This window comes from Solanum verrucosum, unplaced genomic scaffold, assembly GCF_900185275.1.
Source record: "Solanum verrucosum unplaced genomic scaffold, falcon-dt-bn FXZP01000154.1, whole genome shotgun sequence".
In the NCBI taxonomy this organism is placed as follows: Eukaryota; Viridiplantae; Streptophyta; class Magnoliopsida; order Solanales; family Solanaceae; genus Solanum; species Solanum verrucosum.
Window position 1 is genome coordinate 1004850 of NW_026020217.1, and position 58998 is coordinate 1063847.

The window sequence follows — 58998 nt, forward strand, 5'->3', positions numbered from 1 at the left end:
GATCTTATTGCATATAGAAGAATCCATTTTTTATTCTATATTTTGTCGAATAAAGAATTTTATTTTTCGGCGCCAATTATCTTGGATAACTATACGTATTTTGTGGACCTCTAGCAATAACGTTATTTTTACCACATGGATCGTCATATATATTCATGTTTTCGATTCGGTGTCTAATATCTATTTTTGATGCTCGATTACTTCATATTCACATCAAATATATCCTATTTGGTGGATAAAATAACTTAATCAAAGATAATTTCATGCCCAAAATTTAAACTCGAAAACTCTAATTAAATAAAGATGTCAAAAAATCTTTGTTTGGTGAATAAAATCCTCTCAATCAAAGACAATTTCATGCTCAAAGCTCGAACTCAAAAACTCTAATTAAAAATGAAGAAATAATTATATCACTCCACCACAACTTTTGATGGTTCAGGGATCACCATACATGATATAATGAATAGAGATCATAAAACATCACTATAATATTTCCTTCATCACAATTTATGTGCACAATTGTCAAATATAAAGTTTTATTACTATAATTTATAAATCATCTTATTTAAGAGTTATAACATGAAAACTTTCAAAAATTATATTTTAAACTTAAGAAATAATATTTTTGAGGACAAATTTATTATAATGTGTAAAAAATATGGCACGTAAAGTATGTCCAATATTTAGGAACACATTAGCTAGAGCTGAGGCTGTAGTTGAGCATGGCATGCTTTAAGGCGTGTCTATTGGGACTCTCATGTGCCAAGATTCATAAATGGAAACCGTAGTCACTCTATTTTACTATATATTTTAATCAATCTCGGTTTCGAGTCTTAGAAAAGGAAATTATTTTAATAGGAAGCGTCTTTTTAAATGAATTTGATTCTACGCAAAGTGAATTCAAATTAATAGAGCTCTGATATAAATATGGTAAAACTTCATAATTAGACATACTTCACTACTATATATATTATATATTATTACCTGTACTTTAAAAACATTATGTATATTACCCCTAATTAAGAGTTTTCTACCATATATTGAGGAAGATATACACTTAGATACAAGTATTTTGCTATCAAATATGCTAAAATAGAAAGAGAGGCGAACGAGATGAGGAGAGAGGAGAGCGAGATTCGTTATGTATCTCAGATACATGTGAATCACTCTAGATATACACTAGATATATATATCTGTATGTATTTGGTGTAATTCACATATATTCGAGAGACCAGATATATTGGAGAGTGGCGAACGAGATAGGAGACAGGTGGGCGAAAATTATGTGAGGAAAAAGAGTATGCCTCTTTATACTGTATATGATTGGGGTCTTTATATCTTACGTTATTCGAAGCTGTCTTTCCCTATTTCTGCGCACGTCCAATTAATTTATTCCAACTTACATTTATTACACCTCCTCAATCCCTTACCCTTTCAATTCCACTTTCAACTTCTCAAAGTTCGTCGAGTCTCGGAAGAGTGATGTGCATGTAATTTTATTTTTATATTGTGTTATGTTATAGAGTCTGTTTTTAATAGATTTATGACTTAAATAAAGCATATAAAATCAAATATGAAGAGGTAAATATAAGAGTAAAACAATCATGTTGAATATAATAGTGAAGAGAACAGTAACAATAGCATAATAATACGATAATCGGAGAAATAAAATTACAAGTAAAAATAAAATGAGTACAAATATTATTGATTGATGGTGTTGTCACAAATCATTTTCATTTATGAAACTACTTGCTATGACCTCACAGTCGTCACTAATATTATTTTAGTGTGACTTTTTTGTTTTATTTTTTATAGCGATTTTCATCGCCACAAAAATATAAATTTCTTATAATAAATTCACTGATCTACGACGCTTTAAGCGTTATGAGATTCAATAACTATGCCACTAGTATATGGTTTTCGTGGACATCAATTTGGATAGACATATACTTTATAGAGATATATGACTTAGTTATTCTTTTCAAATCAACCAATGCATTGCTATTTTCAAGCAAGTGGAAAACTTTATAGACTTTTTATACACGTTATAAGGACATGTAAATCAAAATGAGATGCTAATGATTTTTTAAATTATTTTTCTCTTCAAATCGAATCACAATTTTCACCATCATCCATTCACACACGATAATTTCTTAAGGAGAACATCATTGGTCTTAGTCTTCAATATCTTATATTTCTTGATGTGATGTTCTTATGCCACTTTTTTCAAAAGAATTTTAAATTTTGGGATATAGATATGTTGTATAATGACTATAAAATATTGAAAGTTGACTTAAAAGGTGAGACCTAAAATAGTGGAAAATAGAAACATACGTGGAGGTTTGTTTAGGCAGTTGGCTTAGTCAGTTAGGACAAAATTAAAACGTATAATTGTTTATTATAATCCCTATTTTATTATTTTGACATTATCACAAATATTTTTCTTTTCCATGATAATTGATATGACAAGAAAAATTATAGTATATCAAAACGAAGTTCAATTATTCCAATTTCAAAGTCAAAGCATGGAAGCAAATTATTATTAAAGAAAAGACAAATTTACATAACAAAAAACAACTTGAATATATCATATAACCATTTAAGATGTCTTTGAGTTGTGCATGAAATGCTCATCTGAAGGATAGAAACTGTGACAGTAATTATAGCGACGGGCGACGGCAATTATCCCGTGTTTCATTTAAGATGAGGTAAGTTATAAATGTATTCTCTTATTTTTTGAAATAATAATAATAATAATAATAATAATAATAATAATAATAATAATAATAATAATAATAATAATAAGTTATAAAGAAATTGTTTGTATAAAAAATAAAATAAAATTGCCCACAGGATATAAGGTTGTTACTTTGAAACAGCTAAAGAATTAAGTAATGACCTACTCGATTTTTTTGAAGATTAAAATAAAGTAAAGATTATGATTCTTTCAACAAACAAATCAATCTCTTTTTCTTCTGAAAAGGGTAAAAAATGACCTTTATACAATCCTTCAATGTATATAACCAAATTATTAAAACTTTATTACTTATTAATGTGAAAACTCAATTCACTTGGGTTTTGTATTCTTGGAACTCTTACAAATATATTTTCAGAATTAGTATATGTAAAAGAACACGATATGAATACAGTAGCGCTCATAGTGATATCCTCTGATACCTATTGGTATGTCAGGATCCAATTGGTCGGACGCGGGCCGGCTGACTCAAGTTTTCCGAACAGTGCAAAATGGTCACCTATTACACGACTCACTAACTCCGTCGAAGGTATGAATACCTATTATTAATTTGATGCTCAAAACATTTGTATTAGTTTTAAAAAGAATTGCACTCCGAAAATATGAATACAAGACTTGTGCATGAAGAAGAATCATTAAGGGGTCGTTTGGTTTGAATATGAGTTATGATGGGATAAGTTATGTTGGGATAAGTTATGTTGGGATTAGTTATGATGGGATAAGTTGTCCTGGGATTATTTCTTATTGAGTGTTTGGTTTGTTATATTCAAAATAATATATATTGATAAATTTTAAGAACAAGTTGTTTGTTTACAAAATTACCCTTCACTTTATTTAAACTTTTTAAATTTTTCTTTGTGAGCTTTAGTTATTCATTTTTTTAAATAAAACTTTTATTTTTTTTAACTTAAATATTTTTGTTTATGTATTCCCATGATAAGTACCATGTGTATTTAAAAATATAACTTTTTTCTTATTTAGCTTAAAAATAGAACTTTCCTCTTAAGTTTATTAAAGAGAAGAAAATTTATGAGAAATCAAAATAAAATAAACATAAGAATTAGTCAAATAAATTCATAAATAAAAATTATATTTATATAGTATAATTTTTTAATAGAAAAATATGTATAATTATCATAAAAATAAGGAGTAGTAAATATTATTATACATGGTATTAAAAAAAATGTAAATATACATAAATGTAAAAAATGATATATAAAAAGGATTTAAAGGGACATATTTGTCATTTACCTATTCTATCTCGGGATAAGTTATCCCGGGATTACTATACCACCCATGGGGAGGGATAACTTATCCCGGTACTAATTATTAATCCCGGGATAAGTTATCCCGGACTTGCCAACCAAACAACATAATTTTTTTTTATCCCATCACTATTTCCTTATCCCATCACTATTATTTCTAATCCCTCACACCAAACGAGCCCTAAGTTTAGAATTTATAATAGGTTTACTTTGACAATCTCAAAGGTCTAAAATTTGATAGAATATTTACCAAGTCTAATAATTTATAAAACAACAAATCGTAGCTAAACTATCAACAAGGTTTGTGGTAAAGAGGTAAGTACTACTTCATTCTTAATCAAAAGTCTCAGGTTCGAGTTTCCCTCGATATAAAGTCGTCTTTCTTAAGAAGCGTATTATCTCCAATGTGAGAACTTCCAACACAAATCCATATTCAATTAGACTTTAATATAAATATCAAATATCGAATGAAAAATCATAGCTAAACTAACATCATATCAATATCTCTCCTTAACATTTCCCGTGAAAAAAGGCAGGGTGGAGGGAAAGTCAAGTGTCCAAGAGAAAATATGTCATAATTGGAATTTAAAAAAGAAAAAAAATGGAAATTCATCTATAATTTAATTATTCTATAGGACTAGCTAGGATGACTTTTTGGCATACGTTACATACTGACTTTTTATATCAAATCAATTAATTTAATTTTTTTAATATTATATTAAAAATGAAAGTGGTGTACACGAGAAATTACTTAAATGGTGTAAATACCCTTCATTTTTAGCTTTAAAGTTATTAATTCACATCATCAAGAAATTAAAAAAAAAAGTGAATGCTTTACTTAATCATTTAACTATATATATTATATATCGAGTGCGAGTAAATAACTTTGAAATCTTTCATTAAGGGTGAAGTCAATCTTCATCATAAAGAATTCAATAATTTTAACTCAATAATTTAAATTAATTTAAAATACATAAATTAAAAATTCTGACTCCAAGCTTTTTTAACCTTTGCTTTTTCCCAAAAGGGTCCACACTATTCTCTTCTAATTCTTTAAATACCCCTAACTTTGAGAACTCTCATTTCTATATCATTCTTCTTAAATTCCTAAAGTCCTCCACAATCTTTAACCTCTCAATTTAATCCTCTAAAAAATCAAGTTGAGATTAAAATTCACACAAAAATAAATATATAATGGTATGTTTCTATTTCTTTCTCTTTTTTTCTCCTCTTTAATTTTAATTTTTCTTTCATATTTTCATAAATAAACTTTGTTTCGTATATCAGGAAACAGAGAGCCAAAGTCAATTAAACACTTGGCATGGTTATGTTGATTGGAAAAATAGGCCTGCAATTACTAACAAGCATGGTGGCTTACTTGCTGCCTCCTTTGTCTTAGGTAAAATATAAAATAAATTAAAATCTTCGATTTTTTTTGACATAACTGATAAAGTTGTTGTTATCTTATCAAGATAGAAACAATCTGTTGCAGAAATGCAGAATAAGACTGTCTACAATAGATCTTTGTGGTCTGACTTTTTTTTGGACCCTATATATAGCAGAAATTCAGTGCATCGAACTGTCTTTTTATCTTGCATGTGAAATTTTAGAGAATTTGATTATTATTATTTTTTTTGAAAAATGACAGTTGTGGAGGTGTTGGAGAATTTGGCATTTTTGGCAAATGCAAGCAATTTGGTGTTGTATATGTCTGAGTACATGCATTTTTCACCATCAAAATCGGCAAATTCTGTGACTAATTTTATGGGCACAGCATTTTTATTGGCACTTCTTGGTGGATTCTTATCTGATGCCTTTTGCACTACTTATTACATCTATCTCATCAGTGCACTCATTGAATTTCTGGTATGTTTTTTTCCGCTCAATATTCGATATTAGTATTAGATTAGATTACTTGTGCCTTACGTTGGAGGGTTAAACTCTCTAATAAAGTTGACTTGATATTTAGAGCCTAAATTCGATATCTTTGATTAAAAATTAAAAAAAAATACTTATCACTTCATTAGATCCTAATTAATTCTATGTCCCACCCCTAGGTATTGGAAAATTTACTTTTAATAAGGTTATTTTATAAGTACATTTTAATAATGATCATGATCATTAATTCATAACATGTAAAATGGTACTTCTCCCGAGAATGTTATATTTTTTATAATTAAATATAATTAATTTATCTATATTGAGATAATTTTTCTAATTTGGTCAGAATGATATTTTATCTATGTTATTTTATCTTTTTAAATATTTTTACCCTTTTAACTTTAATACCTTTTAACTAAAAAATGAAAAAAAGATCAGTTTATTTTAAAATAAAAAATATATAGTTTTTTTAATTTTCTGGCCAAATTCTGGTCAAATTTTCTGGCCATTTAGCACTTTCCTATTTTATTTTATTTTCAATAAAATAATTTATAATTAACTGAAGAGCAGGCACGTGGATTTTAATTGGGTGAGACATAAAATGAGCAGAAATTAAGGCAAATGTAGCCAATATTGAATGAAACAAACTTGGGAAATGTGATCAAATACAGGCAGTAACATCGCCATATTTTTTATGCACCTTTTTTTTAAAATAAAATAAAATAATTATAATTTTAGAATCTTTACCTTTTCTTTTATTAAATAAGTTTATTGTTTATTTTTTCTTATGGAGTGTTTTCAAAATATAAATGATAGCGTAGTACTTTGACAAACAAAAGGGAGAAAAAAAAAGTCAAATATATTATGTTTGTTTACTATTTTATTCTTGTTAATTCATAATTCTACGTTTCATATTTCTTCTTTTTAAGACTTTGATTATACTCTATAGTCACATTGTTTGATTGGTAGAAAACATGAAGTGCGATAGTCTTTAATTAATTAAAATTAAATATACTTAATATATAATAACGATAACATACGCAGTATAATACATGCATAACAATCACCAACTATTAGTTGAAACTAATTAAATAAGGTTTCTTTATTTTTAATTAGAAATCTTGAGTTCAGATTTTGAAAATAAGAAATTCTTTAACGAGTCATGTACTTTGCTTTCTATTGAGCTTTATGATTGTGAGTTCAGATTAATCAGGACACTAAACATTGTTTGGAAAACAAAAAATGATTATGTCCTAGTCATCACTCATTATATACTTTAGTTTTATTTATTTTTAGGGAAAGACATCCTAAAGATAGTAATGATAAATTAGTGTTAAAATTGCAACAATTGGCCATGCAACTTGCTTGCAAAGTGATGCAAGTTGACAATTACTATGACAAAAGATACTTGGGAATTGGTTGCTTTTCTTCTTTTTATCTTTCTCTTGTCTGCTTCTTTTCTCCTCCACCTCTAGTGCCGTAGCCATATATAGCTCAGGATGGCCAGTCGGATATCCTTCGTAAAAAAATTAGTATTATATATATGAAATTTTGTACAAAGTATATGGATCAAAAAAATTATTTTCGTACATATATATTAAATCTTGAATACTCTTAACAAAATTTTTGGTTTCACCACTACTAGAGTCCCCCACCGACCCACCCCCACATAGTCCCATCCATCAAACTTGTTAACGAGGAAAATATGGGAAATTAATATTAACCCCATAATGAACCTTTTTTCTTGGTCATTTTTATTCTTTCAAATTCCAAAAGAAATTCCATGAACCATGACTTTGAAAAGAGACCACTTTGATATGATTCGATTTGTTTTTCTATTTTTTTTTAAAAAAAATAAATTTAATTTTTGGCATCATGTAAAACTAAAGTTTATAGGATGAAAAAGATCTTTGTCGAATTAGAATCGATTTTTAGATATTACAATTTTATTTTTTTCTAGTGGAAGATCATATTAAGAATCTAACCTTCCCCACATATATTATTCATGCAACGTATCTAGTTTTGAGTTTGCATTTTCTAGGGTCCCATTACATACATAACTTTTTTTTTTTTTTCATTTTTGGATTTTAACTACTTTTTTTTCCCGCACTTTACGTTTGTCACTATGTAACATATGGTGACAATAGACTAAGAAATGTATTGCCCCTAGGTTTTTAAATTGGCCTATTGGGAAAATAGTGATGTCTGATGTGTATGTCATGAGTTTGAATCTGATTGTATAATAGTCTTATATTTTAAATGGAGATATAGTGAAACAAACTTATTTTCATCGAGTTTCGAACCACATGAACTGGCTTTGAGAATTTCTTGATTATGAAATTATAGACTAGAAAAAATATTAGATAGTATTTGAGGATTCAACATTGTTAAAATTAGAAGTAGTTTTTAACGTTATTTTTCGTATTAAAATTTTAAAGCGATGCTTATTTTGGAGCAACTTATTTTTATAGAGTAGACTCTTATTTTAAGACGGAAAGAGAACGAGTAAATTTTTGTGGAGAAGTTATGTGAAGTTGCGGGCGCTTAGGATAAGGATTGGAAATCGAAATTTTTGAATTAAATGAGGGGGGTAATTAGCAAAAAGACAAAAAAACTATAAATACAAACATCTATAAAAAAAAATTGTTGGAAAAGAAATGTAACAATATTGTTTGTTGCATTCAAGTTGTTATTTCATATTAAGGCAAATACAACTTGATATCTCACATATTACCCTACATATGACTATATATCCTTTTTTTTTTTTAATCAACAAATGGCAAAATCAATCAAAGGGGTTCAATTGAATCTCATTTGCGAAAAAATTCCTTGAATGCATGTTGCAATTCCTACCTCCGCAATTATCTTTTAAAGTAAATACTAATAATGTTCAAATTATCTTGTATGTATTTTAATTATTTCATCTGATATCTGTTATTTTTCCGTCTTCAAGGGATACATCATACATACTTCATACTTTTCCTTTTTTGTTTTTGTTTATTATGTCGTGTGATTTTTGGTTTGATTTGATTTGGTCTTATTTTTGTTAACCTATTGCATCACCTTTGATGTAAATATATTATATAGTGGTAGGGCCAATGCAAGTTTTGGATCGACTCTTTCCTTTTTGGTGTCAATATTTGTTAACTCTATGACATGGATTGCAAGTACAACAAATATTCAACTAGTACTACAATTCTTTTAAATTTTTTTTGACTAGTACTACAAAATCAGAAGTGTAGTAAAGTTTTTTTCTTTTAACACCAAAGTCTGTTTTCTTTTTTCTTTTTTATAAAAAAAACAGAAAATTTACTAAAAATAAAATATAGTAGTAGTTTGTTTAAAATATAAGTTTTGATTTTTATTAAAATAGACAATTCAGAAATCATGAACAACCAAACGAGGTATTAAAAAGGTCATATACTAAAACAACATAATCAGTAAAATCTCATAAAGTAGGATTTAGGGAGGACAAAATATACGCAGACTTTACTTTTACCTGGTAGAGAGTGTTTCCGATAAAACTTAGCGCATGGAAAAATAAAGAAGAAGAAAAGCAAAAGAAGGTCCAAAGCAGTATAGGAAAAAGTAATAACAAAAATGAAGATTTCAAGAAAAAATATTACTGTATAGACAACCTGATAAATCATTTTAAATCGAATAAATGATAGTCGAAGTATAATATTACAATATAGATAACCTGATAAATCATTGTAAACTGAATATACGATAATCGAAGTATATAAAAAAAAACAATAGATAGTACTGACTAATAAAACAGCTAAAAGGGTCATATTTTAATCTTCTCTCTGGAGCATGGAAGCCATGTTTTTTTAAATCTTTTTTAATCTATGTAGGTCATGTATGACTTTATTTTAAGAATTTTGAAATGTCTCAGTCTTTATTACTTAGAAGTTTACAACTCACAAACATATCACTTTGCAAATTTTAAATTAGAAAATTTGCATAAATGGTATGTAAAGTAACATATGGCAATAGGGTTTTGCTTTTTTATGGTTTGCTTGATGGGAATATTAACCAGAAGTGGTGATAAAAAATAAATTAACTTTTAGGAGGCCTATGTAACAGGTGTGTGGTTTTTAGTAATGTCAATTTTATATTCATCTTGCAAAAGTGCAAATGACACTATTAAACTAAACTTATTAATGCTTGATTATACACCTATCAAAAGTAAAAATGTGCATAGAATAGTTTAGATTTTGTTTTTTAATGGCCCAAACTATAAGGGGCCACCCAACCTAGGGGGTGAGGTGGGTGGATTTTTCATTTGAAGTCTGATGTTCCATATTGGATTCCGACTACAATTAGATTCGCACAAAAAAGTCTAATATACGGGATAAAGGCGACTTCTAACAACGGCAACTTTGTGTTCAATAGGTCTTGAACTCGAAAATTCTGATTAAGAATGAATATTTCGTATCATGTGAACATATTTTTGTCATCAATTTTAATTTTAATTTTGTTACTTTTTATATATCTGAATTTGGAATGTCAAAAAGTGGACTCAAAAGGAGGAGAGTGTCTCTTTATTCCTGTGACAGCTAGAGAAAGTTTTCCATGACTTTTTTTATGTGTGAACTGTTATCTAAATTAGTCTCATAGGCGGAGGTAGGATTTGAAGCTTATAGGTTCGGGAGTAAAGTTATTAGGTTCAAAATTAATAATTTGTACATGTTTAGCAATTTTTTAATATAGATACAGGGTTTGAATCAAAACTACTGAGTTCGGTTGAACTCGTAACCGAAGCGCTAGCTCTGCCCCTGATTAATTCTACTTAGGTCTTAGTATTAACAACATTTGAGGTAACAAATAAAAGGTACCTACACCCGAGGCAGAGTTAGTGAGCCGTGTAATAGCCGATCATTTAGGGACACTTGAGTCCTGACAACGTCTTGATCCCCGAACAGTTTTGGGCTAATTCCACCTTCGTACTACCTAAAAATGAGATTCTTGTTTAATCCGAGTTTTGCTTCAAACAAAACTTATATGCATAATTCATGCTGCAATTTGCAGGGGCTAGTGGTGCTCACCATACAGGCTCGTTCGGGGTCGTTGAAGCCACCAACGTGCGACCTTCAAGCAGCTCCGAACGTACCTTGTGAACAAGTTCATGGTGCACAAGCTGCAATGTTGTTCATAGGGCTTTACCTTGTGGCATTGGGTGTAGGAGGTATAAAGGGATCACTCCCGCCCCACGGCGCTGAACAGTTTGATGAAGCAACACCACAAGGAAGAAAACAAAGATCAACTTTCTTCAATTACTTTGTGTTCTGCCTCTCCTTTGGAGCTCTCATTGCTGTCACATTTGTGGTTTGGGTTGAAGACAATAAGGGTTGGCAATGGGGATTCGGAATATCAACGTTTGCTATATTCTTATCGATCCCAATCTTCCTTGCTGGTTCGTCGTTCTATAGGAACAAGATACCTTGTGGAAGCCCTTTAACAACAATCAGCAAGGTATAGATTTTCATATTATACACACTTTAAAACATGTTGCTCGAACTCTTCAAAATTACTGCTTGTGTGTAGGATTCTCCAATAGTTCATTTTTGGAGGATCGACAACATTCCTGGAGAGTCCAAGTAACATAGCTTTAAAATGTACTTCACAACTGTGATTTTAGTTATATCTTTTCTTAACGACTAATATAATGATTTTTTTTGTAGGTTCTCATTGCTGCCTTGGTAAATTCGGGTGTATCAAGAAACTCAACTAGTGCTATAGTAAGTATGACTTCAAGCCCTTCTCCTCCAATTCCAACGGGCAAGGAAGGTGGCGAAGATTCAAACAGAAAAGGCGTTGAATCAATTCACACTCCATCGACAAGTCTTAGCTTTCTTAATCGAGCTGTTTCAGATACACCAGCTTGTAGTGCATTAGAATGCTCAGTGCAACAAGTGGAAGAAGTTAAGATTGTGATGAAAATCCTCCCGATTTTCGCTTGCACCATCATGCTCAACTGTTGCTTGGCTCAACTCTCAACATTCTCTGTCCAGCAAGCAGCCTCTATGAACACAAAGGTTGGTTCTTTAAAAGTCCCACCGGCTTCACTCCCAGTTTTCCCTGTAGTATTCATCATGATCTTAGCACCAGTTTACGATCACTTCATCATCCCATTTGCTCGTAGAGTAACCAAAACAGAAATGGGGATCTCACACCTCCAACGTATTGGTATCGGTTTGTTCCTTTCCATTGTGGCAATGGCAATTGCAGCTCTTGTTGAAATCAAACGCAAAGGAGTAGTTACTGATTCAGGACTCATTGACTCTGCTAAACCATTGCCTATAACATTCTTTTGGATCGCGTTTCAGTACTTGTTTCTCGGGTCAGCTGATCTTTTCGTTCTAGCAGGGCTACTAGAATTCTGTTTCTCAGAAGCACCAGTGAGTATGAGATCATTGGCAACATCTCTGTCGTGGGCTTCTTTAGCTATCGGATACTACCTCAGCTCGGTGATAGTGTCTATTGTCAATCGTGTAACAGGCATTTCAACGAACAAGCCATGGCTCGCGGGTAGTAACTTGAATCACTACCATTTAGAGAGGTTCTACTGGCTAATGTGCATACTCAGTGCATTAAACTTTATGCACTACTTATTCTGGGCTAAAAAATACAAGTATACATCAGTCAAATCTAGCAAGTAAACATTGCAAATTCAAAAAAACATGTCAATATAGTTGTGCAAGTTCATGTTGAAGAACTTGTGGAGTGTTGAAACAGAGGAAGATATGCTTAGAGGGATGAAAACATCAAATTCAAGAACGTCTCGCGACTTATCGACCCTCTTGTGTGACTCAGAGCAGGAATTCTAACAAAGGGATTTGAAAAATATGCAAGAATGTCACACTTATGATTGAACCAGCGATGTTAAGCAATTTTATTGAGCCATCCTTTGTCGCTATACTTATGTAAAGAGTGTTTGAACAATTTATATATTATATATAATATATGACAAATTTTGTTTTACTCTATTTATACGGTATAATTTTTTGTATCGAACCAGAAGATGTTGATCTTGCATACGTCTAGTGACTCACTTTCCACTCATTGCAACCCTATAAATGAGTGGGTGTATAATGTTGTACAACGATACTAGTAAGAGTTCAAAATTCTCCTCAGTAATTTATCAATCGCGTATGTAACAGCTTCAACGTGCAAATAATGATCACTATGATGCATACATAACGATTTCAACGTGCAAGTAATTTCATACCGTATACGTTAAATTTTGAACACCTTTAGTAAAATTTCTAATTTCGCGACCAGAGGAAGGTGCAAATTTTGAAGGATAAGTACAAGAGAACAACAAAGGCTGCCCCTACAAATTCCAACATTATTCCAACATTACCCTACCAATAATCTTTTATTGTGCACACAATTAATCATTTTTTAATTCTACGTTTGGTGGAAAAAGAATTTTTATAATTAGTTTGAATAATCTTTTTTAGTGTTACTTTTACTAAATCCTCTCTCTTTTATTTTTCCTTTTTCACTTTCCACTTGGTACTTGCTCTAAGTTTAGACAACAAAGTTTTTTTTCTTTCTTATTTTTCAGCCACAAAATTGAAGAATAATTCTATTAATTCTCTTTCAAAAATATTGTGCATCATCACCCTTTTTAAATCTCAACATTCATATTCTACATGTATTCTCACTACTAAAAATATTAGGTTTTTGCCAGCGAATCGCTGATAATTTTTTGTTATACAATAAAATTTTCCTACTCATTTTCCATCAACCCAGCTTACTGTAAAAATGCATGGTTGAAAATACATTCTCAGTGAAAAAGTGAAAAACTTCCTAATTTTTTCATATGAAAATATAATTTTTTTTTCTCACCTATTCAATCAAAATATCTATGAGAATAGCCACCGAACATTTTAATAGTGTCTATTGACTTTTTTTTGGTGTATATCCAAAAAAAAAATTGTATGTTTCCTTTTTGTCAAACGTACATGACTTCAAAACCTCATCCTTGGAAGAATATATTTTTTTATCCCATGAAGACACAATGTTATTATTATTATTATTTTGACTTTTGAAAGAAGAAATGTTTTTTTAAAAAGACATGATTTGATTCGAGACTTCAATTTGTTAGAACAATTATGTTCAATGTTTGTATAGATGTAGCATCAAAATATTGGAATTTGAACTTGCTTGAGGATGACTACTTTGAGAATCTTATGTCTATCAAAATATATATTATTCTTCCCCACATAATGTGGCAAAGACATCAAACAATAGCCAGAATTTTGGCCACCAAAATATATTAACAAAAGAATCCTTAAAGTTAGCCGCACCTAGACAAGGTAGGATGTATACCATACGTATACCATGTAACTATCTTAAGCGAAGGGTGGTTTGGTACATAAGTTAAATTTCATTATTAAGATTGTATATTTAATTTTGCATATGTTTAATAATGTAAAATTATATAAATCTCATAGTGTTAATGTCACGACTCAGACCGTTGTGATTGGCACCCACGCTAACCATCCGGTGGGAGAACCATTACTACAACCCAACTAAGCAATTAACAGAAAACTAAGCATTTAAAGATACGGAAGCAGGTTTAAATAACTAAAAGAAATCACGGAGTTCCCATAAACTCAGAAGGTCTAACAAAATAACTAACGTGGAAATTCAACCCCTAGAACTGAAAGTCATTGTACCAAAACTCTATTTAACCAACAAGTCTAAGGAAAGGGGGTGCAACCCCGAAAGCTAAACATAACAACCTAAACAGATAGTCTGAGTCTGAAAAGAGTGGACTAAACAAAGAAGGATCCATGGTTGTAAGAACTAGCTCACCCTTGAATGTGATCGCAATCAATAGTCTCCTAACTGAGGTCTGTTAGTAGCTGTCTGAAGAGGCCTTGTACTCAACAAAGAAAGAGCAAGTGCAGTATCAGTACACAACCACAGTGTACTGGTAGAATCATGCGGCTACTCCATAAACATAATATATACAAGCAATTACAACACAGTAAGCACACATATACGGAATATATAGTTCAGTTATCATTCTAGAAACAACATACAATTTCCCAATATCAGTGACAACAGATAACATGAACATAATAATTACAAGTGGTCCTCTCATGGAACCTACACCCAAATTGTTAGTGTGTCGGAACGTGACACCCGATCCAATATGTATGTGTCGAAACGTGACACCCGATCCAATATGTATGTATCAAAACGTGACACCCGATCCAATACGTATGTGCTAGAACGTGACACCCAATCCAATATGTATATGTCGAAACGTGACACCTGATCCAATATGTGCGTCGGAACGTGACATCCGATCCAGTCAACACAACCACAATCACAATCACACCCATAATTGTAACACCCCGCTACTAGAAAGACTTGGAATTAGAAAGTAACCATTTTTGGAAATAATCAAATTTGGAAAGCTTGACAAAGTTAAGTATGAGTTTTGAGCCAACTTAAAACGACCATAACTCCTAACTCAAAATGAGTTAGAAAGCATAAAACTCATCACTAATTCGTAATGATGCAAGTAAAAAAAAATTAAATGTACCCAAAAAAGTAAGCAAGCCAAACTAAAGAAATTTTCCAATTTGATAATATTCTTTTTTGGGTTATACTTCCCATTAGAAAACCAAATGATTCTTTCAACAAATCAATTTCTTTTTCTTCTAGGGAAACAAATCTTTTAGTGGCAGCCTTTGAATTGACAAGAATCATATCTAATAACTTCACTAAACTTAGTTACTGTTTGGTCATAAATTTTCAATTTTTTTTTTATTTGAATAAAGACCGTTGTGAAGTTTAATAAATTAAAGTCTTAAAGTGTGTTTGGTCATAATTTTTCAATATATATTTCACTTTTTTTTCCAAAAAAAAAAAGATGAAACAAATTTAGCAAGATAAATATGATGTAACTTTATACAAATCAATCAATAAGTCGAATACAACTTATTTTTTTAAAAAATATTTTCCTTCTTACTTAACAAACAATTAATAAAGGGTGATATGCATGTCAATATATACTCAATAGTGATGTGATTTCTTGATGGACCACAATCGAGGTATAGTACTACATAGTTAATTTTAAGCTTGATAAAAATCGATACATTCTTTACTTTAACAATATAATATCTAACTCATAATGTCTCAGTTTATTCTAATCTTACTATTCTATTAGTGAAAGTCATGAATGTAGAAAAATATTATACCTAACATGCTAGGAAACTAAACTATTAATGAGGGTTGGCACCATAAGCTAAACATATATTAGTCTTGTTAATTAAATGTGTTAATTGGGAGTGCAATTCTCCCACAACAGACAAAATGAATAATAACAATAATAATAATAAACAATTGTTCATTTTAATATTTTCAGTTTTTATAAATCGAGATTGTAGAAAGAAAATGTCAAGATTCTAGTCTAAACATGTTAGTCTTATTAATTTAATTTAAGGGAAAAATGTTTGAAATATATCTAAATTTTGATCGATATTGCTGTAACAATCCCAAACTTTGGGCATGACATATTACCCCTGCACTATTTAATAATGTATTTTAAAGATATATAGGTGTCCACGTGAACATCATAAATATTGCATCATTATAAATAGTGCAGGGGTGATATAGTCCTACCTAGAGTTTGAGATTGTTACCGCAATTTCGGTCAAAGTTCAGATATATTTCAAATATTTTTTCGGAGTAAAGTTTTGTCTGAACAAAAAAAACAAATAATTTCTCATTTTAATATTTTCAATTTGTAAATGTCAAAATTGTAGAAAGAAAGTCTATTAAACACGCAAATAAAATTAACCTTTAGTGAGAGTTTGACGTATTAATTTAAATCCATTGATTATGTTAGTTTAATAGTTGGGAGTTGAGAATAGTGTTTTTTACTGGACAAAAAATTAATGTGTCTTGAGAAGAAACAAAATAATATGTTTATTAAGAAAAAAAACATTTTTGACCCAAAGTAATATTTTTGGATCAATATATTAATAATAAGAATATTTTTGAATCAAACTTTTAACGAAGGATATAAACTTATAAAATATTTATGGAAGAGTCTTTTATGTTTGACAAGATGCTTATTTAGTCTAACAAAACACAAAAATCAAAATTATTGAATTTCACCTAAACGTAACGTAAGTTTTATTAGGAAATATCATCTATTATAAATACTTTTACATTATTTGTACATAGAACATTTAAAACATCTTTTCCTTTTCTATTTTACATCTCCTTTCATTTACTTATATTAATTAAAAAAAATTCCTCTTTTAGAATAATATTATTTTATTTAAATGCTCTTTTATCTTCCTCGTTTTATAGAAATAAAATTATTTGTAAGCAACCAAATCTTAGATAACATCACATGAATTTTGACTAACATTTTAAGATGTATTTTTTTATCATATTAATATATGAAAAAAAGTTATAATTTATAATACTTTATGTATAATTTTTTAATATCTAAAATTTTATTTTAAAATATCAAATTAATATTAGCTTTGAAAATTAGTCAAAAACTCTAGAAAAGACTTAACATGACAACTCAACCAAATCCTAGATAACATCATTATTCATCTTTTCTCCTTTTCATTCCCCCTTAAAAAAAGGGAACTCTAGTGCCTAACTATGTCATAATAATTATATTAAAATACAAAATACAAAAGGAAAAATAATTAAATTCTCTCTATTTGCTTTAATTTCAAAGTCTTATTTATATCTTCCTCTCTTCTCACCTTCTCTAAACTCTTATAAAATCACTATTATTTCTTCATCTTAGATCTCCACAACACTTTCTTTCAACTTAACTAATGGTGGGTTAAAACAAAAAAAATCTCTTTTTTCTTCTTATTTTTTATTTTGCTTACTTAACAAATTCTTATTTGTTGGCTTGTGTTGTAGGAAATAGATAATCAAAGCAATTGGGATAGCTATGTTGATTGGAAAAATAGACCAGCCATCAGCAATCGTCATGGTGGCTTGGTTGCTGCCTCCTTTGTGTTAGGTAAATAAATAAATTACTAGCACAATTCTTGAAAAAAAAAAAAAAGATGGACGATCGGTAAAGTTGCTGTCATGTGACCAGAAGGTCACAAATTTCGAGATGTGCAAATAGTTTCTTTTAGAAATGCAGGATAAGACTGTTGTACAGTAGATTCCACATAACATGAGCTTAGTTCATTAGGCACAAGGTCACGAATTTCGAGTTGTGTAAACAACCTCTTGCAGAAATGCAAGGTAAGGCTATTGTACAACAAATTCTTGTGGTCTGACACAATAGGAGCTTAGTGCACTGGATTGCGTTTTTTATTCTTAGATCATATCTTTGTCAAGATTAGTTTTTCCAAATTTTGGAGTAATTGATTTGATTTGATTTTATTGATGAAATTTTTTATCATTAGGTGTTGAGGTGTTGGAGAATTTGGCATTTTTGGCAAATGCAAGCAATTTGGTGTTGTATATGTCTGAGTACATGCATTTCTCACCATCAACATCAGCAAATTCTGTGACTAATTTTATGGGCACAGCATTTTTATTGGCACTTCTTGGTGGATTCTTATCTGATGCCTTTTGCACTACTTATTACATCTATCTCATCAGTGCACTCATTGAATTTCTGGTAAATTTTCCATTTCAATTTCTCAATTTTGATTTCTTATAGGTTTTGTTTTTGCTAGACAAAGTCAGGATTTTAATTTTATCAGTTCTGAATCTTTCACATAGATTACTTTAAATGATAATAACTATGTTGTATATAAAATTATTAACATAAATACATTGTTTGAGCAAAATTTACTGAATTCAATCAACATGTGAAAAAAGAGACCACTTGTTTTTTGTGAGGTTTGTTTTGTTTTGTGTCCAATGATTTTTGAACCCACTAAATAAAATTTGATATGATTCGATTTGGTGAAAAAAAAGAAGGTTGTGGCATCGTGGAAAACATTGTTGTAGGATGAAAAGCAATGGTTATAAATAGGTGGCCAATTATCAAGTTAGAATCACATTTTAGACACATTTTTAGTGGAAGGTTCACACCAATCCAACCTCGACCACATCATTGGTGCACCTAACTAGTTAGGGATATTTAGGTCTTTAAATAGTTTGTGGAAATTATAATACGGAGATTAAATAATATAATAAGTTTTTTTGTAAAAATATAATATAATTAGGTAGATCAATGTTTGGTTTTTTGGATTATCAATGAGATATGTAAGATATATATAACGGTCCAACCCACTAGTGATATTGTCTGTTTTGGATCTAGGTTTTCACGACTTTTAAAACGTGTCACTTGAGTCTAAGACTTGTTTCCTTATGTACTTAGCATCTCTCCTGTGTTTTATCAATGTAGAATTTGCCTAGTGTGTTACATCACCCCCCACCCCCCACCCCACACATACGAGGGGTTGAGCACGCTCATGGAAGTTTGTGACACCATTTTTCAAGGTTGCACGAAGAGTGGTTGTGTAACAGCTTAGTCCACTAGTGATATTATCTGCTTTGAGTATAGATTCACACGATTTTACAATGTGTCAAATAGAATCTAAGACTTGCTTCCTTATATACTCCGTATCTAAAATTTTACATGTTAGGAGTTGCAACTCCCATTTTAGATTTGGGTTCAATCTAATCAAGGATGTTAGATTCAATGAATCCAATTGTATGAGCTAAGACTAGGAATCAATCTTAATCAAGATGAGGAGGCAATTAGCAACAAGTTAAACAAATTCAACATAAAATTTCTGTTTGTTAGCATAATTATTGTTGTTTGACTCAAATTTCAACCAGTTCATTTTCTCTTCTAACGTTATGCACACATTTCATGCTCTGTTTTTGTTTGACTTTTCTGTTTTTTTTTCTTGTTTGTTAACGCACGTCATGTGCGTTAGAGTTCGATTATTTCGAATTTTGTGTAGGGCTCTATTCGGAGGGAAGTGCTTTCTACCAATAATGTTTTCATATCCAAAGCTCAAACCTAAAACACTAGTTAATGAAAGAGTAGTCTCATTCACTGCACCACATCCTTTGATGGTCCACACCCAACACCCAGTTTTGTTAACTATTAGGAATTAGCAATGAACAAATTCTACAATTAAACAACAAAACTTGTCGCAAATTCTATTTAATAGCGGATTAGCATAAAATCCTATTAGCTATAAGTAAATCAACGACTAAATTCGTTGCTAATTTCAATTATTCTTTTTTTTGTGTGTGTATATCGTGGATAACAAGATTTTTTTTTTTAATCTTGGTTTCCCATTCGATATCCAATATCCATATTGGAATCTGACTAATTAAGATTAGCGCAATGTAGATTTCCATTCGTGGCTAACGTTTCCTACCAAAGATTTTTTTATATTCAGGGCTTAAATCCGAGATCGCAGATTTAGGATATCAAATCTTTGACCTAGCAAATTATTCCAATGGAGAGGGAACAAACATTCTCACAACTCACAAGCAACATAACTTTTTGAGATATTAAAATAATAGATTTACACAAAATAGTATTTGTAGTGCCAAAGAACTAAAGGGGTTTCTACTTTTTATGTGTAAGCCCAAGGGAATATTAACCAAAATAGTGATTATAAAATAAAAAATATATAATAATATATTTTACCAGGACCATGACACAGGTGTGTGGAGTTGGGAATGTGGTGGTAGATCTATGGATTTCTTTAAATAGCCACAAACTTTTCCATTAAGAAAGAATGTCCACAGGAAACATTCCATTTTTGTTTTTTAAAAATAGGGGCACATGTCACCAACATAGAATTAGGCACAAGTGACACAACATTATTATATTTATACATTAATGCATACACCTATCAAAAGTAGAAAATGTGCACTAGAATAGTTTATTTTGTTTGTATATATCACAAACTTATATGTCCACTATAGATGGCCACTTATCCCTCCATCTTTGATTTTTCCAAATCCTAGTTTTGTCTTTGTTGCATGTCATGTAAAAATATGTGGCTTCAATTCTTATTACAATTTGGTAAATATAATAAAGTTTTTTCTTATTTTTAAACTTCATATATGATCAAACGATACTACATAAATTAGAACATTGAAATTTTTTTTTTGAGAATTTGATACGAAGAGCGCCAATAAAAAAATGATATCTGAGTTAGCCTGCGCACTTGACTAATTCCACAAGGTGCCCTGCTTGCTACCTCCCACCAACACAACTATCGAATAACTCTGTCCACAAAAGCTTGAACATATAAGGAAAATCCACCTAGTATTTTTGTCACTACTAAAATTTAAACTTGAGACCTTATGATTCTCAGCATACTACATTGACCACTAGGCACCGCCAATGAGTGCGATGCAACAACTATTTTGTTGAGTCCGAACAATAAATATAGATGAAAACATATCTCATGGTCATTCACAATTAATTTTGGTTAGGTAATTCTTTCTCTCTATTAAAGAAGAGTTGTAATAGGTCAACAATCAACAACAACCACATATTCAGTATAGTTTCATAAGTAGAGTCTGGGAAAAGTGATAAGTACGCAAACCTTTCCCAGACTCTACTTATGGATAACAGAACATTCATCTACATTAGCATTCTTACATCAAATATATCATGGATATCATAACATACTTGTCCTACAACCATTCTATAGAACATGCCTTTAACTATCGTAGATTATTTACGATGAATTCTCACCATATGACGAAGTTGAGTGAATACAGGGACTTGTAATACTCACCATACAAGCTCGTTCGAGTTCATTGAAGCCACGAAAATGCGAGCTAGGAGTGCCAAACATGCCTTGTGAACAAGTTCATGGTGCACAAGCTGCAATGTTATTCATAGGACTCTACCTAGTGGCATTAGGTGTTGGAGGTATAAAGGGATCACTACCACCCCACGGTGCTGAACAGTTCGATGAATCAACTCCGCGTGGAAGAAAGCAGAGATCAACTTTCTTCAATTACTTTGTGTTCTGTCTCTCCTTTGGAGCTCTCATTGCTGTCACATTTGTTGTTTGGATGGAAGACAATAAGGGATGGCAATGGGGATTCGGAATTGCAACTTTAGCTATATTTTTGTCAATTCCGATATTCCTTGCTGGTTCACCATTCTATCGTAACAAGATACCTCGTGGTAGCCCTCTTACAACGATCAGTAAGGTATATATTTTTCAAATAACAACTTATTTATTTAACAAGCACGCGTTGAGCTTTATAAACTCAACAACTAACCTCATGTTACAATGTGTAGGTTATAATTGCAGCATTACTAAATTCTAGTGCTAGTTCATCGAAAAACTCAAGCACTGTCATTGCAACTATGACTTCAAGTCCTTCTCCTCCGATTCCAGCTAGTAAAGATGTAGAATCAATCGAGACAGCTTCATCAAGTAGTCTTAGCTTTCTTAATCGGGCTGTTTCAGACACACCAGCTTGTGGCACGTTAAAATGCACAGTGCAACAAGTGGAAGAAGTTAAGATTGTGATGAAACTTCTCCCAATTTTCGCCTGCACCATCATGCTCAACTGTTGTCTAGCTCAACTAAATACATTCTCAGTCCATCAAGCAGCCTCTATGAACACAAAGGTTGGTTCTTTAAAAGTCCCACCGGCATCACTCCCCGTTTTCCCTGTAGTATTCATCATGATCTTAGCACCAGTTTACGACCATTTCATCATCCCATTTGCTCGTAGAGTAACCAAAACAGAAATGGGGATCTCACACCTCCAACGTATTGGTATCGGTTTGTTCCTTTCCATTGTGGCAATGGCAATTGCAGCTCTTGTTGAAATCAAACGCAAAGGAGTAGTTACTGATTCAGGACTCATTGACTCTGCTAAACCATTGCCTATAACATTCTTTTGGATCGCGTTTCAGTACTTGTTTCTCGGGTCAGCTGATCTTTTCGTTCTAGCAGGGCTACTAGAATTCTGTTTCTCAGAAGCACCAGTGAGTATGAGATCATTGGCAACATCTCTGTCGTGGGCTTCTTTAGCTATCGGATACTACCTCAGCTCGGTGATAGTGTCTATTGTCAATCGTGTTACAGGCATTTCAACGAACAAGCCATGGCTCTCTGGTAGAAACTTGAATCACTACCATTTAGATAGGTTCTACTGGCTAATGTGCATACTAAGTGCATTAAACTTTATGCACTACTTATTCTGGGCTACAAAATACAAGTATGCATCAGTCAAATCTAGCAAGTAGACGTTAGGCGTTGAGACGCATAGATAAAAGTTTCGTAGTTTTAATATATGGTTTTTTCTAGACTTCAATGTAAATGTGTCTGATGAATTGCTGGATTGAGACCAGCAAAGAGGTCAAAATAGAACTAGCTGTTGATCAATTGATCTCATATCTAAAAGCTATCAAAATGCTCTTCTTTGTCTGATGATCTGTATTCACAAGTATTTTAACTACAGACTTGTTCTGACTCTCCAAAAATGTTGATCGTCACTACTTTTGAAGGATTCTACACTCAGTCATTGACATTTTTGAAGAGTCTGAACAACATAGACTACCGATATGGCTGAATTTGGAAGAGAATGTAAAGTTTATAGGTTTGTTTTTTGACCTATTTACTCAAATGCATTCATCAAACTGATGATTTTTTTTCTACAAACTCAGTAATGTGCTATTAAAAATATCAAAACATGTGATTTTTCCTACAATCTAGGCAATCAATCAATGTTTTTCAATATTTAGTTAAACATATGGATTTTGATTAGTTAATCATCACTTATACTTCCTCCATCCCAAAGGGTTACTTTTGTAAAAAAATTGTGACGACCCAATCCACCGGGCGGGACAGTGGCCAAGAAATTTTCCAAATTTTGTTTTTCCTAAATAACGACGGTTCGGGTCGTTACAAAAATACTACTATATATTTTAATATAAGTACTCCCTCTGTTCTTATTTATATGTCGTCCTTACTAAAAATAGATGTTTCTTAATACTTGTCATTTCACAAAATCAGTACATAAATAACACTATTCTTCCTATTTTATCTTTGAGAGATATTAATCTTGAAAGTATGAATTCGACCAATATAAGAAAACGAAATGATTAATTCATGTTCATTGGTTAATTTACTTAATCAAAATAAACTCATTTATGTTCATTTATGAAAACTTGACTTCAAGAGAACACTAAATAAGAGTACAATGGTAAACTTACATAATTTCTTAAGGGACGTGAAATCTAAAATAACATAAATAAATAGGAACAAAGGAAGTATCACCTTAAAGACTCGAGACAAAAATAAATGTGTTTTTATAACTATACCCTTATACTCCATTTTCTTGATACGCTTTGATTCTCGAGAAACATTTATTAATTAAAGATAGGTTAGACCTCTTTTTCGTTCTTCAAACAAAGGCCTTTGTTTCAATAGATTTTCTTCAGATAAACATTAAACCAACGTGTAAGTTATGCAGACTAGTTAGGACAGTCAGGGGATGTAGCTCAGATGGTAGAGCGCTCGCTTAGCATGCGAGAGGTACGGGGATCGATACCCTGCATCTCCATTCTTTTTATTTGCAGCTCGACTAATCTAGATTTAGTTGGAGCTCGACTAAGTCTTGCCTTGTGAAAGCCACCTTATAACAGGAAGTAGTCAAATGCTTCTTTGAAAAGACCAATTTTTAATTTCAAGCCGCGCGTCCTCCGCTTGCTCCAAACAGTTCAAAATAAAAAATTAAAACTTAGTAAAATAATTTTCTAGATGGTTAAGGGTACGGTCATTTCACATTGCGACGACGATTTAGTTTTAAGGCCTATAAAAGAAAGCTCTGCAAAGAATAAAAGACATGAGAGAAAAATCTCAAGAAGTTCTTATTATTATCTTGTTCTTCCGCCTTTTGTAAGTAGAGGCCATAAAACCTCTTTCCCAATTATTTATTTTTTTGTCTAGGAATTTTTTATTATTATTAAACCAGGATCTCGAGACACTTGCTCCATATCATAATTTATTTATTTTAATCCAAAGAAATATTGATCAACCCTTCACCTAAATCAAAAGGGAGGGAGTAATTTTCTTGATTTATTCTTTTGCTACTTGTGGAATGTGGGGTGATGAGTAATGAGTGTAGACTTTTTCTTTATTTGTTTCTCACTTGTGCCCACCACAACATCACAAAGGTTTATTTAATGGTCCAATAGAGACAGTTCTGCCCTCTGACAATTGTACTGTATAATACAAACAAAGATAGGGGGCTCCTCTTTGTGTTTTAATCTTAGGGTCCCATCCCCACCTGCTTTACAACTTCCTCATTAATTTCACCAGTCTGTTAAAGTTTCACTACCAAATCAAAAGAACATGCATATAGCATTGAACAGGGACTTATCACATGGAGAATGGATCTAGGGGTGGCGAGGGGTTCGCTCAAATCTCCTTTATAAAAACTGATATGATATATATAAGGAAAAATTATATAATGAGACATACTACACAATCATACATGTTATTGTTATCTATACTTTTAAAATATTACTTATTTTACCACTAATTAAGAGCTTCATCCCATATATTGAAGAAGCTATACTTAGATACATGTATTTTGCTATCAAATAGATTAAAATAGAGAGAGAGGCAAGTGAGATTCGTTATGTATCTCATATACATACAAATCACACTAGATACATGTATATATATATATATATCTGGCGTGATTCACATGTATCTGAGATACCAGATACTTAGGTGAATGGTGAGCGAGATGGGAGAGAAACGAGGGAGGCGAGCGATATTTGCTATGTATCATAAATACATGTGAATCTACTTGGATACAATGTCTCTAGAACAAATTACTCCTATTTTTTACCTCATCTATCCTGAGATACATGTGTTTGGATTTATCTGAACACACCAAAATATGGTAAGATACGTAATATTGCAAACTAGAGTGTACCTAAGTAATTAACTCCTAAACTAGAGGAATCTATGTAAGTTTCCCTATATATAAGTTATTTTAAAAAATTTGTATGTATATATTTAGATTTTAGACCTCCTAAATATTATATTATATTATAGGTAGTCTTAGCGATTGAGGGATCAAAATTCACCTTATGATTGCAAGTTCAAATTTAAAGTATTATTTTTTAAACTCCTTAATAAAAATTCTGAACACATCACTATATCGGACACATCACCTAGGTCTAACATGTGAACATGGAGAGCAATTTTATTGAATGATTGCATCGACTATCTTTGTCACAAGTAAATATATCAAAATTTGTGCACATAATTAATCAAACCAATAATCATATATTAACAACTTTACATCTTACCAAAACATAATTGCTAGAAAGAAGGAATTTCCTTCTCATTGTTGGGTATTTTGGTCAGGTACATTCCCCAACTTATTCTCAATTTGTATTCTAAAAACAATCACTCACCTAGGCCTCTATAGTGAAAGCTAGGCAACTATACCAACAAAAAAACACAAAAAAATAAAATAAAACACACCAATCTTTTGTTTTTCTTCTTTGGGAAAAAATGGTGACCTTTTCTCAATGGTACTTAAATTTCTATTCCAACTACCTATAGTGAAATAATAATGCACCTATTAAATTCTAAACTACCAATTCCAACACCAAAAAAAAAAAGGTACTATAAAAATTTACTGCATTTTTACCCAAATTGAGTGTCCAGGAACGCCTTTGTGAACCACGAACACCATATAATAACCCGGTGGTGCAATATTACGCGATGGAGGGGCATACACCGTGATCTTTTGAGTGAATGACGATAGTTGTTGAATTTCCACAATGTCCAAAATTAACAATCGTTGATTCATCGCGAATGAGTGTGTGGTAAATGAAGGTGCAATCATTGTTACCATGACCTCCTTCATATCCTGAGAAACCCCGAGTGTAAATGTGACGGAGAATTTCTGACCGTACGATACGGGTCCTTTAACGGTTGCGTTTGATGGACGGAGATGAGAGTGGTGTGGGCTCAAGTAAGGTGGCATAAATGCTTCTAAGCTTAACTCTGTAGGGTACTTTACGCCTGTGAAGTTGTACCTTATATGCGGATTACTTCCACCCACTAATATCCTGCCATCGGGCAATAACGTTGCTGATGAGTGGTACATCCTTGGTATACTAGTGGGGTTGAGTACACTAAATCTTTTATTCGCGTCGGGTTGACCCGGTTCGTATAAAACCGGGTTCAATACCGGGTCAATCGCGCTTTCCCACCCGGCTGTCCCTTTTGATGCTCCATTCAATAAAATCACATCACCCGTAGGCAATAACAACATATCCAGCATGACCCGACCCGAAGGCATATCCTCCATGACCCATTTAGGATCCGGATCCGTTATTTTAATCCGCCCACATGTCCTCGAAGCAGGCATAAATCCACCTACCGCCGCTTGTAAAAACGCGCCACCATTAGCACCACCGCAAACCATCACCTCCACCACCGGAGAAAAATCTCCGGCGACTAATGTCATCGGTAACATTACCGATGATCCAGTCGCCGGATAACTCCTTTTCTCACCTGGAATTACTGGAAACTCTCTAACAACTCTATTTTTCGTGTAATCTAACACAATTGACCGTTGATTCGCGAAAATGTACACATTTCCATCGGGTAAAAGGTATAAAAACGGATATAAATTGTTTTCTTCTTTAGGATCAGTTGTTTCCTTCAAAAACGGAAGGTGAAAAACATAATTAGTGTTAGAATTCTGTGGAAAAAACTCGTAACTATAAGCATTTCTTCCTCCTATGATCATAATACGTCCGTCAGGAAGTATATGATCGGTTGAATACCACCGTCTAACGGTGAGATTCTGTTGAAGTTCCGTCCAATCACAAGTTTCTTCGTCATTACAAGGTGAAAATAACCGTATTTTACGTTCACCGTCGTGGTATCCACCTGTTTGTATAAGGGTGCCGTTAGAGTTAACGGCACCTGAGGAACACCAAACGTCCGTTTGAACCATGAGCGGACGGTACGTATTGGTGGCTACATTGTAAAGTATAGAATGAGCTGTGCAATCTACTTTGATGGCTTCGTCATTGTACCTGTTGAAAATATAATTAAGTAAATAACTATGTTTTACGTTATATTTAATAATAGGACGTTGAAACTAAGAAATTCAGTTAATATGTATAATTAATATTCGCTCAAAACTAAAAAATGTTGAACAAAATTGCAAATAATTTGTATGTACAAAAGTCGTGTTGAGTATTCAGATGATGAGATGAGATGATCAGACAGTTCAAGCCGTACCTGCATTTACCCCGAGGAAGGGAGAGGTTAGAAGAACCGAAATCCGTTCGATCGAAAATGACAACCTTATTATTATGGAGAAGTTGCATGTGCATGGCTGAGATACCAATGGATTTATGAAGAAGAATCCATTTACCCTTTGTGTGATCTGAGTTTTTTTGGTCAAATGATGATGAACTATGTTGTCGGTGGTAGCTCTTTTGGCTTGTATCATGTTTGTTTGATGAATTACATGAAAGAGGGAATAGAAGGAAAAGACCAAAAATGAAAGTAAAAGATACAATATTGAATGCCATAATAACAAGAGGGGGTGCTTGAAGTTCAAATTTATGTGTTTTCTTGAGGGGATTTTTAAAAATAAATGAATTGGGAAGTTGATATAAGTAATAAAAAAAAATACTAGTAGGTTGATAGGTTCTTAAATGGGTGGAATTAATTTAATTAGTGTGAAATTTAAAAGTTTAATTGTGTGAGGAAGTGAAAGACTAAGACTTTTGATTTATGATTTATAAATTAAAAAGTCATAAATTAGAAATTTTAACTTATTAAAATCAAATGTTTATAAAGATTTTTTAATTTACTCAAAAACTTTCAAAATACTTAAAAGCACTTAAAATAAGTAAACTCAATCACACTCTAGTAGAGGGGAATATAGGCAGGGGAGGAAGTATTTCTCCATTCTTTAACTATAGGTCACAAATTTGAGTTCCTCTTGGTACAGAGTCGCCTTTATTAGGGATCACTTTACTCCCCAAATATGAAATTTCTCTCGTGAATACAAATTTAATCGCAATCCAATACAAATACCAAATAGAAAGAGAAAAAAAAGGTAAGGGAGGATAGGGGAAATGCATGGACAACGATTGGGTGAAAGTAATCAATTAATGCTAAATATATAGAGAACCAGAGAGGAAGTTCTTATATTGGTCTGATCATTTTGACTTCCAAAAACAATTATTACTATTTGAGTTGTTATTTATTTAAAGAGAAAAAAAATATATAAATCCTTTTTTTTATATTGTCTTAAATGGACTTTGGTTAATTTACTTTTCCCTACCTCTTTATTTTCCTTCTTTTTATGTTTGCTTTGGCAGAGAAAATGAATCTTGATTCTTGAACTTTTAACACTTGTTCAAAAATTCTTGACTGGTGTATTATATACCTTTTAAAAAAAAATTATTTATAATTTTCTATTGCATAACATTAATGAACGATAATTATCGTAAAAACTTTAATATTTTATATTTATACATAATATATCTATTACAATTTCATAATATTTGAGTATTGACTGTTATAAAAGGGTAAACTTTCTACAAATAGTATGACTTTATAATGAATGTCACTAATCAAAGAAATGAAGCTATTATAATGAAATGTTATTATAACGAACTGTTATAGTGAGACTTTAATATAGTATACTTATATAAGTTGCCATTTACTAAAGTTGGTTGCCTCTAATTAAGTAAATGCCAATTTCATTAGGTATTCATAGATATGGTACAATGCCTAGCTGTTTGATTTGGATGAAACAAAGAGAATTTATTGGACAGGTTTGCTGATTTAACATTTCACCTTCTAAATTAAACTATATATGGGAGTAAGAATATTAGGTACGGATCGATTCGGTTTAATTCAATAATTTTAAAATAATTCATGATTTAACATTTCACGTTCCAAATTAACTACATATGGAAGTGGGAATATTATGTATATATGGATCGATTTGGTCTAATTCAATAATTTTTTTAGAAAAAATCACTCTCTATGATAGTATTAATAAATTTATTTTATATATATAAATCAATACAAAACGTGCTACTAACATTTGATATCATTATGGTAAAACTTAAAATTCATAAAGTTCAATAAATATTGATTTTTGCCTCTATCAATAGGTCAACCAAATGTCTTCGATTTGAGTTTTGGAAATGCTTTTTTTAAATAAATCCTACTCGACACAATTTAGATCGATCGATCTGGTGAGTTTCAAATAGCAAATAGTTAAATAAAAGAGAATTTTACACAAATCATATAGTGTTAAAAGAGCTAATTACATATTATCCCTACTCTTTTTCAAATTACAAAATCCCTTAAAATTGGTGGAACTTGGATTCATCCCAAAATGTTTCGATACATCGCGTCCTGATTTAAAATACATCGCATCTCAGTTTAGGATACCTCATTCAACATCCCGATACATCACGTCGTCCCAATACACCGCGTCCTGATTTCGGATACATCACTCAACGTCTCGATACATCGCATCTCGGTTTCGAATACATCACTCAATATCTCGATATATTGGGTACGTCCCGATACATGAGAGAAGAGATTTTGTAATTTTTTTCAAATGATAGGAAAAAAATTAAAATATAATAAAATAAGTTGCGTATTACATAATTTTTCCAATAAAAAGCGTCATATTGCGTTTCATGTATTGACTTTAAGGCTTTCTCATGGTTGAATAAATTGAATACTATATATAATATTAATTAATTCTACAATTGCCCCATTGCTTTTGGTTTTCTATCACAGTCTCTATTAACTCCATATATTTTTGCCCATTAAGCAACATAAAATATCTTATAATAAAAGTAACCATGATGACATCTCTTATCCATGCTCACACGAGCACGAAAGCTATTTTTAGATGATATTTCCACAAGAGTCATAAGTTAAAGTCCTAAAGTTTAGCACTTGTGAACTTTCACAATCAAACAGGTTTTGGATTATCGATGGATACAAGATTTAAAGTTAATAATATTTATAAAAATATTTATTTTTAGAATAAAAGACCTCATATAGCTTGACTAAATTCGAGTTCATGTCATGAAGTCTGACGCGTTGGAGGTAACGCTTTTCCTAACAAAAAGGACTCTGTATTAAGGTTCAACCTCAAAATTTATGATTAAAGATGAATAAGCAATTATCATTTCACCACTAACCCGTATTGATACATCGATATCTAGTTAATGTATATATACTAATTAAGTTTAAAGTCAATTACTTATCAGTAAATTATGATCTAGATATATCACTACATGTCATATATAATATCAACTTTCATGAATTTTATGAAGTTAAATATTTGAATGCTCACTCTATATATATTAATCGATTAGCTAGTCATGCAATTTTATTGTGTTTTTTTAAAGTCATTTAACTTTTTTTTAGTTAGCTTTCATAGTCGCCCAACTCTGCCTAATAAGCTTATGAAAAAATCTTTTTGATCAGAATTTGACCTGATAAAATAAACTGATCTTTTCTCTATTTTTAATTAAAATATATTAAAGTTAAATAGGTAAAAATGTTCAAAAAGAATATATATATATATATATATATATATATATATATATTGAAAATTGTATTTCCAACTAAAATGATCATGAAAGTCAACTAGACAAAGTGGAAGCATGGCCATGTAAACTACTCCCTTCCTTTCATTTTACTTGGCTTCTATATCAAAAATAGATATTTCATTTCACTTGTCAATTTCAACAAATCAAGATAATTTTATTATTTTTCCCAAATTATCCTTAGTATATTAATTAACTACGTAAAATACACCTATAATCAGTCAGGTGAACAAACTATTCAACTCTTCTTTAATGACCAATACAAATTGTGTGGAATGGTAAGTATTTCTTCATCCTTAACCAGAAGTCTCGGGTTTGAATCCTCCTGAGTACGAAATCTCCTTTGTTAGGGAACGTTTTACCATCTAATGTGAATATCGAACCCGGGAGAAAAAAAAAACAACTCTTCTACTAACCTATGATATTTGTTAGAGTTGTGTTGATTTAAATAGTTTTAATAAGTTCAGGAGGGCATGATTAATTTTGACAGCCGTAAGTCAACTAGTCCTAATTAATTTTGTATAATAAGGGTCCACTAGAAACTTTAATATTTTGTCGGTCAGCATGGTTATTAAAATGCTTGAATTAAATGTAAGTATGTAGCTACGTGGCGGACCCAGGATTTTCGTTCAGGTGTTCAAAAAATAAAAGTATAAAAGTATAAATGTGTATATATAAATCAACAAAACAAAATTTCAAAAAAGTAGTAGTATATAGTTTTAGTGGCGGATCCTTGAATTTTTTTGGGTTTAAAACCACACTTTTAGCATGTTTTATAAAATAAAAACTAAAAAAAAACGTGAAAAACGGAATTGAAACCTTAAAAAAATAAAAAATGAAACTGAAAAAGAAAAAAATAAAATTCTAATGCATGGATTCGAACCCTCGACATGAGGCTTAATTTTTAGGGAACCTGCTGCTAGGCTATCTCTTTCTCCTTGTCATTGAGGGGGTTCAAAATATATATATTCACATAAATACAAAAAATTACCTTATATATACAATGTAATTTTTTACCGAGGAGGTTCGGGTGAACCCTTGGAACCCACGTGGGTCCGCCCCTGCCTGCAGGCTGCAACAATTAAACCATTTGTATTCTCTCAAGAATTAGTTTTTTCTTCTTTGATTTACACAAATAATGCAAACAATTTGGACATTGTTATTAGGACATGTTTGGATATCAAAGTGAAATTGTTTAACCTAAAATTCATTAATTAGGTTAATCAGATAAAATTGAGGTCACAAGCAACGTGAAAACACTTCTAAATTTGGCTCAAATTGTTAGTTTTATCTCTGAACTATTAACAGTCTTAAAAATACTCCTCTACTTGACTAACTAAACTTAGATACACCCTCTATCTATCACATGACATAGCAAGTGGTTTCAAACTCATGTAGGAGCATAGAGCACTTAGTAAAAAGTCGAGAGGAGTATTGAAACACTCTACGCTTGGCGAGAATCTAGAAGTGTATTTCATTCGTATTGCAAGAACAGGGGTGTATTTAAATTTAACTAATCAAATAAATGGGTGTTTGTAATGTTTTTTATTACATTATACTATTGCATTCTATTGATATGTAATCTAAATTGAATCTTCTTTAAACGTCATTGTATTTCATTTAAAGTCTCTTCACTTGTTTCTATTGTCGATTGTTCCTAACTTCGTTAAAATTGTGAATAAATGCTCGTTACTTGATCATTACTTAATTTAAAAGTGTTATAAAATATTATAGTGTGGATGTCTATTATATCAAGAAGTTACTTTTGGATAAATTTTATAGCTAAACAATAAAATTTGTTACTAATCTTAGCAACATATTTTCGTTAGCTACGAGCAAAATAGCAACGGACCAACGACAAAGTTTGTAGCTAATTCTAATGTTTATTAGTAGTTATCTCACTGATTATCTCTCTTACTTCCCTCTATTATGAAGATAACTTCCATCACCATTAATTTCATCCATTATCTTCATGACTAATGTCATATTTATGACTAACATTTTGTACGCCTCTATAACACTAAAAAAGAAGGGCATAAGGGTTCATATTAGATGAACTTGATGATACTTATTGGAAGAATAAGAAATCTATCCTCCCATTTCTCTATTTCTATCGTTCTTATCTTTAATATTCTTGACTTATTGCTTTAGTATTAAGGGTTTTTATTTCACTTATTACCTTTACCTTTAATAAATTAGACAAGATTTTCAACTAATCAAAATTAATCAAACAAAGTTATTCACTAGTAAATCACATATTTGTGGACATTTTTAAGTGCATAAAACCTAAATATATCTGAAAAAGTCATTTTCTCCTCTTCAATTTATAAGTGATTATAAGAGATCATTTGGTATCCGAATATATGACAAAGAAAAGATCAAATTTAAATTACCATAACAAACTGTTCATGTTTTTTTCTTTGTGTTTTTTTTTTCTGGTACCAATGAGCTATATAAGAGTACATTTTTTCAGTAGAATCCAATGTATTTATCAGGGAAAAAAAAGAAAAAAAAAAGGAAACACAAATTTCTTCAAGAACTAGGAGGTGCTTGCACCCATTGACCACCCTCTCACAGCAACCTTTACAGCAGCAACAACACTGCGATGCCTCATCTCCGGATTTAGCCCTTGTTTCTCCCGAGACTCGTTAGTATCTTCTATCTGAATGCCAACGAAGTACGCAACCTATGCAGCCAAACGGGACAGAACTACAACGGGTTAGCTCAAATAGGACTAAATTTTTCAACAAGCAGCAGTAGGTAGAAGTAGCCTAAGTTGTGTTGTCACAGAAAATAACAAACTATGCAGAAAATGTCTAATGTGACTTGTCACTGAGCTCCAACGACAATAGGACGACTATGCCTCAGTTGTAAGCTAGTTGAGGTCGGCCATGTGAATCTTCATTGTCCATGTCGCTTCATTCAGACCTGTCTCAATCCAATATTGACAAGTGGATTGAGACTGAGCTTTGTTAGGTTAATTTGTATTAAGTCAACATTAATGTCAGCTTGATTTACTACCTTAACAAAGCAATTAACAACTGGTTTCACTGCCTACTTCTATTTTTCCACCAAGTTCTGTGAACATTATGGCTAGGTAGTAACCTATCGACAAAAACTCAAATCTTTTCGAGCATTGGTTATTCAAGAAGACATTCAACTAATCTCAGATATACATCTCCTAATACACAAAGCAAAGAAGAAATTTAGTCCATCCATTACTCTTGATGCCTGAGAACCAATTCACATCTCGAATCTTTTTTTGAAACTGGTAAATGTGTATTCCTCAGCATTAAGGACATGCTGGACACCATCAAAAAGTGTTAAGATATAAAAAAATAACTAGAAAAGAAGATACTTACAGAGATCTTAATAAATCTACAAACTGATCTATATCCTCTAAACCTACTTCTTTACACCAAAAGTAGAAAGATATTATACAATTCCATTTAACTTTCTGGATGGAATTGGATCTATCTTCATAACACCTCCCATTTCTCTCTCTCCAAACTGTCCACCACATCTCGAATCTTGATTGAAGCATAATGTATCCAAAGGTAACCGATAAATTTCTAATTCATAACCCCATATTTTGTAAAACTGGAAACACTAACAGGCATGTCTAAGAAGATGTATTCATTCTATTTGGACATGACATTAACCTATAAGAACCTGTCAAGAAGTTGTTTACATTGAGAAAAACATGTGGATATGTTCTGTTAATAGACTATATATCACCTTGATAGGTGGCGGGAATCAATAGAGCGCCATAATCTTGACAAAGGCAGTGGTGATGCCACTAATTTATGACACCAGTGAACCTACAATTGGCTTGGAACTCTGAACAAACTCAACTAATGAAACATAGCTTGTCTTGGCTCTTCGGCCAACTTACTCTTGGGACTATAGAGCTTGTTTATTCAATGATAATTTAACTCTACTAGTACTAGTTTAAATTACAAACACGTTTCTTCTTGTATGCTTCCTTTCGTTTCAATGTGACACGAAAAAGGAAAATAAGAAATTAATCAGGCTCACTTCTTCAGATGAATCAAATCCCCTGCAAAAGTGAACTCAAGAGGTTCGTCCACAAGATACGGCAACAACAACAACTACAGCTACACATCAGCCCCAAACGAGTTGGGTTCGGCTAAATGAATCCCCACTTCTTCTTTAAGCTCATTTCAGTTGAGCTCCGCAAGATACACAATAATTATTGTTGTTTTTGTTGAGTTCATGGCTAACACACCCATGTTGGGCATTCATTCATAAAACTACATTTGTGGTTACAAAATTGTTAATTTATTACTCCTCCCTCAAATGCAATTTAAACAAAATAGAGAAGTTACATATTAAAAGATACATCTGTTAAACATGTACCTGCAACAACTATAACCATCTATTATGCCTCAATCTCAAACAAATTGGGGTGACTTGTATGAATCCTCAGTGACCATGTTCCCCTTATTAATTCATCTTAGGCCAACATTATACAAAATAAAAATAAAAGGATGGTAAATATATACCTACAACAACAACAACATACCTATTCTAATCCCACAAATGAGGTCTAAGTAGGATGAGATGTATGCAGACCTTACCCGTACCTTTGTAGGGTAGAGAGATCGTTTTCGATAGACTCACGACTTAAAAGGGAAGTTATTCATAGAAGGGTTACAAGAAGAAAAAATGACAACAAAATTTCAAGAAACAAAGCAAAATGAAGCAATAGATTATAGAAACACATAGAAGAATAAGAAACTACGTGATTACTAAATACTACTACTAATAAGTAGAAAGGATATGTGGCAAGCCCCCTTGCCTCTCCCACCTGACGGGCGACCAACCGACCACACTCGGCTACCTACTAACCTTTTACCCTAATCCTCGATCTCCATAGCTTTCTATCTAGGGTCCTCAGTAAGAAGAAGATGTGTCACGCCTTATCTAATCACCTCCCCCACCCCTCTACCCACACCATTCTTTTTTGGCCTACCTCTACCTCTCCCAACTCCTGCTCAAGCCAACCTTTCACACCTCCTAACTGGCACATCCGCGCACCTCCCAAACTATCTCAGTCTTGCTTCCTCATTTTGTCCGCCACAGAGGTCACTCTCACCTTGCCTTGTATAACTTCGTTCCTAATCATATTTCTCCTAGTATGCCCACACATCCATCTGGGCATCCTCATCTCCACTGCATTCATCTTCTCGACATGGATAGTCTTGACTGGCCAACACTCTATCCCATACAACAATGCTAGTAATTATGTACCTATTAGTTAAAAATATTACCTTTCCTGAAGCACTCCGGATTGGTGAGATGTGAAGAAAATTCCAAAACGAGGTTCCATCTTTTCTGAAAGGGAACACGCAGCCACCAAGAGATTGAGCCTTAATAACAAGGAAACAACTCTTATCTAAATGTTATGCAATGACCGGAACCAACCTGTAATTTAAGATATGTACAGTACACGGTTGTTCATTTTGGATGCATTGTTTTATCTGCAAAGTGAGAAAAAAGGTAATAAGGATTGCGATCAGCTGCTCAACCGCATACCTTCCCTTAGCACTTCCCCCACTTAAGAAAATCTTAATCTTAGGAAGGGCACCAAATCTCTTATCCCAAGATGTAGCAGTTAGCAATGCAACAAACGAAATTAAGCAAATGATAGCAGATCTGAAAAGAAAAAATTACCTGAAATTGTGTGCCTCTCTCTGTATCTTCCCCGCTTAAAAACCGACAATTACGACCCAATACTTCATGTCTCAAGAAGCCTATTGAAGAAAAGAATGGTCCCTGTTAGCAATATTAGTTAGAGTAAGCCCTCATGCTCTTTTTATGAACACAAGAAATAGACCCAAACCCATAAACAATGAGAACATCCCCTGGAATGAACAAAAGTTTACACTAGTGTAAATTAGCTACAGCTTTAGCACCTGTTAATTTTAGGAAGGCATCACTTGCATAGACAATTGGCATGTCTGGTAAGTGTGCGTCAGTTCTGCACGTTTCAGAAAGATATTCCAAGAGAAAGTGTTAAGTCCATCCAAGAACAGATCATATCGGTCATCAAAACAAGAAAATTAGGAATTCAAAAAAAACTCACAATACAAAGCTTTGTTTTATTCTACCAAAAGATATATTTAAGGATGCACTGAGCAGACTCATTCCCGATTGACAGCATCTCCTGTCACTGACCAGTCTGCCATTCAACTCACTGTAGTTTGCCAACACGGACATTATGTTGTTGACAGCAACACTGGCTTTTGTCTTCTCTTGATCACTTGCTTCACAAGGTCCTTCAACATCTACTTCTGTGATATATAAGCCTTATGAGAGGAATCCTATAAATTGAACCTAAAGTAACAAAACTAAGGAAACTCTACACTAGGATTTAAGAATGAAAATGAAACAGAGATAATCCAAATGCACAAAAATGGGAAACAAAGTCCTTGTGCCGTACAAGGTAGCTGGACGAACTTTTATGTTTTATACATACTGACTAGGACTGCTAATCTGCATGTCGAAACTCCAACACAAAGTGATGGGAAAGGTGTATGCACCCAAAGCATAACCAAGTCCTAACTCAAGCAGCTGATGAAAATGAGTCAAAACATGAATTTAAGCTTAAGAGGAAAAAAGGGCAGCCCCATGTAGGGTCCTGGGAAGGGCAGCAACCCAAGAGGTGTGATGTAGACAGCCTAAACTAAATTCAAGCATTAGTGGTTGCTTCCACGGCTCTATGTATCACACGGAGACAACTTTACCATTGCTCCAAGGAGCAAAGGCGACCATTAAAAACAAATTAGAACCATAAGCTAAAGACTACAATACTCAAATGATTGGAGATTAGTGCAACAAATTTCAAAATCATGTTCTAACGGTGACAGAGACGAAATCCTAAACATCTTAATGATCATATTTACGATGAAAATGAAACGATAAGTCCACCACTATAAACAACCAAAAATTGAGAGAACTTTCAAGAAGCATAATGAATAAACACATACCTGTATGGTCCAACCCTGAAACTGTATCAACCGATAATGCTCTATCCACTTCCATAGTCGAATTCGAGCAAACCTCCCTCCTACAACACTTATAGACATACTCCCTGCAATTACCTCCATCATAACATACTCCTCCATTTCTCCCAATTCCACCACCTAATGAATTTCTCCTCCTCAAAATAGGCACTTGAATTCCCAAAAAATGAACCACCCTCCCATCCTTCTCACTATAAACAGGACACATATTAAACAACATCCAAAAGGGTGTCCCATCCTTCCTATAATTCAACAAACTAATTTGTATTCCCCTCTCCTCACGAATCGCCTCTCGAATCGCCATAACTGATCTTCTATTAGTCTTAGGCCCTTGAAATACCCTTCCATTCTTCCCTAAAACCTCATTCTTGGAATAACCAAATACTTTCAAGAAACCCCTTGATGCATAAACAATAGGGTGACCAGAAATAGAGGGATCAGTAATTGTAAAACTATCAGGCAATTCATCAAGAGCTTCTCTAACCCCATCTGAGTATTTAACATTAAATGATTTTTCAATCAAACCCAGTTGTGATTCCATACTGATTCAACTTGTTTTGGCTCAAAGACTGTAACTTTATCAGCAAAGATTAACCCCAATCTCAATCCCATGTGTCAACTGTAATTTGGAACTTCAGCTTCAACCCATACACAAAACAAGAACAAAGAAATCATCAATAAACAAGAAAGACCATACAAATAGCACATAGAATTTAATATACCACACATAAAAAAAAAAGACAACCCCATATACTAAAGCTCACATATACACAGGATCTAACTCAGTCTTACCCTGCATTTCTACGAGAGACTCACTAATTCTGACATATTAATCACGTGATAATAATTTTATCAGTTACGATAAAAATAATATTTTAGTGTCATAAGAAAGAAGAGCTTACATGGATGAAAATATCTAAGGTATTGAATGAACAATAAGAATTGGGGATATGTACATCAATCGTTTTTAGTGAATGAATTATTTTATATGAAGGAATTTAATGTGATTGGAGAAAAAGAATAGGAAACAAAGTGTTTGAAATAGTCATTCATGTAGCAGATTTTTTATTAGGGTATATGGTTATTATTTGTGTATTTTCAACTATTTATACATTATAGTATATTGATTGTAAATTGTAATATACATATTTACGATAATATATGTTAGTTTAACTATTTTTAAAGTAAGTATATTATTGTATTTGTAGATGTGACTTAGTGATCAATAATGTAAGTTGAGCACTATGAAGTCTCAGGTTCAATTCTTATTTGTATACATGTTATTAATGGGTGATGTATGATATCTCATAAAATTAACCCTCACAAAATTAATTAAGTTGCGTGAAATCTAACTCATGAACAATTTTATGTAGTTGGTTGAGTTGTAATTGTCAATTTTTAAGTTGGACTAATATAGTCCAAAAAGAAAGAAACAATTTGTCAAAAAAAGAGATGTGATTATAAACAAACCTTATATTATATTACCATTTACCAACAAAGAAAAGTACAATTTTTATCACCATTTATATAATATACCAATTAGCATCATTTATGGCAAATTTCAGCAAAGAAATGTTATAAGTTATAATAGTAATAATATTGGTCCCTATTCTTCATTTTTTAATTAATTATTTTTATTTTGACAAGAATGATGCTGAACTATTGCATGACAGATGCAATGCATGAGAGGACTAGCAGTGTGATAAACACAAGTACATATATAATTTATTTATTTTTTAATATACAAGCCACAAATTTAATAATAATAATAATAAATAAATAAATAATAAAAAGTGGCACTAAGTTTTGAGCCAATACAACAGTCCAAACTAATCTAGGTGTGGTAGTATCCACCCACCCCACCCCACCCCCTTTTATTTTTTCAGTAATTTGAAATCGTTATTTTTTTCTGTATCATTTTGTGTCGATTGGTAAATCACATTTTACGGGAAATTAACTTTTTTAGAATTCATATAAAAAATAACTATGCAGTCGTTACACTATTTGTACATATCAAAATAATATTAAAATGGCTATTTGAATTAGATAATACTAGTAATTGTTTTTGTATTGATTATGGGTCCCTTTCGGTTTATTCAATTTTATATTTTCTAAAAATAAAAAATATAAACAATAGAACGTATTTGAATTGGAAAACAAGATAAGTGTGGAAGAAAATAAATATGTCAACTTAAATAGACATAGTTAATTTAATCGATAACGACATTTATTTATTTATAATTGATAATTGAAATGAAGCATATATTAAAAATCTTAATCAATAAATTAGGTTAGTGACATGAAAGATTAAAAAAGAAATAAGCACTAATAAATAAAGAAGAATAAGGAAAGGTCATTTTGTGGTCAGTGACCTTTCAGAATAAATTTATTTTTATTTTTTTAGAATGTGTGAAAGAAATGAACGATGGCTTGTAGCCGCATTTAACACGTATATCTATGTTTGACCGATCAGAATTGTGGTTGAGTAGTAAGTATGTTCTCATCCTTAATTAGAGATTTCGGATTCAATTTCTTTTCGGTATAAAGTCACATTTATAAGGGAACGATTTACCTTCCAATCCAATGTGGGACTTCTCGACGCAAATTCGAATTAAGTCTAACTTCAATATAGGTTCCCGACACCGAATTGAAAACAAAAAAATATCTATATTTAGAATATTCTCCTTTTTTTGTTTACCACAAAAAAAAGGTGGTCCAATAATCCCTAATGAATATTCACTTTTTTTGTTGTATTTATATTATTCTCATTTTTTTTGTGACATATGAATAATATATATAAAATATAAATATAATCAATATGAATTATATTCATTTTATATTTGCTACAACAAGATTCAAATATGTGGAATCTAGGTTACAAGTTAAAACCTACTAATCATTGTTTTAACAAAAGTCCCACAATATTTAAATTAAAATGAAAATGTTAATAGCTCGATTGCTTGACTATTTAAAATTTTATTTTATTGGTCCTCCTTATATTCATCCAACTTAACACGTTTTTCCATTCGATCTTTGTTTGGATGGTTATAATGTATCATTTCATAATATGTTGTATTACTGTATTATGTTGTATTGTTTGTTTTGATGTTGTATCATTATCTAATAATTTGATTTCAAAAACAAATAGTCGTGTGATCATATTAAATGATCGTTATATAATATAAGACTTTGTGTAGTTATATAATAGTGAGTTTAGTAACAAGATAATTTTTTAGTAACAATAAAAATAAACAATATATTTAAACAAACAACATAACACGGACCATCGTACAATAGGTAACAACAATCCAAAATGTTAGACAAGGGAAAAAGATGTATTATATTATAGTAAATTATATTTTAAAAAATATCTTTTCACCCAATTATTAAATGTATAGCTGAATTTGGACTTCTTCAAAACTTCTAAAGGATCGTTTTCCATTATCAGAGAGATATTGTATTTCAAAGAGTAAAGAATTATAAATGCAAAACATGGTCGAATATTATAATTATTAAAAATATTTAATTTCCCAGAATATTTGGTAATATTAATTTATTATGAGGACATAATTTATGTGGGGAATCCGTGTTACTTTAATATCTTTTATATATATATATATATATATATTGCCACGCCAAAAATGAAGGCTAATACAAATTTGTTTCTCAAGTCTTAATTCAAATAATGCTTTAATAATTGATTCTGAATTTTTTCTTATAAGATTTATATATATTTCTTAATATGAAATTCGTCTAAAATATAATGTGCACTTGTTCTTCAATAGCTTGTTCATCGTCATGGGTGTCACACTACTCGCTACTTGTATTAGCTAGACATAGAGATTATAAAAAGTATATTTTAAAAAAATTAATAATTTCAAAAGACAACTAAGCTGGGTGACTTGGTGATGACTGTTATAGATGTGACATGTTTGGATGGATAAGAATGTTAACAAAGAAATACTAGTATAAGCTAAGTTGGCAGCTAACCAAAATAGAATAATGTAATTTTCTGGCCAATTAAATTTGTCAGTTTTATAGTAATAGTTGTATCTAGGGGAAACTATAACTAGGACAAAGCCTATTCAACTTTCTTTCTTATTGATGTAAAAGGTAGTGTTTGGACTTGCCTCGGGGTAGGCTATGGCAAAATATTTTGAGACTCATGTGTGGAGCTTAGTTTTGTAAGATTTACGTCTGAAGTGTTTGATTGTATGTCCTAAACACGTTTAACGTCCGACGTTTGAGATTTACCTATCAAATCTTACACAAATTATGTGTTAAATTCTTTAGTTAACATTGTTGACCATCATAAAATTGAATTAATTAAGGAGAAATATTACTTTGACAAAGAGAACAACACCTTTTAAATGTGTTTTTTGTTTATGTGTTACGACATAATTCATGAACCCAATATTTTTGGCTTAAATGTTATAATGTGCTTACAAATTTATAAATAGACTACTATATTATATTGTTTGATCCATCATTAGGTAACGATAAAAATTTCATTTTGATTAATGATTGATCTGGTGTGATCGTATAGTAACCTTAATTTTTAATTTTCAGTTTGTCTTTACTTATTATTTAATAATCTTACTTTTATCTTTTATCCTAACTTATTTGTTGTAGTGCTACACCATACCCTACTTTTTTGTAGGTTTGTTCTTTGAATTTGTTGATGTGTGACATTATGTAAGGACGGAGAACGATATGACTTATCGTATTGGTGAATATTGTTTTTGAAAAATTAAAAATGTGTTCTTTTTTACATGAATTAATGGTCAAGAACATATTTGAATTATCATTTTTTTGTGAGTTTAACACTTAAACTATTTGTTGTTTTCTTTTCCTATCTAACTTATCACCATCTATATTTAAAACACACCTCAACTATCATTTGTTCTATTTTCCTATTTTAACTATCACCATTTTTTATTAAGAGTACATCATCAATAATTTTAGGCTGACTGTTTTTCCTTGAGCCAAAGGTCAATTTGAAATGACCTCTCTACCTCTAAGGTAGGGCTAAGGTCGACACACACTCTACCATCTCTACCATCTCCAGACACAACGTTATACGGGATATATTGTTTGTTGTTAAAAATTTACTCGATTGAGATGATTATAGTCTTCAAAATAATTACTTCTAAGGATGAAATGAAAGAAAATATTTAATATTATCTTAATCTTCTTAATGATAAATAATTTACGATATTATTTTTAAAAATCATCACAATAAATAATTTGAGACAAATGAAGTACGTAAATGGAAACAAAAAAGGACAAATTACAAAAATTCACACCTTTTGTTTCACTTATTTCTATTATCCCCTATTACTTTTAAAAATCTCCAAAATCCCTTATTTCTTTGATTTATCCGAGCTGCATATTAATGTATTCGAGCCAGTATTTAATGTATTCAAGCTACATATTATGTATCCGAGCTACATATTAATGTATCCGAGACACTATTTAATGTATCCGAGCTTCATTTATTGTATCTGGTTTTTTAATTTTTTAAGAAATTAATGTAATTAGAAACTTATTAGGGATTAATTGTAATTTCATATTAAAACTATGGGATTTATGTAATTTACTCAAAAAAAATAATAATAGTATTGGACAAAATATGTCACCACACACATATTAGACTTGGGCCCAAGTTATGATAGAGCCCTTCTTTTAGTTTGTTACTACAATCTTACCCAAAATGCCAAGAGCCCATTTATAGTCTGTTATATACAATCTGGCCCAATAAGCCAAGAGCCCATTTTAAGTGTTATCTACAATCTGGCCCAATATTATTAGTATGTGATATACACAAAATTCAACAAATGGGTTTGTCAAAATCGACTACCAATCAAATAATTTGTAGAAATTAAATGCAACTTAAATAACACGACAAAAGTCGGTTACGAGGTGAAACTACTCTTGGTTATTAGGGGTTTATGATTTTATCGCGTACAAAAATACCCCTAAGCAAATTATAGTACAATAGTTATGTATATTACGGTAAAAATAGTTGAATCATATTGTTATATAATGATATGCATCATGTGAATTACATACTCGAAATGTATATCATATAGGTACTTGTTCATTAGTTTATAAATATTGCAGTATTTCAAAAATGATCATTTAAAAGTAATTATTCATTAAGACATATGCCGTAAATGTACTTTGTTTATTTTGCAGTCCAATTTGTGAAGTTGGTCCTTTGTATGGTACATATTATTTTATAAAGGAAAAAAAGTCAAATATGCCCCTAAACTATTTGAAAAGGTCAAAATATACTCCCCGTTTAAAGTTTGGCTCACTCGTGCCCTCGCCGTCCAACTTTTCGTCTAGATATGCCCTTATGGGCGTTAAATGCCAAATGGAATTGCCACATAATTTTTACATTACCACGTGGCATTTATATTAAAGGGAAAATGGTCAAATACACCCTTAAACTATTCGAAAAGGTCTAGATACACCCCCTTTTAAATAAACTACCCAACCCGTTTTCAACATTTTTTTTAAAATTTTTAATTTTTTTGGGTAAATCCCAAAAATGAGTAATTGACTAATAAAAAATAGGAAAATTTAAAAAATTTTAAATATAATTAACGCCAAAAATTCACAAATAAATATAGTAACCTTAAATTCAACAATTTCAACAATTTTTTTAAATTTTTATAAAAATATTTTTTATTAATCAATTACTCATTTTCGAGATTTATCGAAAAAAAATAAAAATTTTAAAAAATTGTTGAAATTGTTGAATTTAAGGTTACTATATTTATTTGTGAATTTTTGGCGTTAATTTTATATTTTTTTTTCATATTTTTTATTAGTCAATTACTCATTTTCGGGATTTACCGATTTTTTTTTTTGAAAACGGGTTGGGTAGTTTATTTAAAAAGGAGGTATATCTAGACCTTTTCGAATAGTTTAGGGGTATATTTGACCCTTTTTCCTTTAATATAAATGCCACGTGGTAATGTAAAAATGACGTGGCAATTCCATTTGGCATTTAACGCCCATAAGGGCATATCTAGACGAAAAGTTGGACGTTGAGGGCACGAGTGCGCCAAACTTTAAACGGGTATCTAGTCCTTTTCAAATAGTTTAGGGGCATATTTGACCCTTTTCCCTTTTATAAATAAATTGTATCCTATGAAGATAAAATAAGAAGAAAATATTAAGCTAACAATGCAAATTACAATCAGACCAAACAGTTTATATATAAAATGAAACTTTTCATTGTTATCTAATCATAGATTTTTAAAGAATACGATACGATAAAATAAAAAATAACTATTGAGAGTGTTAAATTTGTGCTAAAACCGCAAGAGATCACTTGTGGGTAAATCTAACATTTTAATAAAATTGAACTCAAAACTGAAAGAAATGAGTTGTTTGAAAAAACCGAAGCTTTGACACAGATCCAAAGCTTATCACACACAGCACCGATTTATTCCGGTCCGACTCACCACCGGTCCACCGCCGTGTTCCCGATCGGCAACCTCTCTGACTCTCTTCTCCGGTGACATCTCTGATCAGGTATTTTTCCGATTTCATTTCCTCCTTCGCTTTCTCCATTACTGATTTTATACCGCAAAAAGACATATTCTTCATCTGGTAGATTCCTATCGCTTTACAATTCTCATTCTATAGTTTTTACTGTCTTCAAATTTATCTGTATTAGTATTTACCAATAATTGTCGTGTTTATTAGTTGAATGTTTTTGATTCTTCGAAGCACAAACACGAATACTACGCTTTTTTTTTTCCTTCAAATTATTACATTTTGATGAGTTTGGTTACTAGCATATGGTCATAATTGAGTAGAAAATGCAATGCTTTGAGCAGAGATAGATCCAGCATTTGCGCATCCAATGCCTCACTAGAACTCTATTTTGTGTGCATAGAAAATTAACATACAGATGTATATTTAGGTTTTTGTTGTCAGTTTCGAGGATTTGGATAAAGAAGTTAAGATTTTATTGTTGTAGGGAGTTACAGGGGAAATCATGAACTTCCTGATGCTGAGGTCTAATCAGACTGCAGCTTCTGAGCATTCACCTGCTCGTGAAGTTCAATCGGTGCCAACTCATGCTGCCAAACCAAGTACTACTTTAGAGGGCCTTATTGCTGAAGAACCTTATACGGAGAGTGAGAAACGTGACGGTGAGAGTGATGAATTTGAGGATGAAGATCTTGAGGACATAAATGAGAAAAACAACTCTCAATTTGCTGCCAACCACATTGATGTTAAAGAGGACGAAGGATGGATAACTATTCCAAAGGGTAAATTTTCTTTTTTTTCCTCTGATCTGAAAGTGTAGTTTTTTTATTTTTCCTTTATACTTTGTTCTTGATGTTTGGTATCTATATCTGTATGCTTATTACCGATAAGATGCGCTGCATCACATGTCTTGGATATTATTGATACACCATATGCATTAGTTGTCAGAAAGGGAGAGTAACCTGAATTGGTTTCCTATGGAGTGGGGGTTTGTTCAACATCTGCAGTAAATTTTTATTTCCTTAACTATGTGGACTCCTATTACTCTCTGCCTCTCTGGAGTCATTCGTCCATAAACTTAGAATTTTTATTGCCTAAAAATCTCCAGTACAGATTGGAATAGTAGATTTGTGCCTAATTTCATAATGTCCTTCTACCTCAAGTTGTGGGAAAGAATTTTGTTAGGAGTTTAGTCTACAATCCTGCTGTCTAAGTCTTTCTTACACACATCCTACTGGTTCAATATCTATTTTAGACTTTAGAATACCATAGTTATTATGGAAAGATTATCCATTCTTTGAAGGAGAAAAAGGGAAACTTGTAAAGATATTCCTATCGCGGTGGAAAATTGGTTAGTACAACTCTTATCTTCACGAAAGATTGGGAGCTTTTCTAAGAGGGAGGCAGATGGTCATCATTTATACCTGATGATGGCCTGCCTTTGGGCTATTTGCCATTGGTTCCAATTAGTGAGTTACTCATAGAAGTCTGAATCTAGTGCTTGGAATTTTAGCATATTTCGCCCTCCTTGTCTAAATTGATGACTATCATTTATAATTTTATTGTGGATAGTTCTGATAAGAATGCAGGGCAGGGAACCTTCTTTTATTCTTAAGTCCCAACAATATCACATCTTATAGTTTTGGATCATACTTGTTGTAAGTATTCCGGAATGTTTTTACGGATCAAACTTTCTATAATAGGAAAGTCTGTTTATTCCTAGCTGTGGTTTGCATTTGGCAATGACATTTTAGCTTTGGATTAAAACATTGGTCGAGAATCTTAATTTTTAGTTTTTTTAAAATCTGTAATATTCAGTAAAAACGCTGAAAAGTTGCATCATGAAGAGTACTTCTGTTGTCTTCTATTTCACCTCTACTTTTTCTGTAAGCACTGATAATTTTCAAACTTGGGTGTGCAGAAGGAAATCAAAGAGTCCTGAATTCATCTATATCAATTTTCGCATAATATCGTTATTCTCTTCATCTTCTGAATGCTAATATAGTTATGGAATATTTTGTTTAAGTTGATTGAAATCTTAGTTGTGTGCTTGATTTTTCTCTCAGCTGCTTTTTTGCTTCAAAGATAGTGTTTGATGTTCAAAATGTTTGTCCAGCAATCCCGAACTCATATCTCAATGAACTAATTACCAAGTCTTGACATGCCTTTCCAGATAAACTTCCTGATAACTGGAGTGAGGCACCAGATGTATCTTCCATATGCTCACTGGACCGCTTCTTTGTTATACCTGGTAGCTACTATTGTTAATCTCTTTTTCTACTTGTATCCTCCTGTCCCCCTCCTTTTCTATCATCTTCCACCTCTTTTCAGGTTTTGTCATTTATTTCTTTCTAATTTTTTCATCAATTATAGGTGAACAGGTCCATATACTTGCATGTCTCTCAGCCTGTAAGCAGGATACAGAAATTATTACACCTTTTAAAGTTGCGGCTGTCATGAAACAAAATGGTAACACAGGGATTACTTCTGGGTCTGTTTCCCCTAGAGAAGCAGTGGATGATAGTAGTGTAAGTGAGGATGGCAATTCAAATATTAACCCCGAAAAGGAGGTTTCTACTGGTGAAAATCTGTTGAGATTGGAAGATTACAAAAGACAAACTGAATCACTAGTACAAAGGTTTAACAGTTCTCACTTTTTCGCTCGAATTGCCGAGTCAGATGAGCCTCTATGGTCGAAAAGAAAAGCTATGGAGGAAGTATCTGATATGATTGGAGCAGATGGCTCAGAAACAGTGAAGACACTTAAAACGAAGCCGTCTTTGAGTGCTTCCACTGATAAGGGAAACTTTGATGCTAGAACCTCTGGTGGAGTGGCAAGAAATGCTGTCAAGTGTTGTGCCCTTTCAAATGGAGATATAGTGGTATGTTCCGCAAAAATTGTAGTGTCTGCTGTTACACCCAATCTCTTGTGAAATATATACAGACCAGCGTACATGCCATCACCCTTTACTCAAATTGTACTAAGGCATTCCATTTCTTTCATAGTGTTGACTTTGGTATCTGCTGTTGTGTTTCTGTTTTTTTATTGAACTTATGCCTGCATGAACCTGTTTCCCGTTACTTTAGCATATAGTTAGCAGATCCAAAAGAAACATAGTTTCTTTATTGTGTGAAATGTCCACTGTGACAGAGGATTGATGCGGTTGAAAGAAACCATATTCAGCTCGAGTTTTCAAATGTGGCAAAAATTTGTCCTGTCAAAACAATAGCTTAGATGTGGAAATGGTGGTCAGATGTCATACATAAGCTTCTCCGCAGGGAAGGAGGTTGTTTGGAAAGGGGTTATTGGAGGAGTAATACTGGATTTAGAGTGTTTTTCTTGAGAAATCTGTATCAGGGTCCAGGAGAAGGTTGTTGTGGTGCTGAATGGTATGGCTAGCAAAATTTGGGTTTCTCTCCAGGTTATAATGGATTCCTTAGTGTTATTTCTAGAAGTATGATCTCACTGTTTAATGTAGTGCAGGGTGACTAGTGGATTGTACAGATTTCTTCCCGTTTTATTTTCTCCTTATTCGATCTCTATAACTTCTTTTGAAGGCAATCATAAACACGGATGTTAGACAAGTATTGTTTTAGTGGTGGGAAGTGGGAACATTTAAATCAGAGTAAGGTAGGGGTAAGGCTACATACACACTACCTTCCACAGAACCCACTTGTGGGACTACACTGGGTATGTTGTTGTTGAACATTTAAATTAGAGATGAAAAATAGTACCTCTTTTCCTGCCCTTTCTGATGCTTATAGACTTTTAATTGTATTACTTAATTAGTTGTCTTTTTAGTTTTTCCTGGAGAACAACTGATGTAGATACAATTTTCTTGTCTGGAAGGATGCAGGTACTTTTACAAGTAAATGTCGGCATTGAGTTTGTGAGAGATCCCGTGCTTGAAATTCTTCAATTTGAGAAGTATCAAGAGAGAAGTTTGTCGTCTTTGAATGAGGAGAATTTGACTTATGCTAAGCAGGATCCCTGTGGTGAACTGCTGAAATGGCTACTTCCTATAGATAATTCTATTCCTCCTTCCGCACGACCTTTATCCCCACCTCAATTAAGTTCCAGTGCGAGCATTCGTAGCACATCCACAAAGCCCATCGTATCTGGATCTTCTGGATCACAACTCTTTTCTTTCGGTAACTTTAGAAGTTACTCCATGTCTTCACTTCCACCAAATATTGCACCACCTCCATCTGTTACAACCTCCACTACTGGACCAAGTTTTAATCCAGAAGATTGGGAACGCTTTTCATTTCAAAGGTCAGTGAAGAGTGAAAAGACCGGGAGTGAAGGACTTTTATCCTTTAGAGGTGTATCTCTTGAGCCAGAAAGATTTTCGGTTCGTTGTGGTTTAGAAGGTATTTTCATCCCTGGAAGAAGATGGAGGAGGAAAATTGAAATAATTCAACCAGTAGAAATTACTTCTTTTGCTGCTGACTGCAATACAGATGATCTCCTTTGTGTCCACATCAAGGTGGGTTTTATTCATTAGCCTGAGTAACTAGCTAAATTGGATATATGTATGTTGCTAGGAATTTAATGTACCTTATGGCTTGGGTATGTCGAGACAATTAACATGAAATCAGCATTCTTTTGCAGAATGTGTGTCCAACACATGCACCTGATATTGTTGTCTACATAGATGCCGTAACAATCATTTTTGAAGAAGCTTCAAAAAGTGGGCCTCCTTTATCATTACCAATTGCATGTATTGAAGCTGGTGAAGACTATAGTTTGCCAAATTTGGCCCTCAGGTTTAATTCGGTTTAACTTCTTATCTTTATTTAATAAATGGTTTATCTTCTTTATCTAATCATTATGAATAGTGCTAGTGTATTGACTCACAACAGACATCATTTTTGGGGCCTGGTGTATGTAAATCTGTATTTAATGATTGAAGTTTCCCTAATCTGCATTTGTTTTAGAGGTTGTTCTTCTTTTAACCAAGAGAATGGAACATATATTGGCCATCAGCAGAAACAGAAGCATTCCTTCCATTGAGGCAGGTCTTATTAATAAGATATCTGCATAGAGTTTACTTGCTGTTATTGCAGCAAGTATCAGTGATCAAGCTGAATATTTTTGAGATTGAGGAAATTCTGAATATCTTACTACTTTTTTCCAAGTATGTTCAAAGGAAGGGCTACCAATCACCAGTTAGGTGTTCCTAAATTAATAGCGTGTTTGACCAAGCTTCTTGGAGGCTAAGAACACTTCTTTTGAGATTTGAGGTGCTTGCCAACGAAAAAAGTGCTTTTTCTTTGCCAACTAAAAGAAGTGCTTTTGAGCAACAACTTGACCAACTTTTTTGTTGTTGGGATAGTTTTGTTTGTTGTTGGGAAGAAGCTACAAAATTTCAGCTTTTCCCAATAAGCTAAAGTAGAAAAAACCAAAGGTATGGCATAGTTGTCAATGAAGTGGGTTGATAACCATGAGGTCTCAGGTTCAAATCTCAACAAAGACAAATACACTAAGTGATTTCTTCCCCAGTCTTAGTGGACAGAGCTAACTGTTGTCGGTGAGAGATAGAAGGTATCCCGTGGAATAAGTCGAGGTGAGCGAAAGCTGGCCCAGACACCACGGTTATAAAACAAAACCAAAAAAAAAAAAACTAAAGTAATTATTTCAAGGAAAAAATATACAACAACTACGCCTCAGTCCCAAACAAGTTGGTTGGCTATATGAATCTGCATATCTTCATTTAAGCTCGAATCATACTAAATAGAATAAAAGTGAAAAAAGTTTACAACTCTTATTATTATTAGAAGCTCTCTAGTAAATCTAATACTATCCTCAACTAGTAGCTATCACCTATATGGATCTTTTTCTTCCCTCGTGCACTATCTTTAGCTAAGTTGGCATTGATACCAAGCATTTATAGGTCTTTGGAGACAACTTTCTTGCATTTATACCTCATCCCCTTTTAACACCTTCACTTACCATAGTTTTACACCTTCTGTCTAGTGCATCTGTAGGTCGACGCAATATACCCATACATCTCAAGTGACCTCCTTGCATTTTATCCTTAATGTGTGCTACTTGCACCTTCTGGCAGATGTCGTCATTTCTAGTCTTATCTTATCTGGCATGACACATATCCATCTTAGCATCTGCTTTTCTACAACACTCATCTTGTGGATATTTTGTATTTTAGCAGCCCAACATTCCATTCACTACCACATAACATTGCTGGTCTTATAGCTATTCTGTAAAACTTGCCTTTCACTTTGGTTGGCTCTATTTTATGAGGATTCATCATGAATTGGATTGGTTGACTGTCAGCCTACCACAACCCTCTTCCTTTCTCGGGCTTGGTACCAACAATTTAAGCAAGCCCACACGGGAAGATTTTCAAGGAAAAATATCCTTCTTATAAATTTGTTTTTACCAAACCATCCCTCATTAATTTAAAACATCTATCTTTCAAAAATATACAGAAGCTTTTCTCCTTTTTTGGTTTCTTCCTTGTCCTTTTTCCCCCTTATCTCTCTTCTCCTCCTCTTCCTCTTTGGAATAGTCTATCAACTATAAATATGAGTCATTTCTCTCTTTATTAATTAAATTAAATAAATATAAAGTAATTTAGGTCTTTTATAATAAATAATTAAAATAATTTCTCTGTTTAAGTAATCCTAATTGTAAAATGAACCTTGCTACTTTTTTTTTGATACTTAAAAACACTTTAAAAAGATTGGCTAAACACAAAATTCTTATCAAATACTGGGGGAAAAATACTTCTCAGACGAATTGGCTAAACACAAACAACTTTTTCCAAAAGTAGTTATTTGAAAGCTATTTTGACAGAAGTGCTAAAAATAAGCTGTTTTTGGCAGCTTGGCCATACAGTCTTAAGGCTATTGTTTTTATTGCTAGCTTCAAAAGTCAAAACCAGTGTCGGCCTAACTTTTTGTTGTAATTGTTATAATCGCTGGATTGCAAGTGCGAAGAAATTAACTGCAATATGCCCTTTGCAGGAGAGGTGAAGAACATTCTTTCATTCTCAGACCAGTCAATCCCATCTTGAAGAGTTCCAACGGTCATAGTGGAAAAACTTTTCGATCTTCACGAGTACATTCTAGAAGTGCATCATCAACATGGCACCATCTTTCCAATATTGAGGAAAGAAATATTGGGTCACCTACTGATAAATATGCAGTTCTGGTATCATGTCGATGCAATTACACAGGTAGGTAGTGTTTAAAAAGGAATTCCTTCTAGGTACATGTATCTGAAAACTATTTATGGGGTCTTACACTTTTTAAGTTCTTGGATCTCCTGTGGATACTTGTAGAATCAAAGTTGTTCTTCAAGCAGCCAACAAGCTGGAGACCACGAATTTCTAGGGATCTTATGATCTCTGTTGCTTCTGAAATGACAAAACAAACCCTTGGATCTTTTGAAGGAGGTGCTCAGCTTCCAGTACAGGTTGTACATGATATGAGAATAATTTTAACTTATCAAGGTGAAGGTTTAAACATCTTGAATGCTCATCTTATGTTCAATTTGTCAGGTCTTAACTCTTCAGGCATCAAACCTGACTTCACAAGATCTGACAATGACAGTGCTTGCTCCTGCTTCCTTTACTTCTCCACCTTCTGTGGTGTCATTGAGTACTTCACCGACATCACCAATGAGTCCCTTCATTGGCTCTTCTGATTTTATGGAGAGAGTGAGTATTGATAAGCAAATTAGTGCTGCTCAGAGCAATAGCTTGGTATCAGTAAATCAAGTACTGGAAGGGAAAAAAATTTCCCAATCAGTTTCATTTAGTGAGAGAGTCACTCCCATACCTGATGTGCTTCCAAGTGGCGATTCAGGTTGTACACATCTATGGTTGCAGAGCAGAGTTCCCTTGGGGTAATCATTTATTTGTAAATTATCTTTATTTTGCATTTCGGGTTTAGTCTTACACCCCCTTTGTGGTGGTTTCAGATGTGTGCCCGCTCAATCTACAGCAACCATCAAACTTGAAGTGCTTCCCCTGACGGATGGTATAATCACACTTGATTCTTTACAGATTGATGTAAAGGAGAAAGGTATTAGCTGAGTTCAAATTGTTAAACTTGTTTCCTGCCACTTCCGTTATTTAAATATCCACATTGAGATGGCTGCAATGATTTGACATCAATCCCTGGCTTGGTTCCTTAAGCATATTTCACTTTAATATCAGAAATACCAGAAAGTTTGATAAATATCATATTTTCCTTGGTTCCTTTCCCACTCTTGAATTATTACTCAAAAATTAGTGCAAGGTATTACGTGCCTTGACAATTGTGTCGGGTTTATTTGGATTGAAAGAACAGAGATGAGATCAGTCAAGAGGAAAATAAAGTAGGGAAAGAAAGGAGAAGAGGATTGGATGACATGCAGTAATACTCTTACTATGTGTATCAAAATGGAAAAAGACCCTTATTTGGTTGGATGAAAATTAGAACTTATCGAGCTACGGTTTTACCCCAATTTCTGGTGGGAAAAAAAATTAGAACTTCTGTGGCTTCAGTAATTATCTCAATCCGTCTCTTTCATTCTTCCTCTGTTTACACCCTTTTTGTTGGGTAGACTGCAAAAAGTAGAGTAAGCTCTTGATATAATTAGATTCGATGCAGTTTGTGTTATCTTTTATGAACTACGGTGCATTTACGAACTAATTGGTAATTTATGAGCAGAGTATGAGTGAACCTTTCCTATGGTGCATGTGTCGTCTATATTTTTTCAAAACATTCTGCAAAAATGTACTTTTGTATGTGCTACTATCTGTTCGAGTCCAGAACAAGTTAAAAGTCAATGTAAGAGGATGAATTAACTGAGACAAATATTCTGCATTGGCAGGTGTGACATATGTTCCTGAGCATTCTCTGAAGATTAATGCAACTTCAAGCATTTCCACTGGGATTATCTGAGGTGACTATTTACAGTTTTCGGACGTCGTAAGTGGACAGAAAGATACTCATAGTGCTAGTGTCATACGTAGATGATATCGCGGATTTGATGTAAATTGAGGAGTCCATTTGGTGTGATGATTTTGTGTAGATTTATAAAATGCTAGCCTTTAGAATTGACAAACTAAAGGAGAGAATGGATTATGTGAAGGGATTGTGACTGTACCTTATTGTAGATGATGTTATGTTCAATTTGAAGTACCCACCAGGTGGAAAAGTGAAAAGCAAATGGATGACTTATGTTTGTGTATAATTTTGTTTTAGGTTCCTTTTCCAATAAATTTATTGATCGACTGCTTCATCCTTAACCAGAGGTCTCGAGTTCGAGTCCTGGGTATGGAGAAAATTTTGTTGGGAGCGCCACTCCTGAATGGACCCTGCAGTGTTTGATTCGAATTTAGTCAGGGCTCCGGACACCGTTTGGGAAACCAATTTTTTTTTTTACCAGTGTTCGATCTGGATTTAGGTTCAGATATTTACCAAACTCTTAACAGTTAAATTATATCAGGACTATGAAAAAAACACTTGACAAGAAGTCACATGTGGAATTGGAAGTGTAAATTTTGTAATTTATATTTTTTTTATTGGCAATTTCAAGAGTCTAATGCAATTTTTTGAGTGATTTTAAAACTTATTTCTACTTAATTATGAAGTGATTGGATGATATTTTTCCTCCATTTTTAAAACTTACATCTACAAAATAGTAGATTCAAGTTAATGGATTCCATCTCATATAATCACAAACAAATTACCACTTAACAGACCAAGTTCTTTAAGTACAATATTATACTAGAATTTAGCATGTTAATTAATTTAGAGGTATATTTTCTTAGTACATATTTAGCAATAATCAATTGCAACTTTACTAGAAATTAAATTAAAATACCTATTGTCTTGTTTTACCAAACTACAAAGAAAAAAATTTCAAAGTTACACATTAATTATATCACATACGTATAAGGAATTATTATAATTAAAAAATTACTATTAAAAAATAGATAGAAAAGGATTAACACTATCCATGAATTTTCATTCAAAATTCTATATATACTTCTTTCCATATGATCCACTTCACCACCCCCAACAACAATAACGTACTCAATATAGTCCCATAAAATGAGATTTTAGGAGGGTAGAGTGTAACAAATTTTATCCATACCTCAGAGGTAGAGAAGTTGTTTTCGATAAATTCTCGACTCAATAAAAAAAGGGTCCAGAAAAAGAAATAATGGAAGTACAAGAAACAACACATAACAATACTACAACAAAACAATACGATAGTCGAAGTACAAAACAACATATAGTAAATGAATCACAAGAAACTACAAAAGTAATACTACGACTACTAGTGATACCCCTGCCCACTCCCCCCCCCCCCCCAAGAAAACATTTCTCAAAACCTTTTAATTATTCTCATGCACATTTATTCATGCACTATAGTCTATATATACCCCCCCCCCCCCACGTAAATCCCTATCAATTATTCAAAATATAAACCCTAGAAGATCAAATTTCAAGAAAATATTCGCAATGGTTTATTCTACTACTAATTATTCTTCATGGAAATTTATGTACTTAATTCTCACACTGTCTCTTGTTCTTGGCTATGCTTCTTCAGTGAGAATATCATCGGCAACGACGATGATTCAAAAGAGGAAGAAGATTTTAGACTATTTTCAGAACCATCTCCAAAAAATTACGATGAAAAGAAAGAGTTTCTAAAGAGTAATTTATATCATAGGCTACCAAAAGGGGTTCCTGTTCCTCCTTCTGGACCATCACCTATTGAGAATAATGATAATATCAACTTCTCTTATCCTTAATTAAAAGTGAATTAATTGCTTAATAAAGAATTATGTTATTATATAGTTTGATTTAGATGGTATTTCATAAATCATCATATATATAATATTATATTATGGACCGAATGAAGAGCCAATGTGATTATCCCTTGCAATTACGTTCTTTTAAGCTATGAATTAAAGGAACTATGCCGAATGAGGTGCTAATTTGAGTAAATTTTCAAACTAAAAAGTAAATTTATGATGTTTAGGATTTGTGGGTACGATAAATATTATTTGTCCATATCCAATGTTTACAATAATTGATAAAAGTAAAATATGCATAAATTAATCATGATTAAGTGATAATTATGTGTGTATATACGCACATATTATATATTCATTTGCTTGATATAAACACCTGATTTTAATTGTGTCAAATATCTTGACCTATCTCGTATGTGGTCTCGTATCTTTATTTGATGGAAGCCCCCCATTTTTATAGTATTTAAAAATTCAGGGTCCTTGTGTATAATATTATATTTCCTTTCTAGAAATGGCGTTCCAACATTTTAATCTTATATTCTTCTGATATAACTATAATCAATACAAATTGTCTTCTTTAGTTTTCAAATGAACTTGCTTCATCATACTTCGAAGGATTTGATAGGTTAATTAGCTTGGAATTATGTCATAATTTCTTTAAAATTCTTGAAAGTTTTATCTTTAATTGTCCGTTACTCAAATAGTTGTTGTTGCATGATAACGTTTACATCAATGTCATTGAAATCAATGTTCATATGTCGAGATCCTTTGGGCTTTGATTTTATCTTTGTAAAGGTAAATAGATTGTTTTTGATCGATTTGATCGGGCCACTTGTGAGATTAGTTTAGAAGTATTACATCTAATTCAATGTTATGGAGGACTACTGTCCTAGTACTAGTATATATGGGCCAGAAATTGAACTATTGACGATAATTAGTAGAAATTCTTTCTTGCTTTGTTTGTACATTACTATTAGAATTATTATGATCTTTTTCAATATTTGTGACTGAAAATTTTGACGATCATCATAACTTCATCGATAGAAATTTGAGCAACACATTATGCTTCAAAATTGTCCCAAATCAACACCAAATTTGATATCCAGACTGATAATGCAGTCCCAACAATTTTCAACTCAAACATTTATTTTTATTTTAAAAAAAAACATTTTGTTTTGTTCTACAAACAAGCTCATAATGTTTTTCCCCATTTTTAAAGCTTACATCTACAAAATAGTAAATTCAAGTTAATGGATTCCATCTCACATAATCACAATCAAATTAAATAAACTTACCACTTAACAGACCAACTTCTTTAAGTACATTAACATTATAGAATTTAGCATGTCAATTAATTTAGAGGTATATTTTCTTAGTACATATTTAGCAATAACCAATTGCACCTTTTACTAGAAAATTAAAATTCTTATAGTCTTGTTTTACCAAACTACAAAGAAAAAAATTCAAAGTTACACATCAATTATATCAGATACGTATAAGGAATTAAAATCCTCTAGATTGATATAATAAAAAAATTACTATAAATAAATAGATAGAAAATAATTAACATCATCCTTAAAATTTCATTCAAAATTCAATGTATGTATTTATATATATAGTCCTTTCCATATGATCCACTTCACCACCCCCTACAACAGCAACATACCCAATATAGTCCCACTACGCGACTTTAGTCCTACCTCAGATCGAGGTTGATAGACCTTCGGCTTAAGAAAAAAAAATGTATAGTAACGAAACAATACTACAATAAAACAATACGATATTTGAAGTACAAGAAATAACATATAGTAATAGCAATTGAAGGATAAGAAACTACAAGAGTAATACTACAATTACTAGTACAGACGAACAACAACCATGAAACTCCTAATACCCACTTTACCACATTTCTCAAAAACCTTTTAATTACTTACTACAACTACTAGTATGGACGGACAACCAGACACGACACTCCTACCCCCCTCCAAAAAAAAAACATTTTTCAAAAATCTTTTAATTACTTCCCATGCACTTTAGTCTATATATATACCCCACGTAAATCCCTAAGAATTATTCAAAACATAAACCCTAGAAGATCAATTTTTTTAAAAAAAACATATTCCCTATGGCT

At 32.2% G+C, this 58998-nt stretch overlaps 5 protein-coding genes and 1 non-coding gene across 6 annotated transcripts; 4 read left to right on the forward strand and 2 right to left on the reverse strand.

Annotated features, from left to right (window-relative positions):
* Positions 1-3185: 3185 nt before the first annotated feature.
* LOC125830704 (protein NRT1/ PTR FAMILY 4.6-like) lies at positions 3186-12588 on the forward strand. Its single transcript, XM_049509883.1, has 5 exons — positions 3186-3284; positions 5308-5419; positions 5669-5886; positions 10936-11379; positions 11589-12588. Exons 1-5 carry the CDS (start codon positions 3186-3188, stop codon positions 12564-12566), a joined length of 1851 nt encoding a protein of 616 aa, XP_049365840.1. The 3' UTR covers positions 12567-12588.
* Positions 12589-17588: 5000 nt separating this feature from the next.
* On the forward strand, positions 17589-23128 carry LOC125830781 (protein NRT1/ PTR FAMILY 4.6-like). Its single transcript, XM_049509950.1, has 5 exons — positions 17589-17741; positions 17830-17932; positions 18330-18547; positions 21637-22077; positions 22169-23128. Exons 1-5 carry the CDS (start codon positions 17739-17741, stop codon positions 23126-23128), a joined length of 1725 nt encoding a protein of 574 aa, XP_049365907.1. The 5' UTR covers positions 17589-17738.
* A 1246-nt stretch (positions 23129-24374) lies between these two features.
* TRNAA-AGC (transfer RNA alanine (anticodon AGC)) lies at positions 24375-24447 on the forward strand. Its single transcript has one exon. It is a non-coding gene; the product is annotated as a tRNA-Ala (tRNA).
* Positions 24448-26284: 1837 nt separating this feature from the next.
* LOC125830732 (aldehyde oxidase GLOX-like) lies at positions 26285-28462 on the reverse strand. Its single transcript, XM_049509899.1, has 2 exons — positions 28167-28462; positions 26285-27958 (listed from the first exon to the last, which is right to left on the reverse strand). Exons 1-2 carry the CDS (start codon positions 28460-28462, stop codon positions 26542-26544), a joined length of 1713 nt encoding a protein of 570 aa, XP_049365856.1. The 3' UTR covers positions 26285-26541.
* Positions 28463-33874: 5412 nt separating this feature from the next.
* LOC125830688 (protein TWIN LOV 1) lies at positions 33875-39495 on the reverse strand. The gene is made up of 7 exons (XM_049509869.1): positions 38539-39495; positions 37635-37842; positions 37465-37529; positions 37223-37302; positions 36974-37029; positions 36820-36883; positions 33875-34211 (listed from the first exon to the last, which is right to left on the reverse strand). Exons 1-7 carry the CDS (start codon positions 39113-39115, stop codon positions 34065-34067), a joined length of 1197 nt encoding a protein of 398 aa, XP_049365826.1. The 5' UTR covers positions 39116-39495; the 3' UTR covers positions 33875-34064.
* Positions 39496-45923: 6428 nt separating this feature from the next.
* LOC125830689 (uncharacterized) lies at positions 45924-55272 on the forward strand. Its single transcript, XM_049509870.1, has 11 exons — positions 45924-46122; positions 46574-46868; positions 48260-48337; positions 48460-48968; positions 49944-50576; positions 50702-50856; positions 53077-53288; positions 53394-53527; positions 53613-53959; positions 54035-54138; positions 54932-55272. Exons 2-11 carry the CDS (start codon positions 46592-46594, stop codon positions 55000-55002), a joined length of 2520 nt encoding a protein of 839 aa, XP_049365827.1. The 5' UTR covers positions 45924-46122; positions 46574-46591; the 3' UTR covers positions 55003-55272.
* Positions 55273-58998: the final 3726 nt, after the last annotated feature.

Coding starts and splice junctions, on each gene's coding strand:
- LOC125830781 (XM_049509950.1), top strand. Junction 18,548..21,636: donor GTGCACTCATTGAATTTCTG/GTAAATTTTCCA, acceptor GAGTGAATACAG/GGACTTGTAATACTCACCAT. Junction 22,078..22,168: donor CTCTTACAACGATCAGTAAG/GTATATATTTTT, acceptor TACAATGTGTAG/GTTATAATTGCAGCATTACT.
- LOC125830732 (XM_049509899.1), bottom strand. CDS start 28,462: ATGGCATTCAATATTGTATCTTTTACTTTCATTTTTGGTCTTTTCCTT. Junction 27,959..28,166: donor CTTCCTCGGGGTAAATGCAG/GTACGGCTTGAA, acceptor TATTTTCAACAG/GTACAATGACGAAGCCATCA.
- LOC125830689 (XM_049509870.1), top strand. CDS start 46,592: ATGAACTTCCTGATGCTGAGGTCTAATCAGACTGCAGCTTCTGAGCAT. Junction 48,338..48,459: donor CCGCTTCTTTGTTATACCTG/GTAGCTACTATT, acceptor CATCAATTATAG/GTGAACAGGTCCATATACTT. Junction 54,139..54,931: donor GATTGATGTAAAGGAGAAAG/GTATTAGCTGAG, acceptor CTGCATTGGCAG/GTGTGACATATGTTCCTGAG.
- LOC125830704 (XM_049509883.1), top strand. CDS start 3,186: ATGTCAGGATCCAATTGGTCGGACGCGGGCCGGCTGACTCAAGTTTTC. Junction 5,420..5,668: donor TGCTGCCTCCTTTGTCTTAG/GTAAAATATAAA, acceptor GAAAAATGACAG/TTGTGGAGGTGTTGGAGAAT. Junction 11,380..11,588: donor CTTTAACAACAATCAGCAAG/GTATAGATTTTC, acceptor TTTTTTTTGTAG/GTTCTCATTGCTGCCTTGGT.
- LOC125830688 (XM_049509869.1), bottom strand. CDS start 39,115: ATGGAATCACAACTGGGTTTGATTGAAAAATCATTTAATGTTAAATAC. Junction 37,530..37,634: donor ATAAAACAAAGCTTTGTATT/GTGAGTTTTTTT, acceptor TGAAACGTGCAG/AACTGACGCACACTTACCAG. Junction 36,884..36,973: donor GTACATATCTTAAATTACAG/GTTGGTTCCGGT, acceptor GTTCCCTTTCAG/AAAAGATGGAACCTCGTTTT.